The following is a 71,479-nucleotide window of genomic DNA, read 5'->3' as shown; positions in this document are numbered from 1 at the left end:
TGGGGCAGGCATTGGAGACCAGGCAATCTGGCTCCAAAATCCATGCTTCTAACTACATGATGCTGCATCAGTATAGACACTTTGGAAATTTCACAGAAACATAAATGAGCATGTACATGTATGAGGGCCACTGGTCACATTTTGCAGTATAGTCTTTTTTATATGATTATATAGTATAATGCACATACGTTAAAAAAAAGAATCACATTCTCAATGTTGGTCTGTAACCTTCTTGAAGATATTTCTCTATCTGTACACAAACAGGGCATAACATCTATTTGTGTGCTTGAAACAGTACTTATTTAAGCAGTCGCCTAATGAGGTACATTTAGATGGTTTTCAGTGATTCTGCATGACTGCTTTCCGCAAAGGGTGGGGTGGGCAGGGGTGAAGGGGGGGGATACGATTTACGAAAAAAAAAAAGCGACCTTTTGAGTTCAATCAGCTAAAGCTGCAAATAAGATTAAAAACCTAAAAAGCTGCAGGGAAAACAGGCCTGTGTGCAGGAGGGGACGGCAGAGGGGGGCCGTTACCATGGCTCTTCCTATTTTCCCTTTGTCTGGTGGCCCTACGGGATTGGCCAAACCCGTCAGGGAACTGCAAAGCACCCCCGCCCCGCTCCCGCCCCGGCTCCTATTGCGCATGCGTGGAGGAAATGGCCAGGGGAGGAGGGAGCAGGAGTGCTGGTGCAAATAACCTCGAGTGAACGAAGAAACAAAAAAGCGCAGAGGCGGGGTTTGGTCACAACGAAGCTTAGCTATGTGCCTTTACCAAGACCCCACTCTTCTTATTGGTCAGACATCTTCAGCCCCATTGGTCCGAGAGGCAAAGGCCCCAAGCCGAGAGTCTGCCCCAAGCCGTGCCTGCTTCCGGAGCCGCGATGAAAACGGTCAATTGCGATGCCGCGTGCAGGCACTGCTTACGGCATGTCCGTGGGGGCCTGACGGAGCTTTGTGCGACTACCGGTGGTTGAGCGTACAAGCAAGCGTCCAAGATGCCGCCCAAAGGAAAAAGTGGTTCCGGAAAAGGGGGGAAAGGTAGAGCTGTCAGAGAAATCAGGGAGAATGGGAGGGGGTGATAAGGGAGGAAACAAAAGACTCCCGGAGGCCGAGACGGTGGCACTGAGTGACCAGTGTCCCCATTGAGCGGCACTGAGTTTGTCTGGGTCTTCTCTTGTGAGGGATAGAAAAGATAAAGGCGTGAAGGGCGAGGGGTGGGAGGAAGGCTGGCGGAGCTGTAGGAATCCTTTCGGAAGCAGTGCTGGATAGTAAACAGTACTAAGGAGTAGTTCCTTGGAGGCGAGAGTTGGGGCTGCCATTTCTAGGTTATTAGAGCTGTAAAAGTGACTTTCATAAAAAAAATCCACATTGGTTATGTTGTCAAGATACCCCTTATTGCTTACAGAATGATGTGCCCAGTGCATGGGAAAGATTCATCTACGTAGCAGAAATGTATGTGTTAGGCACAGTGCTTAGTTCTGGGGATTTGAAAGTAAGACCCAGATCTTACAGACGTAGCGAGGAAGACAAGTATAGTGATTATGAAAAACATAATAAATGCAATGTTGAGACACTTGTATGAAACGTGGAAACTGAAGTGCTTCACGTAACCCTAGCAGAGAAGGGAAGACTGCTACAGGCGAGTTGGGCAGACCAAGATGAGCAAAGCATTCCCAGCAGCCAAAACCGTGGGGCTGATAATCCACAAACCACGTACAGGTTTGCTAGGATAAAAATTCAAAGCAGAAACTAAGGCCAAATCATGAAAAATGCTGTAGGAGAGATCTCAGAAAGGTCACTAAAATTTTTTACTATGAGAAAACTGCATTCATTTCGATTTTTTAAAAATGCTTGTTTTCTACAAATTTTGAAATAGCTCCGTATGACTTTTGCTTAAAAATCAGGAAGCTCTGAAAGGAGATTGTTGCAGTGGTCCTGGTGAGAGAGAGGGGGTGGCCAGAATTAAGGTAGTGATTTTGGGAGAAAAAACAGTGATTGTGCAATGGACTGATGGCCCAGAACCTGGAGAGACCAGTAAGTTTGGGAAAAAGTGGGTATGGCCTATCAAGCACAGCAAAGTGGCTCAATTAAATGAGGACTGGGGGCCCGGCACGATAGCATAGTGGTTAAAGTCCTTGACTTGCATGCACCGGGATCCCCAATGGGTGCCGGTTCTAATCCTAGCAGCCCTGCTTCCCATCCAGCTCCCTGCTTGTGACCTGGGAAAGCAGTTGAGGATGGCCCAAAGCTTTGGGACCCTGCACCTGCGTGGGAGACCCAGAGAGAAGTTCCTGGCTCCTGGCTTTGGATTGGCTCAGCTCCAGCCGTTGCGGTCACTTGGGAGTGAACCATTGGACAGAAGATTTTGCTGTCTGTCTCTCCTCCTCTCTGTATATCCACCTTTCCAATAAATAAATAAATCTTTTTTTTAAAATGAGGACTGGAAACAATACTGTTAGATTTGGGAATGAGAGGTGGCCTTCGGCAGCAGAGCGAGAAAGGCCGGAGCCAGATTGCAGGGACCAGGGACTGTCAGGGAAGGGCTAAAGTTGGGGACAATCAGTATGTACAGCCCTATAAGATTATTTTTAAAGATTTATTTATTTTTATTGGAAAGTCAGGTATACAGAGAGGAGGAGAGACAGAGAGGAAGATCCTCCATCCAGAGATTCACTCCCCCAAGTAACTGCCACGGCCGGTGCTCAGTCAGGAACTTCTAGATCTCCCACGTGGGTGCAGGGTCCCAAGGCTTTGGGCCGTCCTCGACTGCTTTCCCAGGCCACAAGCAGGGAGCTGGATGGGAAGCAGGGCTGCCGGGATACGAACTGGTGCCCCCGTGGGATCACAGCGTGTGCAAGGCAAGGACCCTAGCCACTAGGCTACCACGCCAGACCCAACCTATATGGTTTTAATGACAAAATAATGGAAGTAGGATGATAGAAGAAAGGCAATTAAAAGGAAGTTTTATTTTGTTAAGTGTCTTCTTCATGGGGAACCTTCGCAAGGTTGAGTTGAAGGATCCAGTAGAGAGGTGAAGATGCAGAGGAGTGCGATATAGGAGAAAGTGAGGACTGGGACTATGGGGGAGCGGTTGGCCTTTGAGAAGGGCACCTCATGATTCATAAAGAGACAAAGGAGTGATTATGAAAATTGGAAGCAGGAGGGGAAACAGGATGGAGTTAAAGAGATCGTGTGTAGTGGCCTCGAGTGGTAAAGAGCTGCTTTTCTCAGACTGAGGAGCTGGGATTCCATAATGTTTTTGGAGGAGTGCTAAGGTCTGGAGTAGGGTGAAGGGAGAGGGAATGAAAAAAGTGAAAGGATTAGCCTCAGAGCTGAGAACCTGACCAAGACTGAAGACTCACAGTGGAATAGTTTTGTAGGAAATGGGTGGTGAACTGGACACTTAATCCAGTTACAGTTCTTCGGAATGTCTAATAATAAGTCTGTAGCCATTGGCAACAGGGTTAATATAATTTGATCCTAGCAAATGTTGCCAGTGATTATTAATCTGAATATCAGTGACATTTCTTAGGAAAACATCAGTCAGCAATGGAGTAGCGTCGAGGAATTTGGTTGTGAGTGTGTTCTTCAGGCCAATATAGGCAGTGGAAAATTTTATTTAGGCTGTGTTCTCCAAATATTTTACTTAGCGGAATTGTGAAAGATTGAATACATAATTTAGAACATATGAGAAATCTGACAAGAGCAAAGGTCGTGCCCTTGGAAGACTGGATTTGAAATTGGAGCCAGAGGGCTCTTGTTTACCCATTAGTATGCTTATCTCTCTGTGTGTGATTCCCAGGACGGGTTTCTGTCAGGCATGGATATCCTGTTTAATGGAGTTAAGTCTCAGGTTCATTCAGCTTGATGTGGTAAAGTGGCAGAAGGTGCTTCAGAAGCTTGGTGCCATGAGGAAAGCACCAGCTCGTGTGTTGGACTCTTCTGTAAATGTCAGGGCACAGTCGAAATGAGTGCCCGTTGCCTCTTCTCTCCAGGAGGAGCAGCTTCGGGGAGTGACAACGCAGACAAGAAGGCTCAAGGTCCCAAAGGTGGTGGCAATGCGGTGAAGGTGAGTTGCAGTTCCCTTTTAGCTCCCAGCTTACCTCATTCTTAGGGGTAACCTTCGCACTCATAGAAAAAAAATCACAACAACACGATGTTAGGAAATATAGACCAGTCTCATGAGAAGTGATTCCTTTGAGATATTTTCTCAATTCTTTTCTTAGAAATCCAGGATATTGTCATAAATTATTGTTCCATAAAGTAGATTAAGTTGGGTGCTGGTGCCACGGCATCCTGTATGGGTGCCAGTTTGTGTCCCAGCTGCTCCGCCTCTGAACCGGCTCTCTGTTGATGTGTCTGAGGAGGCAGCACAGGATGTGCAAACTGCTTGGGCCCCTGTACCTGCCCTGTCTTTCAAATAAATAAATCATATTTTCAATATTTATTGACTTTTACTGGAAAGTCAGATTTACAGAGAGAAGAGACAGAAAGATCTTCCATCTGCTGGTCCGCTACTCAAGTGGCCGCAACGGCCAGAGCTGAGTCGATCCGAAGCCAGGAGCCAGGAACCTCCTCCAGGTCTCCCACACAGGTGCAGGGTCTCAAGGCTTTGGGCCGTCCTCAACTGCTTTGCCAGGCCACAAGCAGGGAGCTGGATGGGAAGTGGAGCTGCCAGGATTAGAACCGGCGCCCATATGGGATCCCGGCAGGTTCAAGGCGAGGACTTTAGCCACTAGGCTACCATACCAGGCCCAGCAGGCGGCTTTCTAAGGAAAGTTTCTACCCTTACTTGCTCATTTAGCACAGGTGTCTTTTAGCAATTATCTAAGTTCTTGGTTTCATAAAATACTTTTTTTTCCTGAGAAATGACTGATTCACGTACTAGGAGGATCTAAATACATTTTTTTTTAAGATTTATTTTAGTGCCTGGCTCCTGCCACCTGGCTTTGGATCAGCTCAGCTCCGGCCGTTGGGCAACTTGGAGAGTGAACCAGTGGATGGAAGATCTTTCTGTCTCTCCTTCTCTCTGTAAATCTGACTTTCCAATAAAAAAATGAATGAATTTTTAAAAAACAAACAAAAAGATAGAAAGCTCCCTGCTAGTAAGCCATAAGCCATAGCCTTGATCTGGAAAATGAAGGCGAGAGACAATAAGCGACTAATTACTTGAAGTCTTTAACCTAATCCCAGCAAAACGTCTGCTGTGTAAAAATTTAATCCTCAATCAGAACTACCCCCTAGTACTATGTGGCAAGATAATTTCTGTATTTCAGTCGGGATATGAGAGCCTATTCTTGGATTCCTTAGTTCATGTAGGATTTAGTGGCATCTGTCTTGGTGCCAGTGTGTTACCCTTTGGAAACTAAGCATAACAAAAACACCGAGTAAGACATGGTCCCTGTTACCATCGTCTAGGTGGCTGGGATTCGTTAAAGGAAGTTAACTGCTGTGGCAGTGTGGCAGTGTGATTGCTTCGTCTGCGTTCAGCCATGTGCAGACAGGGCAAGAGGAGAAAAAGAAAATGCAATTGGTGAGGTGGTCCTGCTCGCGAACTTGTGCCCCCGAGGGACATGAATCTGCTTTTCAGCAGTTGGCCTCCATACTTAAATCAGCATCCGACAAGTCAAGTGGAATTCTGATGTCCAAAGTTAAGCTCTCATAAAACGTGGTTCTCTGGTACCGCATGCAGTACAGCAGTGAAGTGGCCACATGCTGCTTGTGTGGTTCAAGTACTAGCTCCGCCGCTTCTAGCCAGCTTGTGCGAATGCACACCCTGAGCGGCGGCAGGCCGTGGCTCACGTGCGTGGGTGTCTGCTCTCTGTGTGGGAGACCCAGACTGAATCCTCGGCGCCTGGCTTTGGCTTGGCCCATCCCTCATTACAGTGAGCCTTTGGCAAGTGAACCAGCAGGTAGAAATTCTCTGTCCATCTCTGCTTTGAAATTAAGTGAAAATAAATAGTTTTTAAACAAACTTGACCCCTAGGTACAACCCGGCTACTTGATATCTGACCGCCAAAGGGGTCATCATTACCATCTGGGTGATGAGGTTATTTGGCTTTTGGGGGGGCGTTTGATGAGAACTGATAATATTGATCTCTGCTAAGACATGTTCTAGGATATTTTTGGCTGTATGAAAATTTTGCCTTATAAGTTGCTTTTAAAATCACCTACCCTGAGAAACTCCTATACTGTGTATGGCTTTCAAAAACTTGGGGCTAGGGTAGTGGTGTAGTGCACTAAGCCTCCCACTGTGGCACTTAGTGCTGGATCGTGTCCCAGATGCTCCATTTCCAATCAAGTTGCCCACTCATAGCCTGGGAGAGCAGTGGAGGACGGTTCAAAGTGTTGGCCTCCTGCACCCCTGTGAAAGACCTGGAGGAGGCTCCTGGCTCCTGATCGGCTCAGCCCTGGCTGTTGTAGCCATTTGGGAAGTGAACCAGCAGATGCAAGTTTGTTTTCTCTTTCTCTCTCTCTGCGTCTCTCTCTTTCTCTCTGTAGGTCTGGCTTTCAAATAAAAATAAAATAAATATATAAAAACAATATCTTGACTTTCTGAAAAAAGTAAGTTCATTGTGGCCGTCCATGAAGTGTGTGCAGAGGAGTGGCGTGGAACTAGGTGGGAAAGTAGGTAAGGGTTAAGTCTTTCATTAAGTTTAATTTGAAATAATTGCAGATTCTTGTGCAGTTGTGAGAAGTAGCACGTTGTGCCTTTACCGATTTTGCCCCCAGTGGTAACATCTTTAAAAAAAATGTGGCACAGGGCCCTGCGCAGTAGCCTAGTGGCTAAACTCTTTGCCTTGAACATGCCAGGATCCCATGTGGGTACTGGTTCTAATCCCGGCAGCTCCACTTCCCATCCAGCTCCCTGCTTGTGGCCTGGGAAAGCAGTCGAGGACAGGCCAAAGTCTTGGAGCCCTGCACCCACGTAGGAGACCCGGAGTAGTCTCCTGGCTTCGGGTCAGCTCAGCTGCAGTCATTGCGACCACTTGGGGGTGATTCAACGGATGCAAGATCTTCCCCTCTCTCTTCTCTCTCTGTCTGACTTTCCAATAAAAATAAATCTTTTTAAAAAAAGGTGTGGCATGGTAGGACTGCCGGGGTACTGATGAATATAGTCAGGATCCCGCCTATCCTATAACTGCACACCTTCCCTCCTGCTCCTAGCTCTGCCTCCTTTTATGAGATTTCATTTATATATTTGAAAGGCAGACACACACACACACACATCCATCCATCCTTCATCTGCAAGTTCACTCCCCAAATGCCTGTAACAGCTGAAGCTGGGCTCCGTGGGAATCTCCCACGTGGCTGGCAGGGACCAAGTACGTGGGCCCCCACTGCCTTCCCGGGTGCATTAGCTGGGAGTTGCATTGGAAGAGTGTAATCTTACATGCCAGCACTGTTGAATCATGGGGAATAGCCTTCTGGAATTAGCCTTTTTCTTTTTTTTTTTTTTTTTCACTCAGCATAGTTCTCTGGAGACTGTGTTCCAAGTTACCTTTAACAATACTTTGTTCCTTTGTGTTGCTGAGCAGTGTTTCCTGAGTGGGAGTGCCATTGGAGGTTTAACCATTTAGCCGCTGAAGTGCAGCTGGCTTGGTTTGCAGCATTCTTGAAGGCCCTGGCAGATGGAGAACCCGAGGCCTTCCGCCCTCTTGGGCTGCCAGCTCCTTCCCAGGCTGCCATTACGCTTCAGACCTCAGCCCAGTGCCCAGCCCCTGTGCTTGGGTCACTATGAACTGTGCTGCCTCTCATCACAGCTTTCCTCCTTCCTCTCGGCTTCCTGCCTCCCTCAGCCTCACACACCGGAGGCACTTTGTGTTTCTTTTCCTCTCCCCTCTATTTCCTGTCAACTAGATGTGACGACTTGAGCACTGGATTGAATTCTGGCTCTTTTGCCTTTCCATCACCTGCCTGCATCCACCTGCCAAACTAAAAAGCAGAATCAACCCAGCGGTTCACTTTCCTCCTACCGAAACACAGCCCTGCAGGGCCCTCCTGGAGAGGCATACAGCCATTGAGACTGAGGCCGCCATGGCCTGGCCTTAAGCTAAGTAGCCCCTCAGCCCTGCTCAGCAGCCCTTGGCCATTTGCCTCATGCCATCTGCCGCCCACCTTCACTCAGTTAGAGGAGGATCTTTTCCAGTGGTTCTCAGCCCTGGGTGGACGTCAGATTCCCCCGGGCAGCTCTGCAGAAATGCCTCTGCTTCCACGCCAGCCCCAACTGCAACGGACCCTCTGGGAGTTGAACCTGGATCCTGGCATTTATTTTATTGTACTATACTATATTCAAGTCTTTTCTTAGAAGCTCTGGGGGTGATTTCAATATGCTGCCAGGATTGAAAAGCACTGATCTAGTCCTAACAAGGTTGGTGTGAAGACTTAGTGACATCATGCACATGAAGCCCCTAACACAGTGCCTAGCGAATGTTAAGGTCCTGGTGACTGTGGAATATTTTTACTGTTTCCAAATATTTTGTTTTTTTAAGAATTGGATGGTCTGGGCCTGGTATGATGGCTGCGTTGGTTAATCCTCCCTTACAAGCACCATGATTCCATATGGTCATTGCTTTGTATCCCAGATGCTCCACTTCCCATGGAACTTCCTGCTTGTGGCCTGGGAAAGTAGTAGAGAACAGCCCAAAGCCTTGGAACTGTGCACCTGCATGGGAGATCTGGAAGAAGCTCCTGGCTCCTGGCTTCCTATCTGCTCAGCCCTAGCTGTTGCAGCAATTTGGGCAGTGAGCCAGTGGATGGAAGATCTTTCTCTCTGTGTCAACTCTGTAAATCTGCCTTCCTGATGAAAATGAATAAATCTTTTAAAAAAGAAAAGATTTAGATGGTCTAATGACATTAAGAAATTGCTTTAGGGGCCAGTGCTGTCGCATAGTGTATAAAGCCACTGCCTGCAGTGCAGGCATCGCATATGGGCACCGGTTCATGTCCTAGCTGCTCCACTTCTAATCCAGTGCCCTGGGAATTACCTGGGAAGGACAGTAGACAATGACCTAAGTGCTTGGGCTTCTGCACCCATGTGAGAAAACCCAGAGGAAGCTTTTAGCTCCTGGCTTTGGTACAACCCATCCCTGGCCATTGCTGCCATCTGGGGAGTGAACCAGTGGGTCTCTCTCTCTCTGTGTACGTCTGTCTCTCCAAAACTTTCAAATAAATAAACGTTTAAAACAAACAAAAAATGCCTTAGATTAATCTGATCATACCTCCCTCATCACCTTTCCTTCTTTAAGGCTAGTTTTCCAGTGTGCTAAATACGACTTTGGTCCTTGAATTTTCTCTGCCCTCCTATCTCTGCTTTATCTTTAACCTTTCCCTCTTTACAGTATCTTCATTCTGAAAATACATTCAGAGATCTTTAAATACATGTGTGTGTGTGTGTGATTTTTTTTTTTCTCTGCCAGAGCCCATCTCCTTTTTGGAAGCAAATGAGTCAAGCGAGTGGTCCCGCATGACACGTTCCCTTCCCACTCTGCGTTGCTTCTTCAGTCGGCCTCCTATGCTCTGGACTCCACACTTAGCACTTTCCTGAAACTCCTTTTGCCAAGGACATTAGTCGTTGCTAAACTTAGTGCATTCCTTATCTGCTCTCCCTGCAGCCCTTTGCCCTGTGGACCATGTCCTCCTTGAAACTTTCTCCTCTCTGGGTTTCTGTTGCCCCTTCTGTCCTCCCTGCTTGACCTTTCCTTTTTATGCTGCTTTTGGAGCTGTTTTCCTTGATGCTGCTGAACCATGGATCTTCTCCAAGGCTGTTGTTAGCCTTCCTTCCTCTTCACATTCTGCAGAGCCTCCCTGGGTGATCTCATCAGCTCCCACAGCTTCAGCTGCTTACCACACCCAAGCTTTTTCTGTAGCTTGGCTCTCTTCCAAGATGCAAATATACAGTTGCATATTGGCCAGTAACACTTGCAAGCCTCATGGGTACTATAAACTTGCTGTCACACAGTCCAAATCAGGCCACTTGTTTGTTCATTTGTAAAGGAGCCAGTATCTCCTTCTACAAGTATGAATGCTGAATGTGCTTTCCTAGTCATTGAATCAGAAGGTTGCCTTGTGAGTGTGGAAGCAGAAAGAGGGACGCAGTATAGCAACTGTTCTAGGGCCTGGCGTGATGGCTCAAATGGGTAATCCTCTGTCCTGTAGTGCCATCATCCTATATGGATACCAGTGGGTGTCCCAGCTGCTTGTGGCCTGGGAAAGCAGTCAAGGATTGCCGAAAGCCTTGGGACCCTGCACCCAAGTCGGAGGAGACCTGAAGGGGGCTCCTGGTTCCTGGCTTTGGGTCAGCTCAGCTCCAGCCATTCTGGCCACTGGGAGAGTGAAGCAGCAAATGGAATATCTTTGTTTCTGTCTCTCCTTCTCTCTCTAAATCTGCCTTTCCTAAATAAATAAATAAATAAATCTTTATTTAAAAAAAAAAAAAGCAGCAGCTGTTCTGACCAGGCTGCATGAAAGCCAAACGAGCCATTGCTATTCTCCATAGGTATAACTGGATATTCTTCATCCCCCTTTCCTGGACAGTGGGGGGCACATTCCTTTCCTTCGATATGTTCATACCTCTTGTGTCGCTCCTCTAGTCAGGAAGTTACTCCCCTGGACCAAGAATGCTCTCCCCCACCCTCAATTCCAGCAGTTAACCCTTAAAGACAACCTTGGTTGTTTGTCTCTAATGACATCTTTAGTCCCTACCCCAATGTATCAACTGATACTGTTTGAATGAGAAATGGGTTTAAAGATTTATTTATTTGATTACAAAGTCAGATATACAGAGAGGAGGAGAGACACAGAGGAACATCTTCCGTCCGATGATTCACTCCCCAAGTGAGCCGCAACAGGCCGGTGCTGCACCGATCCGATGCCGGGAACCAGGAACCTCCTCCAGGTCTCACATGTGGGTACAGGGTCCCAAATCTTTGGGCCGTCCTCGACTGCTTTCCCAGGCCACAAGCAGGGAGCTGGATGGGAAGTGGAGCTGCCAGGATTAGAACAGGCACCCATATGGGATCCCGGCGCGTTCAAGGCGAGGACTTTAAGCCGCTAGGCCACGCCGCCGGGCCCTAAAGATCATCTTTAAGATCATCTTTAGCATTCTGTTTTTTTCCTTTTTTATTTTATAATTTTAAAAAATTTTTATTATAGATGATGCTTACCTGGTAGCTTGGGGTGGGAAGGATCGGGAGTCAGGGAATCGCGGCTGTGATCGTTGTTTCCAAGTTTTCCATTTCTTCTTCCTCTGTCTGGGGAAAGGGGAGAGAGAAGGAGAGAAGCCACACTCAGCCTCCCAGCTGCCCCAGTACCCAGGGATGGGGAACAGCTTAGCCACCCAAGACTGACCCAGAGTCCTAACGTGGCATACGCTCTGAGGATCCTGCTCAGACGATTTTGATAGTTCTGAAATATTGTTAGTCTCACCAGTCCAAGAATGAGGGAACACTTTCGATGTCCACTGCTATCATAGTCCACCTTAGAATCTCCATTCGCCCAGATATTTGCTGTCATCACTGGGCTGGGGTAGTTGTCCAATCTGTCCTGTTCTCCTTCCTCTGCTGTGGTAACAGACGTCTTCTGAAGGCCCAAATGGGCTGCCATATCCTGTATGTGGGCCTGGGCTAACTGTCCACTACTCCGTCATTTCCACTATTGGAAAGGCAGATCAGATTTGTAGAGAGAAGGAGAGACAGAGAGATTTTCCATCCACTGGTTCACTCTCCAAATGGCCACAAGGGCTGGAGCTGAGCCAATCCGAAGCCAGGAGCCAGAAGCTTCTTCCAGGTCTCCCACACAGGTGCAGGGTCTTTTCCCAGGTCACACGGAGGGAGCTGGATGGAAAGTGGAGCAGCCAGGACACAAACCAGTGCACATATGGGATCCTGGAGCTTGTAAAGTGAGGATTTAGCCATTGAGCCATCGCACTGGACCCTATAGTGTTCTTATGAAAAAATTTCTGAATGTAAATATAGATCACATCTGAATCCTTTACTGGGGTTAAGGATTCTGAATATTTAACATGATCCTTTTTCACAGTGTTGTGTCTTAGGGAGGCTCTATATATGTTAGGAGACTGGTAAGAAATGTTTCCTATTGGAAATACTCATATCATCCCTGCTGTGATGAAATAGCACTTGCTGGGGCCTGTCGTGGTAGCCTAGTGGCTTAAGTCCTCACCTTGCATGCGCCAGAATCCCATATAGGTGCTGGTTTCTGTCCCAGCTGCTCCACTTCCCTTCAGCTCAACTCCAACCATTGTGGCTGCTTGGGGAGCAAACCCAGCAGAAGGAAGATGTTTCTCTCCATTTCTCCTTCTCTCTGTAAATCTGACTTTCCAATTAAAAAAAATAAAATAAATCTTTGAAGATTTATTTAAATATTTTATTTTTTTAATTGGAAAGTCAGATATACAGAGAGGAACATCTTCCATCTGTTGATTCACTCCCCAAGGGACCACAATGGCCGGCGCTGCACTGATCTGAAGCCAGGAGCCAGGAGCTCTTCTGGGTCTCCCGCGCAGGTGCAGGGTCCCAAGGCTTTGGGCTGTCCTCAACTACTTTCAAAGGCCACAAGCAGGGAGCTGGATGGGAATGAGAGCCGGCGTCCATATGGGATCCTAGCACGTGCAAGGTGAAGACTTTAGCCGCTAGTGTACTGTACCCGGCCCAAAAATAAATAAATCTTTAAAAAAAAAAAAAAAGAGTGGGTGGGGGGTGCTGCACGGTAGCCTAGTGGTTAAAGTCCTTGCTTTGCCCATGTGCCAGGATCCCATAGGGGCGCTGGTTCTAATCCCAGCAGCCCCGCTTCCCACACAGCTCCCTGCCTGTAGCCTGGGAAAGCAGTTGAGGACAGCTCAAAGCCTTGGCATCCTGCACCCATGTGGGAGACCCGGAAGAGGCTTCTGGCTCCTGGCTTCGGATTGGTTCAACTCCAGCCATTGCAGCTTCTTGGGGAGTGAACCAGCGGATGAAAGATCTTTCTGTCTCTCTTCCTCTGACTTTCCAATAAAAATAAATCTTTAAAAAGAGCTCTTGCTGCAGTATCTCGAGTTTTAAAACTGTTGAAGAGCACATATGTACTATTATTATCTCAGTGCACAAATGGAGCAACACTTACAGGCCTACAGCATATTGTGATCTTGCAGCAGAGTTGGTATTTGATTAAAAACTCAGGTTTTCGGGCCCAGTGCAGTATCCTAGCGGCTAAAGTCCTCACCTTGAACGCCCCGGGATCCCATATGGCGCCGGTTCTAATCCCGACAGCTCCACTTCCCATCCAGCTCTCTGCTTGTGGCCTGGGAAAGCATTGGAGGACGGCCCAAAGCCTTGGGACCCTGCACCCGCGTGGGAGACCCGGAAGAGGATCTGGCTCCTGGCTTCAGATCAGCACAGCTCTGGCCATTGTGGTCACTTGGGGAGTGAATCAGCAGACGGAAGATGTTCCTCTCTGTCTCTCCTGCTCTCTGTGTATCTGACTTTGCAATAAAAATTTGATTAATTAAAAAAAAAAAAACCAGGGTCTTAGCCATCCTCATGTTTCCCCGTCCTGCTACCATTGAGAAGCATGCTAAAATATGGGACCTTCCTGCAGCCAGGGGCCTATTCATAATCTGCATCAGGTGCTGAGTTGCTGTCTTGGCAAGGGAAATGGCTTTGTCACCAGCACCTAGCTGGGCATGCTTCCAGGAGTTCCATTGCCGCAAGCTCACGTGTTTCATTACTCATCGGGTAATCAGGATGTAACTGCTAAACTGAGGAAGCATCCGTGTTATATGTGCATCCTTCCTTCCCACAGGTCAGACACATCCTGTGTGAAAAGCATGGCAAGATTATGGAAGCCATGGAAAAGTTGAAATCTGGAATGAAATTCAGTGAAGTGGCTGCCCAATATAGCGAAGATAAAGCCAGGCAAGGGGTATGTTGCTGTTATTTCAAATTTGCTGCCATCTTCAGAGTAAACACAAGAATTGTTTGTGTTCTGCCATTGATTTTAGCCACATTTTGGCTTAAACTTCTTAAAAGCAGGAATGTCCCACTTGTGAAGAGTGGCATGACAGTCACATGTGTCTCAACCTAGGCACGGGCAGACTCGCACAGCTAACCTCAGAGTCCGGCAGTACTGTGAGTGCTGGTGTGGTCAGGTTAGGGTGAGCCTCCGATGCAGCCCAAGGGATTCAATAGATATAGCCCTAGCATTCACACTAGGAAATTCAAGCTACAAAACTGCTCCCTCTTCAGGGTCACTTGATATCACCTGTCTTTTTTGGTCTTTTCAGGGTGACTTGGGTTGGATGACCAGAGGGTCCATGGTGGGACCATTTCAAGAAGCAGCATTTGCCTTGCCTGTAAGTGGAATGGATAAGCCTGTGTTCACAGATCCACCAGTTAAGACAAAATTTGGCTATCATATTATTATGGTTGAAGGGAGAAAATAAAATCACATAAATAAATTTGAGATGTTTTGTTTCTTTGAGAGGATTGAATAATCTTTTGTGAACTGTCAGCGATAGTTTGAAAGTACAAAATAGGGCCTGGCACGATAGCATAGTGGTTAAAGTCCTCGCCTTGCACGCGCCGGGATCCCATATGGGTGCCGGTTCTCATCCCGGCAGCTCCACTTCCCATCCAGCTCCCTGCTTGTGGCCTGGGAAAGCAGTCGAGGACAGCCCAAAGCCTTGGGACCCTGCACCAGCGTGGGAGACCTGGAAGAAGTTCCTGGCTCCTGGCTTCGGATCGGCTGAGCTCCAGCCATTGTGGTCACTTGGGAGCAAACCATCGGACGGAAAATCTTCCTCTCTGTATATCTGACTATCCAATAAAAATAAGTAAATCTTTAAAGAAGAAAGTGCAAAACAGGGTGGGGACAGTTAGTGTCCACTGCAGTAGCTGTTTAGCCAGTAGGTCTCAAGCAGAGTCAGGTGGACTCTGTAACCTCTATTCCCCTTGCTCCCAGACTTTTCTCTCAGTGTTTTCCGTAACTGATGCCCTTATCTTCAGTGAAAGCATTACATCATGACTGTCCTTTGGTGGCAGCATTTTCTGTATCTGCATTTTAAGAATTTGAACTTTTATGATATCCAGAAAAATATAAACATTAAAAATATAAATACTATACTGTATCAAAAATAACTTTGGGGATAAGGTGTTTGACGCATATCATCGCATGTCTGAGTTACTGGGTTCAAGTCCCAGCGCTGCTTCTGGTTCCGCTTCCTGCTGATCATACCCTGAGGAGGCAGAGGTGATGGCTCGAGAACTCAAGTTCCTGCCGTCCATGTGGGAGAACTGAGTTGAACTCTCGGCTCCTGGCTGTTGCCTGGCCCAGCCCTGGCTGATGCATGAATTCAGGGTGTGACAGACAGTCTCTCTCTAGCTATCAACTTGTCTCTTTCCACCCAACTTTCAAATATAATGGAAGAAAAATGAAAACCTTTTTTTTTCTACTTCTTTTATTATTATTATTATCATTTCATGATACAGTGCCAAAGGCCCTGGGATTTCCCTCCAAACCTGTCCCAGTTTCCTCCTTGCCCACCCCAAGTTCCCCTGTGGTATAGTTCTTCATAAACAGTCACATGTCCATCTTTGCGGGCAAGGACAATGGCAGAGAGTCCAGCATCCTGTTGTCAAGATAGAGTAGACAGCTTCATGGGGAGTCCAGCTTTAGTCTGGAAGTAGAGATGCATACTACATTGTATCCTCACATCTGATGAAAACCTTTTTAAAACTTAGCCAACATGGGCCCGGCGGCGTGGCCTAGCGGCTAAAGTCCTCACCTTAAAAGCCCCGGGATCCCATATGGGCGCCGGTTCTAATCCCGGCAGCTCCACTTCCCATCCAGCTCGCTGCTTGTGGCCTGGGAAAGCAGTCGAGGACGGCCCAATGCATTGGGACCCTGCACCCGCATGGGAGACCCGGAAAAGGTTCCAGGTTCCCGGCATCGGATTGGCGCGTACCGGCCCGTTGCGCTCACTTGGGGAGTGAATCATCAGATGGAAGATCTTCCTCTCTGTCTCTCCTCCTCTGTGTATATCTGGCTGTAATAAAATGAATAAATCTTTAAAAAAAAAAAACTTAGCCAACACAATTGATACCTAACATGGATTCTTCTAGCACAGTGTTGTCTCCCACAGCTGCATTTGACGCTAGACCCACATTTTGCCAGCTTCTGTAATGGCAGCTTCGCCTCGAGACCTGGTTTCCCATTTTAAAGTGGATTCTGAGCACCCCAGCAGGGTATGCCACTATGGGATCTTCAATGAGCAGACAATGCCGGTATGATAGTGATGCTCAAACACTAAGTGTAAGATGACACTACTTTAAAAACCACATTCAAGGGCCCAGTGAGATAGCTCAGTGGCTAACCATATTCAAGGGCCTGACACAATGGCTCAGTGGCTAAATCCTTGCCTTGCATGCACTGGGATCCCCTATGGGTTACCAGTTCATGTTCCAGCTGCTCCACTCCCCATTCAGCTCCTTGCTTGTGGCCTGGGAAAGCAGCAGAAGATGGCCTAAAGCCTTGGGAACTTACACTTGTGGGAGATCCAGAAGGAGCTCCTGGTTCCTGGCTTCGGATCAGCTCAGCTCTGGCCATTGCAGACACTTGGGGAGTGAATCATCGGACGGAAGATCTTTCTCTCTCTCCTTCTCTCTGTATATCTGACTTTCCAATAAAAATAAATTTTTTTAAATTGTGTCTAAATAAAGGTAATACATTCTGAAAATCTCAAAATTTCCCAACAGCTTCATATGCGTGACACTGCCTAGCCAGTGTCCTTCCCTCATGACGTTCTCTCTCCCAGAATACTAAGAAAATGCCTGTTGGCATGGATGTCACCACGAAAGAGGGAAGCAAGCGTGCTGGAAAGATGAGCCAGAAAATGGAAACTAAGTTCTGTGGCATGAGGAGAGAGCAGGGCAGGAGTGGGCTTCCGGCACCAAGCAAAACTTGAGGAAGTTAGGTTCTGAGTGGCAACCAAAATTCTGAAGGAACTGGTGAGTGAAAAACCTCTGTGGAGAACAATTTGGAAATACCCTTACAACCTAAATATATACACAGTGACCAAGCATCCCCATGTGTAGGAATTTATCCTGCAGATAAGTCATGAATATAAAAGACGTGTGTAGCATTATGGAAATGACGCCCAACAATACATGATAAATTATGGTACAGCCATCAGTATAATATCATATGTAATGTCATTTGAGTAGAAATATGCCTATGTTTGTATGTACATAGACTCTGAGAATGGCAATACAGAACTGGTGGTAGTCAGGGCAGAAACTGTATCTCACACACTTAGATCAAGGGGCTTAAATTTTGGTGTGTCACGGAACCCTGCGGCAGTTTGCTCAAACTTCTGCAATCCCTTCTCAGAATGTTGACTTTAAATGCATGAAATAGGGGATGGCATCATGGCATGGGAAGTTAGGTGCTGGTTCAAATCCTCACTGCTCTACTTCCAGTCTAGATCCTTGCCAATGCACCCGAGAAAGCAGCAGAAGACGGCCCAAGCACTTGGGCCCCTCCGCTCAATGGGCGACCTGGAAGAAACTCCCAGCTCCAGACAGGCCTGGCTGTGGCCATTGTGGCTCTCTGGGGAGTGAACCAGCAGATGGAAGATCTGTGTCTCCTTCGCTTGTTTTAACTCTTCCAAATAAAAATAAATTTTAAAATGCATAAAATAGATATCACAAAGGAAACAGATACTAAAGTACAGTAAATAAAGATTCTAAATTCTAATAGCGCTTGTTATTTGAAAGGTAAGGTGACAGGTCTTTCATTTGCTAGTTTACTTCCCAAATGGCTGCAACAGCCAGAGTGAAGCTAGGAGCCTGAAACTCCATCTGGATCCCCCACGTGGGTGACAGAGGCCTATTAATAAGTACCTGGTCCATCTTCTGCTGCTTTCCCAGTCACAGCAGCAGGGAGCTAGCTTGGAACGGGGGCAGTAGAGACAAAACCAGTGCTCCTCATTTGGGATGCTGGGATCCGTTCGCTTAATCCATGACACCATGACACCAGTCCATCTGCCTCTATGATGAAGCAGTATGGAATGGCAAGCTTAAAAGCCAGTGTTTCTGCAGTGATAAATATCAATGGTATTTTGAGATAATTGCGATAATCAAAGTTTGTGTAATTTATATTGCTGATAAAGCCACAGTTAGTCCTAATACTTGTACCGTTTGTTGCTTAGATTCATGGTGAAAGGAAATGTTAAATTCCAGATATAGGCTAGAGGAGGGAAAAGATATTTTCAATTGATTTTCCTTCAAATTTACACACTTGAATTCTATGAATTACATTCTTTGGATATTTTCGGAATGTTCGCCATGTCCATGTTTTCCCCCAAACGAAAATAGTAACAGCACACACCCAAGGAGCACATTTTGTTTCTTCACCTAGGAACCAACCTAGCCTCGAGGCAGGCAAACGAGTCATGAGGAATTTATTAACAGGATTCTACACACATGCATATGCTTGACGGAAGACACTGAAAAACATGTAGGGTTACAACCACCTGCACTGCAAGCGGAAATGCATGGGGAGAAAATGATGACTTGAGCTTAGAAATTATTTTAATCTGCTTGAGAAGCAGAGCAGGGTTAGAGAAATCTTCCATCCTCTGGTTACTTCCCCAAATAACCACAACCAGGGCTGGGTCAAGCCAAAGGCAGACGGCTGGAACTCCAGTCAGGTCTTTTACGTGGGTGATGAGGCTCAAGCACTTGAGACGTTACGTGCTGCCTCCCAGGATGCATTTAACAAAAAGCTGTATTGGAAGCACAGGAGCCAGGAGGTGAACTGGCACTTCAACTTGGGATGCCAGCATCCCAAGTGGCGGCTTAACTCACAGCATAATGCTCATCACCAAAATGAACTTCTAGTTCCATTTTCCCCAGTACATCCTGGCTCTAATGTGGACTGGTTGGTATTGCACCCTGACCTGGCCTGACCCACACTCCATTCTGGCACTTGGATTTGCCAGTTGATGATATGAACTGACCCAGCCTGGCCTGCCCCAGCCTGGCCTGCCCCAGACCTGCGCCAAATGTATGCCGGTGGGTACTGTATTTTGTCCTGGTCTGGGCTGCTCCCTGTTTTAATTCTTGCATTTACCTGCAGGGACTGTTTCCTGACAGAGGAGTTCCCCAAGCTCCTCCATCAGAACTTCTCCCAGTGCCAGTCCATGGGCCAGCCCTACTTAGTCCACCTCCTGTCCTAGCAGGAACAGTGGCCTTTCCTGACTGGCCCTCACCCATTCTGGCTCTTGTTGTTGGGATCTACACTCCAACCAAGCCTGCTGTGCCCCCAGACACAGCTCACACATGGCTCAGCAGGAGCAGAGACCTAGGCTAGATCATCCTACACCCACCCTGGTTCTCATGAGCTCCAATGGGTGCTGGAGTCTAGTCCAGTCCAGCACATCTCAGACCCAGTCCACATTAAGGCCAAGGTACCCTGCAGCCATATCCAGACCAGACCGCAGCCCCAACCCTGGCCCTTGTGCTCACCAATGGGAATCACTCCCTGGCCAGGATGTCTCCTTAGCTCCCCAACCAGGCCTGCTCCCATCCACAGATCTTGTGCATGCCAGTGGTTACTCTGACCCAGTCTGGCATAGCCCCTCATCTGTCTTAGCCTTTGCCCTCAGATGCTGCATCTTGGCCTGGTCCAGCCAGCCCCCAGTCCTAACTCTTGCTGGCAGATGCTATAACCTGGCCCTGCTCAGTCTGCTCCCATCCCTGACTCATGTGAACCAGTAGATGCGATACCCTAGCCTGGCATAACCTGTACTGCATCCTGGTTTCTGCACTCGCCAGTGGGCTAAGGTCTGTTCAGCTCTGTCTGCCCCACCCCCTTCCAAAACCAACCCACACACTTGCCAAAGGATGGGGCTACTTTGCCCAGCTTGCCCACCCTCTAGGTCTGTAACACATGTTCACCAGTGGGAGCTATGGCCCACTAGGGGAGTTTCCCAGGTTCTCCCTCTCAGCCCACCCCCAGACCCAGATCTTACATACACCAGCAGGTGCTAGGCCCTTACCTGGCATAGCCTGCCCCTCCATCTTGGCCTTTGTATGTGCTGCAGGATGTTGTGGACAGCCCCACCCCACACCCTGTTTTAAGATGCACATGCAGGTGCTGTAGCTTGGACCTGCCCAGCCTATTATCAGCCCCAGTACCTGTGAGTGTTGGAGGGTTCCATGGTCACACCTAGTTCAGCCATCACCACCCCAACTCTTGAGCTAACCAGCGGAACTTGTATTTCCATAGGGTTGGGCCCACATATCCCCACAGAATCTACCCCCAGGCCTGGTTCTTTTGCATGCTGGTTAGTGTCATGACCCTGCCAAATGTGATCTATCCCGTTTCAACACTCAGTCAGGTACTGGGATCTAACTCTGTCTGCTAGATAGGCCCCCAGCCATAGCTTTCATGTGGGGTGATGTGGGGTGGCGTGTGGTGGTCAGTGATATTCTGCGCTAACAAGCCCATCTCAGGACTCCCATATGGGCTGGTGAATTAGTCTGACCCCTACATATCTTCCAATCTCTCCTCTCCATATCACCATGTCTCAGTCCCCTCACTTACCAGCAAGGACATTGGCCCTGTTGTTAGGTGTTCCTCAGGATTCATTCCTCACTTATTACGTACAATGTCTGTATCCATGGATGTCCCTAGGCAGTAATTCGTCACCCCCAAGTCCCCAGAGCTCATCAGCTGGTAGCCAGTGGGCAAAGCCCCAGTGCCTGAATAAAGATGGTTCTCACTGCTTTAAAAGCCGCCGGGTGCAGCTTGCGTCCTCCATTCATCATCCAAAATTGGTTGATGAAGTGGAGGTTCTGCTCCGCATGCCTGGCCCGCCTTTTTAAAAAAGAAATCATATATACTCAGGATTGGTTTTGTGTTGCAGCAAATTAATCTGCCACTTTTGACACATCGTCCCATACTGAAGCACCAGTTTGAGTCTTAGCTGTTCTGCTTCCAGTCCAACTCTGCTAAGGTGCCTGGGAAAGCAGATGAGAGCAGAGGATGACTTAGGCCCCTGTCACCTGCAGAGTTCCTTACTCCTGGCTTTGGCCTGACCCAGCCGCAACCACCAGAAGCCAGTTGGGGAGTGAACAAGCTAATGGAATTTTTCTCTTGATTGCTCAAATTGCCTTTCAAGTGAGTTTTTTTTTTTTTTAAGAAATAATCTATGTTTCTCTTGTAAGCTGTTTGAACTTGTTTCTTTGGGAAACTGAAATAGCAAGTTCCCATCCCCTCATTCACTCTGCAAACGCTTGCAACAATCTCTAATGAGAAACAAAGCCAGAAGCCAAGAACTCAGTCCAGGCTTCCCACATAGGCAGCAGACAATAACTTGTACTATCACTGCTGCCTTCCAAGGTCTGCAGCAGCCGCAAGGGAGGCAGACCTGGGCGTTCCAACATGGGAATATGGGTATCTTTTCAATATTTGAAAGACAGTTAAAGATCTCTCATTCACTTGCTTCTTCCCCAAATGGCTGTGGCTGGACCAGCAGAAGCCAGGAGCCAGGAATTCTACTCAGGTGGAGTGGCGAGGGTACAAGCACTTGGGCCACCTTTTGCTTTCCATGTTTTAGCAAGGAGCAGATTGAAAGTAGAGCTGACTGTACTGAACCAGCTTATGTGGCATAACTTGCTGCACCCTGGGACATGAGTCTCTGATGTCTTGGCTGCTAGGCCACATACCTGCCCCTCAAACCTTTATTTGCAATATTTTGTAATAAACATGAAAATGTTTTTGCAATTACTGATTGTGCTGCTATGAACATAGGAGTGCATGTTGGTTTCTCATAAAACAATTGTTCTGGATATATTCCTAGGAGTGCTATTGCTGGATCATACGGTATGTTGAATTTGAGTTGTTTGAATGTTCTCCATACTGATTTCCATAGAGGCTGTACCAGCCTGCAGCCCCACCAGCAGTGAAGTAGGGTTCCCTTTTCCCCGCAGCGTCGCCAGCAAGTGTTGTTGGTGCTTTTATTCATGTGGGCCAGTCTTACTGGCGTTAGGTGGTACCTCATTGATGTTTTAATTTGGATTTCCCTTATTGCCAGGGAACTTGAGCATTTTTTCATATGTTTATTTGCCATTTGGGTTTGTTCCTTTGTGAAGTATCAGCAGAGGATTAGATAAGAAAGCTATGGTTCATCTACTCCATGGAATACTACTCAGCTATTAAAAAAAAAAAAAATGCAGTTCTTTGTGGACAAATGGGCCAAACTGGAAACCATAATGCTAAGGGAAATGAGCCAATCCCAAAAGGTTAAATACCACATGTTTGCCTTAATTTAAGATGTTATGTATAATATGTTATGCATATGTTGTGTATAAACTAAAACTGAAATGTCAATGAGGTGGTCACAGAAGGTGGTTAAGAACTCGCATTTATTTTTAACATATTGGTTACTCATTACTATGTCAATTAATTCCATAATGATGTAAATTTTTGCTGATGGTATGTTGGAGCTTTTAATTGATCGGGATGATACTCTGCTGGCTCTGTCTTCAGACCAGAAAGGGTATACCTAAGAAGCCACTGAACTTGACTGGACAATAAGATGCTGGACTCTATGTTTGGTATATGCTTGCAATGAGGGAATCTCAACTGAACTTGAACTGTGGTTATGCAACAAGGTGGAGGAATCCACCATGGTGGGAGGGTTTGGGGAGAGGTGGGGAGAATCCAAGTACCTATGAAACTGTGTCACATAATACAATGTAATTAATGAGTAAAAAAATTTTTAAAAAATAAACATGAAAATACTGGTGTGTATATACACTTAATTTACACTTAAAAGTGCATATACACTTTTATTGCATATGTGACATAATGAAAAATGTGGCCTTTGATTCTTGACCTAAAACCCTTGGAATCCCCTAAATGATGATTGTCTGGTTCCCTAAAGAGAGAGAGGACTGGTTACTGGACAATAGGACTGGTTGCCACAAAGATTGAGACATGATTAGAAGGTTGGAACTTTCAGCCACACCCTCAACCTCTAGGGAAGGGAAAGAAGCTAGATTGAGTTAATCACCAATGGTTAGTTGCCCAGGTAATGAAACCTACACACCAGGCTTTAAATAGTGGGAAGCTGTGACACATAACACATAAACATGTTAGGTGGTGTGCCTAGAGGGCATGCTTTGCCCTAGGCCTCTCTTCCCTTTGGCTCCGAGTTGCATTCCTTATAATAAATTGGTAATAAGTAAACCTCTCCGGAGTTCTATGAACTTCTGTAGGAGAGGGTCAGGAGGACCACTAATTTATAGCGAAATTCAACAGAAATGTGGATAATCTGGAGATTGAGTAATTAGAAGTGACCTGAGGTAAGGGCAGTTTTTTGGGAGTCTGGTGTAACTCCAGGTAGTTAGTATCAGAATTGAATTATAGGATACCCAGTTGCTATCTGTAGAATGTTTGAGAATTGCTTGGAGTAGAAAAGCCTCATATACTTGGTATCAGAAGTGCTGCAAAGCAAAAATAATTCAGTGTATTACAGTGGCTTGTCATTAGTTAATACAAGATTAAAAATGTTTCACCCTTGTGTCAATATAGGCAGATCCCAGCATCACTGACCCTTAGTTTTCTCAAATATGAAAATGCCATCCCCCTTCTACCTCAAAGGACTGTGGTAAGGATTAAACAAGAAGCCTGTGTAGAGTACCAAGTACATAGCAGGCACTTGACAAATGATAAAAAGATGCTTCAGAGTTCATGGAAACCAGAATTCAAAGTTTATTTCAGTGCAATCATTTTTTATAAGCATTTTTCTTGATGACCTTTTTGAAGAACTCACATTGTCTCTTTGGTGACAGTGTAGAGAGACTGCTATACTGCACTTCATGTTTCTGAGAGGGAATGAAACCCCCTTTCAGTCTATAACTAAGCAGGTATATGTCAAAATAACATGCAAATATAGAAAAGGAGAACTGTTAAGTGATTTGCTAGTCAGCAAAGTGACTCCAGAGAGGCTAGCAATAACAATGATAAAGAACCCTAGCACCAGGCACCCAACCTAATGCCATATTAAACTGGAAGCATACAATAGCATGCCAATAAGGAATTTAAATTCGTAATACTAATGACAAGCTCCAACATAAACTAAGGAACACATGTATACTGAGGCCCACGTAGACACCATAAATCCTTCCCAGAGAGGATCATGAGCATGGAACCCTGCCCAAACTTGACCCTAACTGAGTATTCAATTTGTCCATTATCTCCTACCCAATAAAGGGGGCAAACTAAACTGGGTTGGCATGCAATTCTCATGACATGCATCCTGCCAAACAAGACTGCCTGCATTTGCTTCTGAGCGTGTATCGTCTACATCTAAATAATCCTGTTCCCTTTCTTGAACTTTGAGTCTCAGCTTTGAAGTCTCCCACACAGAGGCTAGAACCTGGAATAAATCCAGCTTTCCCATCATCTCCGGTGAAAGAAGGTGAATGACAAAAACACTTGAGAAAAGTGACTTTAATAATCCTATCTGAACTATGCTACACAAAGTTGATCATTTGGGGGGTAAAATCTAGAAAATTTTATCTAGGAAGTGTTCATTAAAAACCAAACTTAACTATAATTCTGTTAGGTTTCTACAGCATGCCTGAAAGAAAAATATAACAATATTCAACTGCTGAAGTATTAACATAGTGCTCAGAACACCAGGATATATGTATTTCAGGAAGTGGGAGGGAGTAAAAACAGGAGGGTAGAGACAGAAGTTGCTTTTTGAGATCTTTCCTTTCTTAAGTCTAGATGTTTCATGCTCCCAAAGATTACATTTATGGCATGAAAAAATTCCCTTATACAGTTTCACTTTAAAATACAATAAACAGGTTACTAACTCAGGGGTTAATTAAGTTGCTTATACAAACTTAAAGTCATAAGCATGACTTCAGGATCTGCACTTTTTATGTCAAGTGCTTTAACAAGGCAGTTTAGGGCCTCCTGTATTTTTCCACACTCCTTAAGTTCTTTTCCACGCTTGACAAGAGTCTCATAGTCGTCTGCAGCCTCGGCTGCCTCATCCTGAGGAGAAGCAACCGGCTGTTCAGCTGACAAAGGCTCAGGGTCAGCAGGAGAGGTCTCTAGCGCTGAAGCACCAGGCTTAGACACAGACAGGCCACTGGACTTGCTTTCTGAAGACAGTGTTTCTCTCTCTCCGGAAGGATCCTCTTCTATACACTCAGAGCCTTCATCACTGCTTTCCTCTGCTCCTTCTTCAGGATCATCTTCAGCCATTTTTGCTTCACTGCTGTTATCAAGTCTCTCCTCCAGATCTTCCACGTGGTCTAAGACCACATTAATAAGAGACCTCCTAGAAGCCAGAGACCTTCTAGAGTTTTTAGACTTATTTTCACTACCAGGTATTTTAGGGGAGAAGAAACTTCCAGGCTGACTTGTGTCATTTTTGGGAGTTGAAGCATCAAATTGTTTAACAGATGAGAATGGAAAGGGAGATGTGCTGAGTGGACTTGGGCTTGAAGTACCTTTAACTGAATCATCCTCCTCTTCATCATCTGAAATAATTCTTCTAGCCTTACTTCTGGTTTTAACATTAACTACAACTTCTTCTGGTTCATTGTCTTGCTCTGAAAAATCCAAAGTGACACACTCTTTGCCACGCACAGACTCCGCTCTGGAATGAGCTGCAGAGCCACACAAACTTTTCTCTTCCTCGACATGTTCCAAAGATTGACCAGAAGGAGTTTCTCTATTGTCTACAGAGTCTTCCAAGAAAAGATTGAAATCACATGCATACTGTAGTGAAGATGCTAAAGGTTCCTCTTCCAACTTGGCCACACTTGCTTGAGCATCTTGCAGTACACTATGGGATGCTGACAAATCATCATGTATTTCAATAACAGATGTATTCGATTCCATATTTTGATTTTCGTGCGTTATGGGATTAATAGAGTAGGAACTGCAATGGTGTAAACTCTCATCTTTTAGTAGATCTAGATTTGGCCCAGAATCAGCTCTGCTAAGTAAATCAGAACTTCCCAGAGAGTTCTCTGGCAGTGCCTCCTGCTTAGGCCCCTCTGGTAATGCCTCTTCCTGTAGAGCCTCCTTTTCCGTGGCAAAGCTCTTGTCTGTTCCCAGTACAGAGTCAGTGCAAATTTCTTCTACACTTCCAGACCCCTCGGTAGTTACAGAGTCAGCATTAAATGTACTTTCATGTGGATCCCTCCCACCTTGCTGGGAAGTAATGTTCATCATTATAGTGGAAAGATGTTTTGTCTCACTCTCTTCAGGAAGATCATCAATGGTTACACTTGCCATTTGATAACTGATATCTTCTTCCTGGGTGTAATGAGTAATAAGAGGTGAAGGCTGAGAGTGTGGTTTATTCAATTCAGGCTGTTTTTTCTTTGTTTGAGAAGGAAATACAGTTGCTGCTCTTTGCCAACTCTCCTTGTACCCGGTTCTCTGTCTTTCCGCTGGATTTTGAGACTCTGATTCAACAAGGAATTGAGCTTTCTGAACCCTCTGTTGAATATAGTGAGATTCTTCTATCACATCAAGCTCTTCTTTAACAGACAAATCATGTGTATACATCAAATCATGGTCTGAGATGCCAGCTATCCCCAAAGAATGAAGGTAGGCAATATGTTCATCTAGATTCTTATCAGATTTCCTCTGAGCAGCTTGCAGAGCCTGAAGCTGCAGCTGGGTCACAGAGTTTTGAAGATCCTCGATTGTAAACAGCTCTCTCAATTCTTGTTTAGTAAAATATCGGAAAGGGTTCTTCTTATCACCAGTAGTTTGTCTTATCAATGAGTCTTTGAAAACCTGCCTTCTGTATATTTTTTCCTCTACGGTGCCACAAGTGATCAGCCTATAAACCACCACATTTTCTTTCTGTCCAATTCGGTAAACTCTATCCACAGCTTGAGCATCAGTTGCAGGATTCCAGCTTGGATCAAAAATGACCACTCTAGTTGCTGCAGTTAATGTTAAGCCAACACCACCTATTTGAGTAGTAAGCAGAAAAACAGAATAATCTTTATTTTGCTGGAATAAGTTAATTCTTTTTTCTCTTTCTAAAAGATGAGTGACTGTTCCATCAATTCGCAATAGCTTAAAGTGCCTATTCTTTAGGAGGCGCTCAATGATGTTTAGAATCTGTCTCGACTGGGAAAACACCAGAGTTTGATGTCCTTCGTCTCTTAGTCTTGTCAGCAGGTCCATTAGGAATATTATTTTTCCAGATTCTTCCATTAATGCATCATCAGGTATTTGATCAATAGGGTACATACCCGAGGAGTCTTCTTCCTCAATTCCATCTTGATCAAAAAATCTTATAGTCCCCAGATTTAGCAAATGACAAGCCCGTGCAGACAGCAACCTAGGGTGATCACATAGCTTCTTTAAGACACCTAGCTCAGCCAAAGGTGAGCGTGTCTCCATTAACAACTCCTTGATATGATCTAAAGACACAAACTTCCTGTATATTTCTTCCTGTAAAGGCACAAGGCGTATCCAAATAATTAAATCATTTTTCCTGGAAAGTGAAGGCATTTCACAAATGGCATCAACATCGGGATTCTTTTCACAGAGTCTGAGCTCTGGACTGTTTGACTTTTTCTTCTGTACTTCTTCTTTTGTCCTCCTCAGGAAATAGGGTTTTATGATTGTCATTAGGTTTTCAGATATTTTCAATCCTAAGGCTTTTTCCCCTGGGGTGGCATCTTTCTCTCTTGCTCTAGTAATAGGAGTTTCATACTCCATTTTGAAAGTTTTCAATGTTCCTAGCAGAGAACCCTGACAGGCAAAATCAAATAGGGACCACAGTTCTTGTAAATTATTCTGGATGGGTGTTCCTGTAAGTAGGAGGCGATTCCTTGCAGGGATAGCGCGGGCACATACTGCCGACTTAGTAGATGAGGTTTTTATTTTATGCGCTTCGTCAAGGATGACATAGTCCCACATAAACTCATGCCCGTTAAAGCTTGAAAGCTGCTGCCAATTATTGATTAACATTTGATATGTGGTGATAATGACACCATTCCTTTGCTGAATTCGGTTGAGATTTCTGGCGCGTTCATCCTTGCTATGACCATGGAAGGTTTTGATTCTCATTCCAGGAGTCCACTTGACAAATTCTTTCACCCATGTGCTAATAAGATTGGTCGGCATGATCAGCAGCACATGATTCACAAGTGAAGCATCAAACATCCCAGAAAGGAAAGCAATGATCTGAACAGTCTTCCCTAATCCCATATCATCTGCCAAAATACCACCTTTTCTTCCTTCCTTGTACAGGCTATAGAGGAAAGCTATGCCTTCCTTCTGATGCTCAAAGAGTTGGTTGTGCAGTTCTCGATAGAGCAGCAGACCTGAATTGCACACATCTATAAATTCATCATCTCCATTTTCTGCCAATTCCTCCAAGGCTTCTTGTATTTTTTGGATTCTGCTCATCACCTTTTCGTTGGGAAAAATGTCCTTTGCCAAGTTGAAAAGTTTAAGTGCTTCTTCCAGATCTCCATTCTTAGTTGCTTCTTTGGCCTCTTTCACATATCTATAAATAAGGTTAAAAAGATATATGTAAGGTTAGGAAAAAAAAGAAGGAAACACTGAACATTCAGTGTAAGAATACTCTGGAGTCCACTCTGGAATAAAAACTGCACAATTTTAATATTTTCCATCTAGAACGGAAAACGCTAGCACAGAAAATGCCAATGAAAGTTGGCATCATGTAAGACACAAATATCCACCAGACACTGCCAGCACACCTTGAGGCACTAATTGTGGAGAATGAAAGTATAAAGGTATTTCAGAAAACCTGCCAACCATGAGAAACATGGGTTGATAATTTTTTTTGTAAAACAAACAGATACATAAACAGGAAGAATAAATGGGCACTTCTCAGGCCTATTTTATTGACCTCTGAGTTGTCTTTAAGATTAGTTATCAGGGCCAGGTATGGTAGCCTAGCGGCTAAAGTCCTCGCCTTGCATGTGTCGGCTCTAATCCTGGCAGTCTTGCTTCCCATGTAGCTCACTGCTTGTGGCCTGGGAAAGCAGTGGAGGACGGCCTAAGGTCCTGGGACCCTGCACCCGTGTGGGAGACCCAGAAGCAGCTCCAGGCTCCTGGCTTCGGACGGGTGTAGCACCGGCTGTTGCAACCACTTGGGGAGTGAATCATCACACAGGAGATCTTCCTCTCTGTCTTTCCTCCACTCTGTGCATCTGACTTTCCAATAAAATAAATTTTCTTTAAAAAAGAAATTATCAGTCCCCTTCAAAGTCCTTCTGCTTCTACCAAATTCCTACAGATTTTTCCTAATTTTCCTCCTCCATCACTGGCCATTTCTTCTTTTTCTTGAACTTCCATTCTTCCTCCCAGAGGAAGATTCAGTCCTGGAACCTCTTCTTACTCCTTATATTCTCTCCTCAGGCTTTCCCAGAGCCTCCACTCATATCTTACACACGAAGGACTCCCAAGTAACTCTCTCCAACCCAAGCTAGATCTGTACCCACATTCCAACTGCCTTCTGGACATCTCCATTTGAAAGTCTCACAGGCACCCAAAATTTAGTTCATCCCAAGTAACACCATTATTTCCCCTCTAAAAATATACTCCATGTGTTTGGTAATAGATGACACTATCATTCACTTAACCACCCAAACTTAGAATCTGAAGAGCATCCTTGACCACACCCCAAATATGAAGCATCCTTCACCTTGCCCCTCTTTTATGCCATCCACCCTGTGAGCAGCCCAAGTCCTACTCAGCTTATTGCCCAAATACAACCTCTTTATCTCCATCTCCACTACCACTTCTGAGACCCAAGTCACCATCATCTCTGGCCTGGAACTTCAACTTCTCTATATGTCTTGCCCCTTCCAACAAAGTCCTTACATATAGTCATCAATATCAGCTTAATGAATAAAAGAAAATGGGGCCAGCATTGTTGTACAATGTGTAAAAACACTGCCTATGATGCTGGCATCCCATATGGATGCCAGTTTAAGTACTGACTGCTCCACTTCCAATTCAGCTCCCTAGTAATATGCCTGGGAAAGCAACAAAAGATGGCCCAACTATTGGGACACCTGCACCCATGTGGGAAACCTGAAACCAACTCCTGGATCCTGGCTTCAGATCATTCCAATTCTGATTGTTGCAGGTATTTGGAGTGAACCAACAGATGGAAGATCTCTCTCTCCTCTGTAACTCTTTCAAATAAATAAATCCTTAAAAAAGAATAAAATAAAATATGTGATTCCTCACCTAAAAGTCTTCAGTGGTTTACAATATTTACTGATTTCAATAAAGATGTCAAAAAAATTCACTGACAAAAGATGACCAAAAAACAGTCTCTTCAACTGGATGCCCACATGCAAAAGCATGAAACAGGATCCCCTCATCTCACACCATACACAAAAATTAACACAAAATAGATCAAATGCCTAAATATGAGAACTAAAGTTATAAAACCTAGAAGAAAATCCAGGTGCCAATTTCATAAATTTTTCTTTTTTTTCTTTTTAAGATTTTAAAATTTATTTTTAATACAAAGTCAGATATACAGACAGAAGGAGAGACAGAGAAAGATCTTCCATCCTAAAGCATGTACAAAATGGTGCCTGACGTACCACTACTAGAGTTCTTGATCTGCTGGCAGTCAGGTCTGAGGGCTACCCAGCACCTGTCTTGGGTGGAACCTGTAGAATGCCACATTGCTGCAGTTCACTGAGTCAGAAATGAGTTCACTCCCAGCTCAGTGCATGCTCAGCCCTGACCCATAGCCCTTACCTCCTTACGCAAAATGGTATCTAATTCGGCTCTAGGGGGCTGACTGGGCTGTGAAATCCACCCTGTTCTTGCACTGCCCATCTGGGATCTGCTGCTCTGTCTCTACTCCTGGTCAAATCACAGACCATCAGGACAGACAGTTCTTTGTTTGGGTTCACCTCCCAAGCTCCCAGTGAAAGTCACTTCCCACTTGTTGCTGGTGGAGTTCCGGTTGCTGGTGGAGTTCAGATCGCTGTTAGCTGAATGTTGCTGGAGTATCAGTCACCACACCATTTTTTTCGCGGCTTTCCTGTGTCTGTCAGTCTCCAGGTACCCCTCTGCTGTTGTTCTGTCCTCTCCTATTTCCTGGAATATGTCCTCTCTGGTTCATCTTGATTAAATGTTTCTCCATCTGTTTAAACATGTCCTTACCCTAGTCCACGATCTTGATTCTGCCGGGGCACACTTAAATAGCAGACTGATGGAATTGTAACTCCTTATGAAGGAATGTTGTGACAATATGGGGAAAATCAGTTGGGGATGGGAACTGGGGAGAGGGGAATCACAGATTATTCTGTACCATAAAATTCAAACTAAAAAAAAAAGAGAGGGCCTGGCGCAATAGCATAGAGGTTAAAGTGCTCGCCTTGCATGCGCCAGGATCCCATATGGTCGCCGGTTCTAATTCTGGCAGCCCTGCTTCCCATCCAGCTCCCTGCTTGTGGCCTGGGAAAGCAGTTGAGGACGGCCCAAAAGCCTTGGGACCCTGCACCCACATGGGAGACCTGGAAGAGCTGCTGGCTCCTGGCTTTGGATTGGCTCAGCTCCAGCTGTTACAGTCACTTGGGGAGTGAATCATTGGATGGAAGATCATCCTTTCTGTCTCTCCTCCTCTCTGTATATCTGGCTTTCCAATAAAAATAAATAAATCTTAAAAAAAGAGAGAGACCGACCATAGGGGCCATGCAACGGCTCAATTAGCCAATCCTCACCTTGCCAAGTACTGGGATCCCATCAAAGCACCAGTTTGTGTCCCGGCTGCCCCACTTCCCACCCAGCTCCTTGCCTGTGACTTAGGAAAGCAGTGAGACTGGCCTTGGGACCCTGCACCCATGTGGAAGACCTGGAGGAAACTCCTGGCTTTGGATCAGCTCAGCTCCAGCCATTGCGGCCATTTGGGAAATGAACCAGCAGATGAAAGATGTTAATCTCTGTCCCTTCTTCTCTCTTTCCAATACAAACATCTAAAAAAAGGAAGATCCCGAAGGGTCATTCTATTTCCACAAATGCAAACATTCTCCTCAACCAAAGTCAATTAACCTCTTCATAATCCTATGCGGTTCACCACATTTTGAAGCTAGCTGATGCCTCAAGAAACCTCTCCTCTTCACAGACGGATGAAGCTTAGATGCTAAAAAATGTTTTTTTCTGCTTGGAGAAACCATTAGGTCATAATATACCTAGTATACCAAGGGGCTTATAATAAGCCCAGCTAAACATGCAGTACTTCAAATCAGCAACTGAAAAGGCACATAAGCTTAAGTTACAGAAGACAAATGCAGGATTTCCCTTCATCTCAGCGATCCTTTGAAACATTTCTGAAAGCGCTCTTGAGAACATCACAGCAGAAGAAAACTAAATGCAAAGATTCTAACCCAATAAAATTTTACTCGCTTCACAAGCAAAGTAACTGGAGTTGCTATCTGTTTTCCGGCGCATAGGTACTAAACCTACAGAGATGTAAAGTCCTGGTCCTGTCAATCTCAATGCTTATTAGTGGGGTTATCTCTGCCCTAGTCACAAGAACTGAATTCCCCTATCCTGATCCAGCTCTCCAAATATCTCTTGTCTAACCTACTTGTCAAAGTGCATATGGATACATTAGACACAACTGATAAAATTTTCTATGCCCAATCAAAATCAAATAAAACCTATGGTGATGGGAAAACTCAGGTGACTTGAATGCCAGTATTGGAAACTTGATCCTTTGAAGCCTTGATGACACAAGCAGGGAACTGGAGTGGAGCAGCCAGGACACAAACTGGCACCCAGGTGAATGCTTAGTGTGTACACCACTGTATTGGGCCCAACAAATCTTTTTTAAAAAGATATTTCCCCCTGCTTAACTCCATTTATGATTGATATTTGAGAATTTTAAAAAACCATTTTGCTTTATTCATAATAGCCCAAACTGGAAGCAACCCAAGTGCTCAGCTTGGATTAATCTGTGGTATACTCACAAAATGGACCACTGCTCAATAGAAAAAACTACCACATGTATCAAAATCACATTAAGCCAGGTACAAAAGAGTAGAAAGTGTGATTTTACTTACACACAAAACCTATGGTAGAAAACATCAGAACAACAGTAGCCTTTGGAATTGGAAAGTGGGGCTGGAAGCTGCTTGGCAAGCAGGATGGGCAAAATTTGCCAGGGTGATGATGCTGTTCTATACCTTGACAAGGGTTTGGGTTATACAGGTAAACGCATTGGTCAAAATGCACCAAATGTACAATTGGTATGAAGCTAGTTAATGATTTGTACATGGAACAGCTGAGCAGAAAGTATTCTGATGTCTGAAATTTTCTTTGAAATGCATCCAAAAAAGTAAAATGCACTGATGGAATAGGTATATGATAAAAATAGGTATACAATGCAGTATACTAAAATGTTAATAATAGAATCTGGGTATGGAGGCAGGCATCTGGCACAGCACCAGCTAACAAGCTGCTTGGGATATCTCAATCTCTCATGCTGCAATGTTATGGTTTCAGTCCTGCCTCTACTTCTGATGCCCTGGAAGGCAGCAAGTAACGGCTCAAGTACTTGGGCCCCAGCAACCCATGTAGGAGAATGACTGAATTCTGAGTTCCTGACTTCAACCTGGCCCAACCTTGACTTTTGTAGGCATTTGTAGCATGAACCAGCAGATGGAAAACTTCTCTGTTTATTTTTAAAATAATGTAAGCGGTGGATCAAAGGAAGAAAAAAGGACTAAAAAGCCTGCTTTGCCCATGGATATCTGGCTCTCACTTTGAAGGCTCATAAGGCCAGAGTTCATAATTCAGCATACTATGACTTGGCTTCTTACCTAACTACAAAAAAATTCTGACCAAGGGCACCAATGACCTTCATATTTCCAAATTAACTTCTTGGTCTTTTTCTTGACCTTTCTGCTTTGTTTAAAACATCCCTCTTGAAGTTTCCACTCCACTTTTTATCTGACTGGTACACCCCACCACTCACTCCTAGATTTTTTCCTCTCTAACAATTCCTTCTCCCTCTGCCCATCCCAATATAAATGTTGGTATTTCAGGATCTTTTTGTCATCAATGCTTTTATGACTCTAAGTACTGTTCCCAGAAAATTTTACCCCTGGAAATTCTTTGTACTGGGTTGAATAGTGTTCCCCCAAATTTCATTTTTGAAATTTGTGAGTGTGACCTGGAGAGATGCATCTATGAGCCAAAACATACTCTAACAATTGCTGGCACTACAAGAGACATGGAACATATTCTCTTTCTAAGAAACTAACCCTGCTGACACCTTGATTTTGGACTTCTAAATTCCATGTATAGAACCATCAGAGAACAAATTTCTGGGTTGTTCTTTGAGAAACTATGTATCATATAAAATTTACCATTTGAACCATTTCAATCGACAGTGACATAATCCATAATGTGCACCATCACCATAGTTCTCCTCACCTCAAACAGAAACTCTCTAGCCTTTAAGCAGTAACTCCCTATTTCCTCCCTTCCCCAGTCCCTGGTAATCTTTAAGCTATTTCTGTCTTCATATATTTGTCTATTCTACATATTTCATATAGGTGGAATCATCCAGTATTTGTCATTTTGTGTCTGCCAGTAGTTAACCATACAACACTAGCTGAAAGATTAAGAGGCTGAAGTATTAAAATCTGTTTCTAATATAAATAACTTAATCTTGTTCCAGAAGAATGTTTCATTTTTAGTTAGACTTTATTCCAAAGGGCTAGTCAAGGTGTTAGTCATCAAACGCTCCCCTCAGTAATGAAAGCATTTTTCTTGATGAAGAACATTGGCTGGTATGATCCATCTGGATGCCTAAACACATCTGCTACACCAGGAAAAAAAAGATAATTTGGTTTTGGCATAATTACTAATTAGTTATATTTTCTGGAGTAATTAGCCAGCAGGTTCAGCTATTTTTTGAAGGCATGTTGATAGCATGCAGGAAGATGCTATCTTCCTGTTTGTTCTGCCAGAGGGTATTTTTCCCAGTTCAATCAAAAGCAGCACTACGTTTCAAGTTGAAACTGCAGAAGGTGTTCTAGACTCCTTTTACACACTTTGACACAGGCCTTGGTCTTCTTGACTGCTTGTATTCTCTTTCTAACAGATATATAGGGACCTGTTCATGTGACTGGGAAAGCACCAGAAAGATGGCCCAGTCCTTGAGTCCCTGCAACCCATCCACATGGGAGAACCAGAAAAAGCTTCTGGCTCCTGGCTTTGGACCAGCTCAGCTCCTACCATTATGGCCATTTGGGGAGTGAGCCAGCAGATGAAAGATTTCTCTCTGTGTGTCTTTCCGACTTTCAATGAAAAATTAAACCTTTGTGATTGGTCACGTGTCACTCTTGCACTCCAACTCTTGGCCTCCCCAGTACGTTCTTGCTGTCTGGCTTCCCACAGACTCCAAGGACAGAAAAAAAGGCTATTTGAAAATAAAACTTGCTGAGAGCTTTACTAGGACTATGGAGAAGCACGGATAGGTTTACAACAAGGCAGGACTTGATCAAGGAGTTTCCTGTCATTCCTTTTAGGCTAAACCCTAAACTTCCATCCCAGAGTCAATATGAGCACAGCATGTTACAGATGGCTGTAGAAGCAGTCACATGACACGGCAAGCAGATGTGACAACAGCCAGGCTCTGCCTCCCTGTTCCCTCCCTCACTCAACCTTCCATGGCAGCTGAGGAGCAAGCTGAGAACATTCCACAAGCAGAGACCAGGTGATATGGTCTTGTTTAAGATGTCTCAAAATGAAATATTTTTAAGAAAATTCAGCAAATTTAGAAGACAACTACTTCAGCATAATTACAATCTTAAAAAACAGCAAACATCACACTCAGTGTTGAAAAATTGAAAGCTGGCTTTTAAAATCAGGATGTGAAAGGATGGTCACTTACATCACTTCTATTCAACATAGTAACAGAAGTTCTAGACACAATAATTAGGTAAGAGAAAAAAAGTCCCCAAATTAGAAAGGAAGAAAAATTTTAAATGTAGATGATATGACCTTATATGTAGAAAACCCTAAAGCTGGAAGCTGGTGCTGTGGCTAGGATGTGGAGAAAAAAAGAACCCTTATATACTGCTGGTGGTATTATAAATTACTGTAAAAATATTTTAAGAAAGTAGTAGGGTGCTCCTCAAAAAAAAAAATTACCATACAACCCAACAATTCCACTGCTAGATATATAGCCAAATTGAAATCAGTATGGAGAAGAGATGTGTACATCTTAATATTTCATGTGTTCTTACTTACAGTAGCCAAGATAAGGCAACTACTGAAGTGCCCATCAACAAATGAATCAATCTTTAAAATGTGATATATGTACACCAAGAAATTCTACTCAACCTTTATGGAGCAGGAAAGTCTGTCCTTTGCATCAACACACCTGAACCTAAGTGAAATAAACCAGGTACTTAAGTGTGTATGCAGAGATTTTTTTTTTCCCCAGCAGCTTGGCTCCTTCACCTCTCTGTTGGTGGCTCAGTGTCCTTCTGGACTGCTGCGGAGTCACTACAGTCCAGCGCTCCTTTACCTGAGAGCCAAGCACCCAAGAGATGCCATTAGACTGGCATGGGTATCAGTGTGCTACCACCAAGCAGTAACACAACCTTGATCCTGCCACCTTTCTGGATGTCCAGGGGAGAAAGTTGTGAGGAGTCAGAAATGTTGACAAAGGACCTTAGTAAACTGACACTCGAACCTACTGCGAAAATTCCTACCCCTGTACCAGAATATTGACCCCCCACATACTACTACCAGAAGCTTGACCTTGTTAATGTAAAGCCAAACAGAGGAAAGGGATAAGAACACTGCTGTGGGAGCAGAGAGAAAGGCGGGCCAAGCTGAGGTACCTAAGAAATCTTTCAGCTGAGACATTCTCAGCTTAAAAGAGAGCGCAGAGACAGTGGTCTTAACAGAATTCAGAGAGCAACAAGTGAGCCATTCAGATGTTGCTGCAATTACTGCATATATAATGAGTGGGATCCTTCAGAGAACACAAGGACAGGAATAGATTAGGACAAAGAGTCAGTTTAGACATAATCCTTATATTATTATTCTTGCCAGTCACTGTATGTAGTACACAAACTATGCTATGGTAGACTGGTATGACAATCATTTTGATAATGTCTGAAATTAGCTGTGTTGGCAACAAGGTGGAGGAATCCACCATGGGGGAAGGGTATGGGGAGGGGTTGGGGGAATCCCAGAGTCTATGAAACTGTGTCACATAATGTGCAATGTAACTAATATATATATATATATTTTTTTTTTTTTAAGAAATAGCTGTGTTGTTTTTCTCTCCCTACCTCGTCACCAGTAATTCATGGAATCAGTAGTTGGGATGATTTGATACACTTTAGTTCTTTTTGTCTTCAATTTGGTTCAAAGAAGCACCAGTAAGTTTCTCAAGTATTCCCATGTTTTAGAAGACTAAGGTCAATGAGATGAAGATACTGTGCACTGAGAACTGTTGTGCACAATAACTTCTGACAAAGGAATATAATGAAACACTGTATATTTTGTCTGCATAATTTGGGGGAATAGATATTCCAGTTTTCTTTTTTTGTTTGTTCTTTGTTTTTATTACAAAGTCAGATATCCAGAGAGGAAGAGAGACAGAGGAAGATCTTTCATCTGATGATTCACTCCCAATCAGCCACAATGGTCGGAACTAAGCCAATCTGAAGCCAGGAGCCTCTTCCAGGTCTCCCATGCCGGTGCAGGGCCCCAAGGCTTTGGGCCGTCCTCGACTGCTTTCCCAGGCCACAAGCAGGGAGCTGGATCCATATGGGATCGTGGTGCGTTTGAAGTGAGGACTTCAGCTGCTAGGCCACTGCGCAGGGCCCTGAGCATGGATTCTAATCCCGGCAGCTCCACTTCCCATCTAGCTCCCTGCTTGTGGCCTGGGAAAGCAGTCGAGGACGGCCCAATGCATTGGGACACTGCACCCGTGAGGGAGACCTGGAAGAGTTTCCTGGTTCCCGGATTCGGATCGGCAAGCACCAGCCGTTGCGGCTCACTTGGGGAGCGAATCATTGGACGGAAGATCTTCCTCTCTGTATATCTGACTTTGTAATACAAAATAAATAAATCTTAAAAAAAAAAAAAGAATTCATGCTGATATGGAATCCCGGCACGTGTAAGGTTGCAAGGTGAGGACTTTAGCCACTAGGCTTCCATGTCGGGACCAATATTCTGGTTTTCAAATGTTCAAATTGCAATAAAAGGAAATTTTGATGTGTCGTTTAAGAAAAATACACATGCAGAATCTAAAAACAAACAAACTAAAAAAATCAAGCTGGGTAGAAAGTCAAACTATTTACCAGAGGTTGTGAACAGGGAAAGGAAGATCTTAGTCAAATGGCATAATATTTCAGTTTGACACAAGTAATATGTTCTCCTGATCTACTGCATAGCATGAGGACTATGGTTAACAATATTACTGGGGGGCCCGGCGGCGTGGCCTAGTGGCTAAAGTCCTCGCCTTGAAAGCCCCGGGATCCCATATGGGCACCGGTTCTAATCCCGACAGCTCCACTTCCCATCCAGCTCCCTGCTTGTGGCCTGGGAAAGCAGTTGAGGACGGCCCAAGGCATTGGGACCCTGCTCCCGCGTGGGAGACCCGGAAGAGGCTCCTGGCTCCTGGCTTTGGATCAGCGCAGCACTGGCTGTTGTGGTCACTTGGGGAGTGACCCATCGGACAGAAGATCTTCTTGTATGTCTCTCCTCCTCTCTGTATATCTGCCTTTCCAATAAAATAAATAAATCTTTAAAAAAATAAAAAATGAATAAAAAAATAAAAGAAATAATAAAGGAAAACTTCCCTAATCTGGAAAAAGAATTGGGAAACAAAACACAGGAGGGGCACAGAACTCCTAATATAGTTGACCAAAAGCAAACTTCACCTCAACACATGATAATCAAGCTCTCTTCAGTTGAAAATCAGGAAAATATCCTTAAATGTGCACAAGAAAAAAAAAATCAATTGACATATAAAGGAATGGCAATCAGACTCACTGCTGACCTCTCACAGGAAACTCTAGAGGCCAGAGGAGAATGGAGTGACATTCCAGATTCTAAAAGGAAAAGATTGTCAGACAAGAATAACATACCCAGCAAAGCTTTCCTTTGTCTTTGAAAATGAAATAAAGGGCCCGGCGGCGTGGCCTAGCAGCTAAAGTCCTTGCCTTGAAAGCCCCGGGATCCCATATGGGCGCCGGTTCTAATCCCGGCAGCTCCACTTCCCATCCAGCTCCCTGCTTGTGGCCTGGGAAAGCAGTCGAGGACGGCCCAATGCATTGGGACCCTGCACCCGCGTGGGAGACCCGGAAGAGGTTCCTGGTTCCCGGCTTCGGATCGGCAAGCACTGGCCCGTTGTGGCTCACTTGGGGAGTGAAACATCGGATGGAAGATCTTCCTCTCTGTCTCTCCTCCTCTGTGTATATCCGGCTTTCCAATAATAATAAAATCTTAAAAAAAAAAAAAAAGAAAATGAAATAAAATTCCTCCACAGTAAAGAAAAGCCCAAAGACGGAAAGGAGGAGGCTTTTATCCCAATCCTGAAGACTCCCAGATCCTCACCAAGGAGCACCGAGGACTACATCCCTACTGCCAAGGAGACCACGGGGAAATGGAGTGCCTTCGGAGACCAAGAACTCTGAGGTCAACCACCCCCTTTTGGACCTACCACATGGGGTGGAAGAAGCCCAAATCCTGCCTTGCAGGTTCCAAGGTCATCGGAACAACAACCAGGATCCCAGAGCGGTCCGCAGAAACAGAAGAACAGTAAACTTCCTTCAGGACTAGGGAGAGGAGCTTTCTCTGGTCCTTGCCTGCTTCTAACTTTGGGTCCCCACCTCCTCTCGTAATAACCATCAGGAGCGCTCCAGAAACCCCTCAAAACAAACAAACAAACAAACAAACAAACAAACAAAACGAGAATAGATAGACAGAGAACAACAAGCAAAGCTTAGAACCAGACAGGAAACGGTCAGCGGGGATGCACTTATACCTCACTGGGTGGGACACAAAGATTAGTTACTCCTCACTGGGGTATGGAAGATTTCTCTGCACACCCCTCCTAAACATGCTCACCTAAACTGTTGACATATATCCTGTTAGAATTATAGAGTTAGACCACCTGAAAAACAGCCAGGTTCAGCGAAATCATGCTTCGATGCTATAAACTGCTAAAGACTAAAATTAAAATAGGCATGAGACAGCTGAATAGCAATCTAAGCCATTTTAAGGTATATAGAATACGGTTGAATGTAAACCAAAATTGAAATGTCTATGAAGAAGTCACAGGTTGTGGTTGAGAACCTGCATTTTCCTATCAACATATTGGTTAATCAATACCATGTCAATTAATGCCATAATGTTGTAAATGGTTGGAAATATTATGTTGGGACTTTTAATTGATTGGAATGATACTCTGCCGGCTCTACCTTCAGACCAGAGATGGTCTCACCAAGAAACCATTGAACTTACCAGGACAATAAGATGCTGGACTTTATGCTTGGTAAATACCTCCAATGAAAGAATGTCAACTGAATTTGAACTATGGAAATGCAACAAGGTGGAGCAATCCACCGTGGGGGGAGGGTTTTGGGAGGGGCGGGGGGAATCCCAGTGCATAAAAAAATGTATCACATAATGCAATGTAATTAGTTTTTTAAAAAAAGGAAATGCAATAAAAATAAATATTTAAAAAAAAAAAAAAAGCCCAAAGAACAAAGAACATAACACTTGTAGACCTGCCCTGCAAATGATACTTCAACATGTTCTCTTGACAGGAAGAGGAATAGCACCAAACAAAACCAAAGGCAAATGGGAAGAACATCCCAGTACAATAACAACAGAAGACAAAAATCAATGAACAACCCATTGCTAAAATTACCACCCATTCATAATAACCCTGAATCAATCAAATGTCATGGATTAGTAGACTGGATTAAAAAAACAAAACCCATCTATCTGGGCCCGGCGGCGTGGCCTAGCGGCTAAAGTCCTCGCCTTGAAAGCCCCGGGATCCCATATGGGCACCGGTTCTAATCCCGGCAGCTCCACTTCCCATCCAGCTCCCTGCTTGTGGCCTGGGAAAGCAGTTGAGGACGGCCCAAAGCTTTGGGACCCTGCACCCGCGTGGGAGACCTGGAAGAGGTTCCAGGTTCCGGCTTCGGATCAGCGCGCACCGGCCGTGGCGGCTCACTTGGGGAGTGAATCATCGGAGGGAAGATCTTCCTCTGTCTCTCCTCCTCTCTGTATATCTGGCTGTAATAAAATGAATAAATCTTTAAAAAAAAAAAAAAAACATCTATCTGTTGCCAACAAAGATCCGCAGAAATCACATCTCATGGATTCTGATGGTTTCATTTTTATTTTCATTTATTCAAAAACTTTTTTTTTCATATTAAATTCATCACTGACTCATAGGTCACACAATAGCATCATGTTCTTCAAGGTTCTTAATCTGTGTTTTTTTTCAGCGACACATAAGTTATTCAGTAGCATGTTATTTAACTTTCAGATGTTGTAAGGTTCTATTTTTCTTCCTGTTGATTTTGTTTTGTTGCTTTTTATTCAATGGGATGTAATAGCAACTGTGTAATAGAGTATCATATCCAGATGTGAGGATACAATGCAATATGCATCTCTATTTCCAGATCAAAGAAGTACTCCCACTGAAACTGCTAAATATGTCTCAACAATAGGATCCTGGACTGTCTGCATTGTCCATGCCCATAATGATGGACTTATGACTGTGTACTGTAATAAGAAATCAGTGGGTGGGGGGGAGAGGACTTGGGGAGGGGATCAGGGAAATCCCAGAGCCTATGGAACTGTATCATAATAATATAATAATAAAATCATAAAAAATCAAACATACCCTATAAATATATAGAGTTGTCAATTAAAAAAAACACTTAAAAAACTATTCTAATAGCTTACTAAAAAATGTGAAAATGTTCAGCATAAAGATGGAATTTAAAGCCAACAGCCTGAATAAGATCAGAAGGAGAATTGTTTAAAAGGCATGGTATTTACATAAAAATTTCTGTTCACGGGCCCGGCGGCGTGGCCTAGCGGCTAAAGTCCTCGCCTTGAAAGCCCCGGGATCCCATATGGGCGCCGGTTCTAATCCCGGCAGCTCCACTTCCCATCCAGCTCCCTGCTTGTGGCCTGGGAAAGCAGTTGAGGACGGCCCAATGCATTGGGACACTGCACCTGCGTGGGAGACCCGGAAGAGGTTCCAGGTTCCCGGCTTCGGATCGGCGCGCACCGGCCCGTTGCGGCTCACTTGGGGAGTGAATCATCGGATGGAAGATCTTCCTCTCTGTCTCTCCTCTGTATATATCTGGCTGTAATAAAATGAATAAATCTTTAAAAAAAAAAAAAAAAATTTCTGTTCACTTGAGAAAAAAACGTCAGAGGCCTAAGGCAGGAATGGGGAATGTCTCTTCTACCTGGTGTTAAGGCCCATAAAATCAATTGGTCTGGCCCTGCTAAGACAACTACAGGCAGGTCTCAAAATTCAGTAACTCTGTAGCAGGATAATTTTGATAATTTTTCACTGCATGTGGATGATGTTATGAATATTCAAATGACCTTTGGCAGAAAATAAAGCTTCCCCACTACTAAAAAAAAAGGAATGACAAAATACTATTCGTAGAATAAATACCTTGAAAATGTATAAATATTTTCTGCTATTTTTGAATGAAGACTGCTGAATATGGTTTAACTTAAGAGAGTTTTCCTGTCATAACTATATTTAAATCAAATAAAGCAACAAATCACTTAAACAAACAAACAAACAAAAAAGGCATGGTATTTAAACATTAAGAACATTTAGAGTCCTGCGCCGTGGCCTAGCAGCTAAAGTTCTCGCTTTGAACATGCGGAGATCCCATATGGGCACCCGCTCTAATCCCGGCAGTTCCACTTCCCATCCAGCTCCCTGCTTGTGGCCTGGGAAAGCAGTCAAGGACGGCCCAAAGCCTTGGGACCCTGCACCCGCGTGGGAGACCTGGAGACAGTTCCTGGCTCCTGGCTTCGGATTGGTGCAGCACTGGCCGTTGTGGTCACTTGGGGAGTAAATCATCAGACGGAAGATCATCCTCTCTGTCTCTCCTCCTTTCTGTATATCTGACTTTGTAATAAAAATAAATAAACCTTAAAAAAAAAGAACATTTACAGAATTCTAGCTAATAAACACAGATGGAATGGTGAAACTAGAAAATCACCACTTTGTAATCCCTCATAGAACAATTGATTTGGACAATTATTAATGGATGTAAGGTTAACAAAGAACTGGATACTACTAACAAGATACTAATGCATCTCCCACACATCACTTCCTCAACATAAAAAGAAAAACACAACTTTACAAAGAGGGATCAGACTGTGACCACTGAACCCACTGGTCAATCACTAAAGTGGGAAAATCATACACTGCACACTTCTTGAAATGATGCAGCATGAAGTATACAGTCTCACCTGGAAGCCAAATGAAGTGTTCAACTCTGTCACATACTGTTGGTCACATATTGGTGGTAAAGGAAGATGAGATCTAAGAATCACCTGCTGAATTCAGTTACATGAAAGTCACTGGTGACCTTCATAAAAGCAGTTTGAGTAGATAAGGTAAAAACCTGACTAAGTTTAAGAGAAACTGGGAAGAAAAAAATTGTTAGTAACGAAAAATATAGACAAAGATCTCTACACCTAGACTTCTGATGTAAAGGAAAGAAATAGAACAAAAGCTAGTGAAAAGTTGGATTAAGAGAGGAGTTCTGTAAGTGATCAAAGCATTGCTGGGCTGAAAGCTTTAAACCAGTGGGGTGGGCCTGGCACAGTAGCCTAGTGGCTGAAGTCCTTGCCTTGCACGTGCTGGTATCCCACACAGGCACTGGTTCATTTCCCAGCTGCTCCACTTCCCATCCAGCTTCCTGCTCGTGGCCTGGGAAAGCAGTTGAGGACAGCCCAAAGCCTTAGGACCCTGCACCCGTGTGGGAGCCCTGGAAGAAGCTCCTGGCTTCAGATCAGGGCAGCTCCAGCTGTTACAGTCACTTGGGGAGTGAATCAGTATATGGACGATCTTTTTATCTCTCCTGCGTATCTGAGTTTCCAAAAAAAATAAATAAATCTAAAACAAAACAAAACAGCTGGTGACACATGATGAAATCTCTTGCACAGATGAATTAGCTGTGACTGGGCTAAAGCCTAAAGATCTCATCCACCTTTCAGAAGGTAGAAAATACTGGAAACAGTGCTAAGAGGTAGGCTGATACTGGAGAAGCAGTTTGTTAGCTTCTGATTGCTTGTACCAACCCAAAAAACCTGGAAGCAAGGCCCTGTCCCAGCCATTCGGACAGTGAACCAGCAAATAGGAAAGCGCTCTCTCTCTCTTCCCCTGTAACTCTATCTTTCAAATACATAAATAAATCTACAGAAACAAAAAGGGTGAGGGGTCTGTATGTGTTTGTTATCAACAGTCTTGATATCTGCACCAATTGTAGCAGAAATCTTTAGGAAAAAAAAAAAAACACCCTGACAAAGTTCACATAATTAGGGTTCAATATTGATAGACAAAAAATTTAAAACTTTTTAAAAAGATTTATTTATATTTAATTTCTAATTTTACAGAGAGAAGCACATACAGAGAGGGAAGATATTACATGTGATGATTCACTCCCCAAGAGGCTACAACAGCGGGAGCTGAGCCGATCTGGAGCCAGGAGCTGCTTCCGGGTCTCCCACGCAGTTCCAGGGTCCCAAGTCCTTGGGTGATTCTCTACTGTTTTCCCAGGCCCCAACAGGGAGCTAGATAGGAAGTGGCGCACCTAGGACATGAACCTGTACCCACATGGCATCCCGGCTCATACAAGGATTTAGCCACCAGGTCATCACGCCAGGCCCCAAAATTTAAAAGCTTCTAGCTTTTACTCACTGAATATGAAAATTATATATTTTCTTAAAGATTTATTTATTTTTAAAGATTTACTATTTTATTGGAAAGGCAGATTTACAGAAAGAACGAGAGAGAAAAAATTTTCCATCTGCTGGCTCATCCAGAAATAGCCACAATGACCAGAGATGAGCCGATCCAAAGCCAGGAGCCAGGAGCTTCTTCTGGTCTCCACACGGGAACAGGGTCCCAAGGCTTTGGGCCATCCTTGACTGCTTTCCCAGGACACAAGCAGGGAGCTGGATGGGAAGTGAAACATCCAGGAAATGAACCGGGGCCCCCATATGGGATGCTGGCACTATAAGGCAGCAGCTTTATCCACTACACCACAGCACCAGCCTCTGTCCTAACTTTTGAATGGACTCATACGGCTCATTAAATGTTGGCCCAAGACAAGACAAACAACTACTCACTTGCAAAGATTGAATTGAAGCTGGTATATCTTCCTTATTTGGTAATTTTAAAAGCACATTCTCTAAGACCCAACAACTCTCTTTCACAAAAATTCAAAGGCCACAGGAATATTTCAAACAGCTCATTGAAAAAATGGAATTAAGGGCCCAGTACGGTGGCCTAGCGGCTAAAGTCCTCGCCTTGAAAGCCCCGGGATCCCATATGGGCACCGGTTCTAATCCCAGCAGCTCCACTTCCCATCCAGCTCCCTGCTTGTGGCCTGGGAAAGCAGTTGAGGAAGGCCCAATGCATTGGGACCCTGCACCCGCGTGGGAGACCCGGAAGAGGTTCCTGGTTCCCGGCTTCGGATTGGCGCAGCACCGGCCGTTGCGGCTCACTTGGGGAGTGAATCATCGGACGGAAGATCTTCCTCTCTGTCTCTCCTCCTCTCTGTATATCTGGCTGCAATAAAATGAATAAATCTTTAAAAAAAAAAAAAAGAAAAAAAGAAAAATGGAATTAATGTTTGTTCTGAAGTAAAAATATTTTAAATCCAATGTTTTTTCGTAACACATTTTCTATGAACCATTCAAAGTACCCTCATACTCATTTCAAAAGAATGACAAAAAAAAAAAAAAAAACCTGTAATAGGGCCTAGCACAATGGCTCAAGCAGTTAATCTTCCTCCTGCAAGTGCCAGCATCTCATATGGCACTGGTTTGTGTACCAGCTGCTCTGCTTCCCATCCAGCTCCCTGCTTGTGGCCTGGGAAAGTAGCAGAGGACGGCCCAAAGCCTTGGGATTCTATATCCACTTGGGAGACCCAGAAATGCTCCTGGCTCCTGGCTTCGGATCAGCTCAACTCCAGCCGTTGTAGCCACTTAGAGAGTGAATCAGCAGATGGAAGATCTTCCTCTCTGTCTCTCCTCCTCTCTGTAAATCTGACTTTACGATAAAAACTTTTTTAAGCTATAATAGCCTAAAGAATATCTTATAACAAAATACAAATAACTCAATTAAAACTGGCAAAGGATCTAAACACATATTTCTCCAAAGATATACAATGGCCAATAAGCATATATACCAAGAACAAGGAAATGCAAATCAAAGCAATGAAGAAATATTTCATATAATCAAAGAGATAGATAGCATTGGTGATAATATAGAGAAATCTGGGTGCAGCTGATTAGAAAACAGTCTAGCATTATTTTCATTTCTACCTCTAGGTACACACTCAAGAGAAATGAAAAACACACGGGGCTGGCATGGTAGCTTAGGTAGCCAATCTTCCACCTGTAGCACCAGCATCCCATGTCAGCTCTGGGTCTAGCCCCAGCTGCTCTACTTCCCATCCAGCTCCCTGCTTGGGGCCTGGGAAAGCAGCAGAGGACAGCCCAAAGCCTTGGGACCCTGCACTCATGTGGGAGACCCGGAAGAAGCTCTTAACTCCTGGCCTTGGAACAGGTCAGCTCCAGCTGTTGAGGCCACCTGCGGAGTGAACCAGTAAACGGGAGCTCTCTCTCTCCTCCTGTCTGTAAATCTGATCTACTTTTCTAATAAAAGTAAATAAATATTTAAAAAAAAGTGCACATGAATGTTCATAACAGCATTATTCGTAATAGCCAAAAAGTGGATACTCCAGGCACCAGTATGATGGCTCAACTGGCTAATCCTCCAGCTGCAAGCACTGGCATATCATATGGGCACCAGTTCATGTCCCAGTTGCTCCAATTCCAATCCAGTTTCCTGGTTTTGGCCTGGGAAAGCAGTGAAGGATGGCCCAAAGTCTTAGGACTGTGCACCTGTGTGGGAGACTTGGAAGAACCTCCTGGATTCTGGCTTCTGATTAGCTCCAAGCCATTGTGGCCATTGGGGGAATAAACTGGAGGATGGAAGATCTCTGTGTCTCTGTCAAATCTACATTTCCAACAAAACAAGTATTTATACAAAGAAAAAAAAGGTGCCCAGCGCTGTGGCCTAGTGGCTAAAGTCCTCGCCTTGAACGCCCCAGGATCCCCAATGGGCGCCGGTTCTAATCCCAGCAGCTTCACTTCTCTTCCAGCTCCCTGCTTGTGGCCTGGGAAAGCAGTTGAGGACTGCCCAAAGCCTTGGGACCCTGCACCCGTGTGGGAGACCTGGAAGAGGTTCCTGGTTCCCGGCTTGGGATCGGCGCAGCACAGGCTGTTGCAGCTCACTTGGGGAGTGACTCATCGGATGGAAGATCCTTTCTGTCTCTCCTCCTCTCTGCATATCTGACTTTGTAATAAAAAAATAAATAAATGTTAAAAAATGTAAACATGACAACTACCACACAACTTAACTAATGCACTCTACAGCATTAAAAAAAAAAAAAAAAAAAAGGTAGATAGCTCAAATGTCTTCCAACTGATGAGTCCGAAGAGTCCATGAGTAAAATGTGACTTGGCCATAAATTATTTGCCAATTAAAAGTGAAGTACTGGGCCCGGCATGGTGGCCTAGTGGCTAAAGTCCTCGCCTTGAACGCGCTGGGATCCCATATGGGCGCCGGTTCTAATCCCAGCAGCTCCACTTCCCATCCAGCTCCCTGCTTGTGGCCTGGGAAAGCAGTTGAGGACGGCCCAATGCACTGGGACTCTGCACCCGCGTGGGAGACCCGGAAGAGGTTCCTGGTTCCCGGCTTCGGATTGGCGCAGCACAGGCCGTTGCGGCTCACTTGGGGAGTGAATCATCGGACGGAAGATCTTCCTCTCTGTCTCTCCTCCTCTCTGTATACTAACTGTTATAAAATAAATAAATCTTAAAAAAAAAAAGTAAAGTACTGATATAAATTGAACACGGATGAACACTGAAATTATTATGCTAATCAAAAGTCACAAAGAATCATGTATTACAGGATGCCATTTACATGAAACGCCAAACAGACCAATCAACAGACAGAAAGTAGATTAAGGCTCGTCTAGAGCTCAGATGAGGAAGGGAATGAAGACAATGGCTAAGGTATATGGGGTTTCTTTTTGGGGAAACAAAAAGGTCCTAAATTGATTGTGGTAATGAATATATAAACTTGGTGAATAAACTAAAAGTCACTGAATTGAATACTTTAAATAGATAAACTGTACAGTTTGCAAACTATCTCAATAAAGGTCAGAGTGAGAAAAGGGGAAAACCATCCAGAGAGAGGATAATAAAGAAAAGAAAAGGCAGGCAATAGAGGGAAGCTGGGTAGTACAGAAATTGGGTGATGGCGCGTGGGAGACCCGGAGGAGGTTCCTGGTTCCCGGCTTCGGATCGGCGCGCACCGGCCCGTTGCGGCTCACTTGGAGAGTGAATCATTGGACGGAAGATCTTCCTCTCTGTCTCTCCTCCTCTGTGTATATCTGGCTGTAATAAAATGAATAAATCTTTAAAAAAAAAAAAAAGAAATTGGGTGATGGGCCCGGCGCCGTGGCCTAGCAGCTGAAGTCCTCACCTTGCACGCCCCTGGGATCCCATATGGGCACCAGTTCTAATCCCAGCTGCCCCACTTCTCTTCCAGCTCCCTGCTTGTGGCCTGGGAAAGCAGTTGAGGACGGCCCAAAGCCTTGGGACCCTGCACCCGTGTCGGAGACCCGGAAGAAGCTCCTGGCTTTTGGCTTTGGATCGACTCAGCTCCGATCATTGTAGCCACTTGTGGAGTGAGTCAGTGGATGGAGGATCTTCCTGTCTCTCCTCCTTTCTGTGTATCTGACTTTCCAATAAAAATAAAATCTTAAAAAATAAATAAAAGAAAACTGGGTGACAAAGGAAGTCTAGGCAGCAGAATGAATGAAGAAGTGGGAAAAAGATGGCAAGAGAAAGACACAGAGAATGGTGGCAGACAGAGCAACCCAGGAGGAGAGAGGAGGCGAATCACACAGAAAGCTCATGGGTGACAGCAAGAACTGAGAGCAAGCAAGTGGGTAACAGAGACAGTGAACGACACAGAGACAAGGCGAGAAACAGGGAGGGTAAGAGACACTCTCAGTTATTGTTTACTGCTTCTTGGTTCCGAATTCATTCCTCCATACCGGCTCCATGATAATAGACAAAATTCCTTTTAAGCATCTAAATCCTTTACAGCTAGGACGATGTTAGGTTTCCTCAGCAGAGGGCGCTAGAGGGACATTGCAAGAGGAAGGAGCTCCTCTGAGGTTCCAGCAGCTGCGTTAGCCACAGAAGGAACGTGACGCCTCCGTCCCACAGCGCTCAGTACTTCAATGACCTTAGAACCTCTCTGCCAGGCTGCAGATAACCTCCTATCACTCCCTACACGGACACTAGCTCCCTACCCCTGACCACATTTCCCTGCCTGTGCTGACACCTTGATTTCCTCCACAGGACCCTGGGTACGCTTCCGTACAGCCATGCCATTTGTCGCTGAAGGCTTAGTCTCCCAGGCCTGTACTCCAGAGACCTGCAGTGAGCTGGCCTAGGGACTAGCTCCAGCCTGGGCTAACCAGTCAAGCTCTGCTACCCAGTAGGCTGACCCACACTTTTCCAAGGAGGCCAGAAACATAGACTTATGGAGAAAGCCTCCTGCCAAATTTTTCTTCCTTGGGCACTCTCCCTTAGCTTCAGGATACCTTTTAGCTTATTTGTCAGTTCAGTAATTCTTTATATCAAAGGTGTCCATTTTAATACACTCTGGTTTCTATCTCCCGCTTAGTTCCAAAATTATACAGTAACTGAAAGACAGGTGACAACAGACAGGCAGGCAATGAGGAAAACACAGACATCAGAAAGAGAACAGCTGGCAGACAAAGGCAGAGGCTGGGTGCCATGAGCGGAGAAGGCACTCTCAGGGGACACAGTATAGGGAGGACGACAGACGGGGACACTGGAGAAAAAGCAAGTCAGCAGGGAGAATGCATGCCAGCACGAGCACATGAGTGCGGCTATGAACAGGTGGCGGTCAGAGACCGGTAAGAGTGGAAAAAAGGGAGTGCTGAATGACAGGGGCCGAGATGGGAAAAACAGGAGCGCCAGAGAGGGAGTGTGAAGCACAGACTCAGAGGATGTGCCAGAGAGGGCAGGGAAAAAGGCAGAGGCAGCACGAGTGGGCCTCTCTTCAACAGTGTGGGCAAGAGCTCAGAGCTGCTGTATGTGACAGGAGATGACAGTATGTGATGAAGAATATGCAGGGGGCGGGGCAGGAGATGGCTCAGGGCTAAATCTTTTCCTGGCATGTGTTGAGATCCCATACGGGCGCCGGTTCCTGTCCCAGCTGCTTCACTTCCCATCCAGCTCCCTGCCTGTGGCCTGGGAAAGCAGTCAAGGATGACCCAAAACCTGGGACCCTGCACCCGTGTGGGAGACCTGGAAGAAGATCCTGGCTCCAGGGCCCGGCGGCGTGGCCTAGCGGCTTAAAGTCCTCGCCTTGAACGCGCCGGGATCCCATATGAGCGCCGGTTCTAGCCCCGGTAGCTCCACTTCCCATCCACCTCCCTGCTTGTGGCCTGGGAAAGCAGTTGAAGACGGCCCAATGCATTGGGACCCTGCACCCGCGTGGGAGACCCGGAGGAGTTTCCTGGTTCCCGGCTTCGGATTGGCGCACACCGGCCTGTTGCAGCTCACTTGGGGAGTGAATCATCGGATGGAAGATCTTCCTCTCTTTCTCTCCTCCTCTCTGTATATCTGACTTTGTAATAAAATAAATAAATCTTTTTTTTTAAAAAAAAAAAAAAAAAGAAGCTCCTGGCTCCTGGATTTCAGATTGGCTCAGCTCCTGCTGTTGTGGCCACTTGGGAATAAACCACCGGATGGAAGATCTTCGCTGTATCTCCTCTCTGTAAACCTGCCTTTGCAATAAAAATCAATAAATCGTCAAGAAAGGAAGAAAGAAAAGGGAAAGGAGGGAGGGAGGGAGGGAAGGAAGGAGAGAAGCAGGAAGGAAACATGCAGTAGTGGGTGTTAGGGAAAGCTGCTCAAGTTGCACCTTGGGCCTCCTACATCACCTGAGTGCTTGAAAGCAGTCCTAGCTACACTGTTTCCGATCCAGCTCCCTGTTAACGCACATCCTGGGGGACAGGGGGTGACTGCTCTATACCTTGGGCCCCTGCCACCCACATGGGAGAGACCCTGATGGAGTTCTGAGCTCCCGGTTTCAGTCTGACCCAGCCCTCCAAGGTGCAAGCATCTGAGGAGCAAGCCAGAGGACTGAACATCTATCTGTCTTCCAAATGAAATGAAAATAATTTTTCAAAAATGTATATAACAAAAATAAAACGTGGGGCTTGGCAGGATAGCCTAGTGACTAAATTCTTGCCTTGCATGTGCTAGGATCCCACGTGGGCACCGCTTCCCGTTCAGCTCCCTGCTTGTGGCCTGGGAAAGCAGTCAAAGACCCTTGGGACCCTGCACCCACGTGGGAGACCCAGAAACTCCTGGCTTCACATCAGCACAGCTCTGGTTGTTGAGGCTACCTGAAGAGTAGCCAGCGGAAAGAAGACCTTTCTCTCTGTATGTCTGACTTTCCAGTAAAAATAATTAAATCTTTAAAAAAAAAAACTTTAAAAAGAAGTAAAATGTTTGCAGAGATTATGTGACAGCAAGTTTCAGTTTCGTTTCAGGAATTACACAGCAAAGAAGTGAGACAGGGAAGCAGAAAGAGAGACTGTGTAAAAGAGTAGGGTTGTGGCAAGGGCAAAATTATGAGCAATAGAGAAGGGGACATTTTGTTAGAAGACCAGGAGGGGATTTGCAAGGACAGGAGAGACTGACAAAGATTAGGAGGTACAGAAGAGGAACTGTGGGATGGCTCAGCAGGTAACTCCTCACCTTGGCCCCACCAAGATCCCGTATGGACACTGCTTTCTGTCCCGGCTGCCCCACTTTCCTTCGAGCTCTCTGCCTGTGGCCTTAGAAAGCAGTAGAAGATGACCCAAAGCCTTGGGACCCTGCACCTGCACACAGCTCCTGGCTTCAGATCAGTTGCCAGTTACTGTGGCCACTTGGGGAATGAACCAGGTGACAGAAGATCTTTCTTCCTGTCTCTCCTCTCTGTAAATCTGCCTTTCCAATAAAAATAAATAGATCTTAAAAAAAGAAGAGGGACCTAAGAGTGGAGCTGTCATGAAACATGGGAACTATGAGAGGCAGAGAGGTAGGGATTTTGAGAGAAGACGGTGATTGTTGGGGGAGTGGGAATTGTGGAGACTGAAAACACCAGGACAGAAGCTGTGAGGGGAGTGAATGAGGGGCACAATTTTAGGGTAGTAGGAAATCCACTTGCTTGCTCAGGGAAAGGGAGGCAGGGACTAAAGGTAAGGTCCTGGGGCTCAATACCACCACTTTCCAAATGAGGAAATTGAAGTTTAAGCTCAGAGAAGTCAACCGATTTCCTTGGGTCACCGAGCTAGTAAATCGCAGAGGTATGACTTACTCAAAATAACCCACTTCTAACATCAGTATTCTAGTACACCACACAGCTTCCCCAGTTATCTCTAAAGAAGTTATATAACTTGTCCAAAGATATACTTTTACTCCTCTGTACAGAGATCTTATGACTTTAACAGCCTTTAAAAACATGATTTTGGGAGCTGACATTATGGCACAAGTTATGTCACAGCCTGAGACGCCACATTCCATACTGAAGTGTTCATTGGAGTCCTGGAGGCTGTGACCTTAGTCCAGCTTCCTGCCCAAGGCACTTGGCAAGGCAGAAGATGACCAGAGTGCTTGGGCCTCCGCCACCCTCATGGAAGACCAGGCTGGAGTTGCTGACCTAGCTATGGTGTGGCCCAGACCTAGCTGTTGAAACCATGTAGGTGGGTGAATCAGCAGACTGAACATATTTCTATGGGTCTCTCTCTCTCTGCCACTGCCTTTCAAATAAATAAACAGTTTAAAAATTATATTTTGGGGGCCCGGCGGCATGGCCTAGCGGCTGAAGTCCTCGCCTTGAACGCCCCGGGATCCCATATAGGCACCGGTTCTAATCCCGGCAGCTCCACTTCCCATCCAGCTCCCTGTTTGTGGCCTGGGAAAGCAGTTGAGGACGGTCCAAAGCCTTGGGACCCTGCACCCCCATGGGAGACCCAGAGTAGATTTCTGGTTCCCGGCTTCAGATCGGCACGCACCGGCCGTTGTAGCTCACTTGGGGAGTGAATCATCGGATGGAAGATCTCCCTCTCTGTCTCTCCTCCTCTCTGTATATCTGACTGTGTAATAAAAATAAATAAAGCTTTTTTAAAAAATTATATTTTGGGGGGACCTGGTGTAGTAGCCTACTGGCTGAAGTCCTCACCTTGCATGTGCCAGGATCCCATATGGGCGCCGACTGTGTTCCGGCTGCTCCACTTCCTTTCCAGCTCCCTGTTTGTGGTCTGAGAGAGCGGTGGAGGATGGCCCAAGGCCTTGGGACCTGAACCCACATGGGAGACCCAGAAGATCCTTTCTCCTGGCTTCGGATCAGATTGGCTCCAGCCGTTATGACTACTTAGGGAGTGAGCTAGCAGATGGAAGATCTTTCTCTCTGTCTCTCCTCTCTGTAAATCTGACTTTCCAATAAAAAAAAATCTTTAAAACAGCACATTTTTAAAAAGGGAGACAATTATTCCTACCCAACATTTCTTTTTACATTAAAATGTAACACCTTTTAAGGACATAATCAACACAGGGAAAGGTAAGCTACAGAACTAGAGGAAATACCTGGAAATCATGTATCAGATAAGGGGTTACTATCTAGAATGCACTAAAAAAATTTTAAGATTTTCCATATGCTGGTTCACTCCCCAAGTAGCCACAACAGCCAATGCTGGGCCAATCTGAACCCAGGAGCTTCCTCCAAGTCTCCCACATGGATGCAGGGTCCCAAGAACTTGGGCCACCCTGGACTGCTTTCCCAGGCCACAAGCAGGAGCTGGATGGGAAATGAAGCAGCCAAGATATGAACCGGCGACCACAAAAGAAAAAAATTCTTACAAGTCAACAATACTGAAACAACCCAACTAAAAAGAGTGCAAAGAAGTTAAAGAGACATTTCTCCAAAGAAGATATACAAGTGGCCAATAAGCACACTGAGAAGATACTCAGCGTCACTAATCTAATGATGCAAATCAAAACCACAAGATAGCACATTATTCCATTAGGATGGCAGCTATCTAAACACAGATGGGGCAGGAATTTGGCCTAACAATTAGGACCCTGGGAAGAACCTCAGCATCACATAAGGAAATACTGTGCTCAAGGCTTGGGTTTGAATCCCAGCTCTGCTCATGATTCCAGCTTCCTGCTAACGCACGCACACCTTGGGAGGTAGCAGGTAATGGCCCAACTTCTTGGGAGTTGCCAATCACATGGGAGACACATACTGAGTTCCAGACTCCTGACTTCAGGAGCTGTTGCAAGCATTTGCAGAATGAGCCAGCAGATGGGAGTGCTCCCGTACTCATTTGGGCTTTCTCTCTGCCCTCTCTCTGCCTTTCAAACAAATAAAACGAATAAAAATGCAAAAGAATGACTGTATGTTTCAACAATTCTACTTCTTCGTGGACATCTGAAAGAACTGAGAGCACAGGCTCAAAAAGACTATTCACGACAGTAATTCAAGAAGTTTGTGGGGCCCAGCGCAGTAGCCTAGTGCCTGAAGTCCTTGCCTTGCACGCCCCTGGGATCCCATATGGGCACCAGTTCATGTCCCAGCTGCTCCAGTTCCAATCTAGCCCCTGCTTGTGACCTGGGAAAGCAGCAGAGGATGGCCCAAGGCGTTGGGACTCTGCACCCACATGGGAGACCCAGAAGAGGCTCCCGGCTCTTGGGTTTAGATGGACTCAACTCTGGCGATTGCAGCCAGTTGGAGAGTAAATCGGCAGACGAGAAATCTTTCTGTAAATCTGACTTTCCAATAAAAATAAACAACATCTTTAAAAAAGAAATCTGTTTTTAAAATAAGTTTGAGGGCCTGTGGGCCAGGTGCGATGGCCTAGTAGTTAAATCCTCGCCTTTTAACTCTAACTCTGCCTTTCAAACAAATAAAACTGATTATTTCAAAACAGAAGTCTGTGGAAAAACTGAATTAAAAGATTAATTCATTTTGGTGCAAAAAAAAAGGAAAATTACATACAGATGATCTTCAAACAGTTCATGAATTTTTTTTTAACTATGAAATTACTTGGGCCCGGCGGCGTGGCCTAGCGGCTTAAAGTCCTCACCTTGAAAGCCCCGGGATCCCATATGGGCGCCGCTTCTAATCCCGGCAGCTCCACTTCCCATCCAGCTCCCAACTTGTGGCCTGGGAAAGCAGTTGAGGAAGGCCCAATGCATTGGGACCCTGCACCCGCGTGGGAGACCCGAAAGAGGTTCCTGGTTCCTGGCATCGGATCGGCGCAGCATCGGCCCGTTGCGGCTCACTTGGGGAGTGAATCATCGGATGGAAGATCTTCCTCTCTGTCTCTCCTCCTCTCTGTATATCTGGCTGTAATAAAAATGAATAAATCTTTATAAAAAAAAAAAAGAAATTACTTGTGAAAAAAAAGTGTGGATTTCAAAAAATTACAGCAAAACAAACTCCTCTTTTGGCCCTATTTTTAATAAACTTTCCGAAGTTTCCTCATACATACCCATGTATACATCAGCAGTATTCAGAACAGCCAAGAAACAGAAACAACTCCAGCAAGTTTCAGCAGATAGTATACATACCCTCAGCCTGAAAAAAGAATTCTGGCATATGGTACAACTTGAACCTTATGGTAAGTGAAAACTGTACACCCTCCATTTAGATAATCAACATACAGTGGTCAGTTCGTAAGGACAGAAAAATGGTGGCTGCTAAGGGCTGGGGAAGGGAGAAAAAGGAAGTTGTTTAGTGGAGATAGTGGCACTCTGGCAGAACTAAATCAGTTCTGGAGATGGCTGGTGACGACTGTACAATAAAGAAAACATAACCCCAGTGATCCGTACACTTAAAAACCATTATGATGGGGCCTGGCGCCTAGCAGCTAAAGTCCTCGCCTTGGATCCCATATGGGCGCCGGTTCTAATCCCGGCAGCTCCACTTCCCATCCAGCTCCCTGCTTGTAGCCTGGAAAAGCAGTCGAGGACAGCCCAAAGATTTGGGACTCTGCACCCAAGTGGGAGACCCGGAAGAGGTTCCTGGTTCCCGGCATCGGATCGGTGTAGCACCGGCCATTGCGTTCACTTGGGGAGTGAATCATTGGACGGAACATCTTCCTCTCTGTCTCTCTTCCTCTCTGTATATCTTAGTGACAAAAATAAATAAATCTTTAAAAAAAAAAACATTATGATGGCAAACTTAATGTCATTCTATTATGTATAATTCTATTCTATTACTCTATATTTTGCGTAACGTTAATGTCTATTCTAGCACAAATTTCAAAGCTTTTAAATGCTCATGCTTACATCATGGCGCCCCTACCGTTATAGACATCTCGTAAATAATTTTTCAACACACTGCTCAAATATTTCCTCCCCCGACCCTTGTAGCTGGCCATCTCTTTTACTACAACACTGTGCTCTGCACATTACACCTCTTACAAGCAGGTATCAAACACCGCAGAAATGCCTGGTTTGTCGGTCCGTTTCCACTAGATTCTAAACAACCGTGGGGGCAGGGCCGTTATTTTATTCAGCTCTGTGTTCCCTAAGCCTGGGGGCTTGGTACGCCGGAGAGCGTCCACTGAAGTTTTAGCTTTGAAAGCACTCGGACTGGAAGATTATTTGACTAGAAAAGGGGCCCCAGGGCGTTCTCTAGCCTCCGGAAACCTGGCCTACGCTCAGAGCTGATTCTCTGAACCGCGCGAACCTCACACAGCTCCGCCTCGGCAGTCCGGGCCCGAGGGAGGGTCCGAGGGCCACTCCACCACTCTCACCCCACCCCGGCCCGGCCCCGGGCCAGGGCCTGCCTGGTATCCCAAATATACCTCAGATAACGGACAGCCTGCTCTGGGCTCAAGGCTTCGGCTTCCGCAAAGCCCCGGGAGGACTCCATGACCGAGTTGAGTTTCACGTATCTCGGCGGGCGCTTGAATCTCGCGCGCTCCCGCCCCGCGCATGCTCTGTGCGCCAACCAAAGACGGCAGAACGTCGGCTTTACAGCAGGCCAATCCCTGGCCCCGCATTGCGGCACCGGCCTGAGTCCCGCCCACGAAGGTCTTGCGCTTGCGCCTGAGCCTAAACTCGCTGGAGATACGACACAATCGCTGCGTTTCTGGCGCGGGTCGGATTACGTCAAGCTGTCTCATTTGCAAGCCGTTTCGAACCCTGCTTCGGCTGGTAGGTGTGTGTGCTGTCATTGTAAGACTTGCTCACAGTATCGCTCATTGGTTATGATAACCCGTGGAGACCTTCCACCTCCTGCGCACCCCACTCGTGGGTTTCCATACTCCTCTCCTTTAACTGCTCGCCAGTGACTTGACGCTGAGTGTACTTTAAACAACCGGGAAGGTGTAGTCCCCATGACCACACTCAGATTGAGGGAGGATCATAAAGAACCAAAGGAAAGTTCTCACTGAAGAAATAAGTAGGGGGTGGGCATTTAGGGTAGTTGAGGCCCGCCTTGGGTACCCGGCGCGGTAACCTAGTGGTTGAAACACTCTGCCTTGCACGCCCGGGATCCACATCCGCGCTGCTCTGCGTCCCTTCCAGCTCCCAGCTTGTGGTCTGGAAAAGTAGTGGAGGACAGCCCAAAGCCTTGGGACTCTGCACTGGTTCACTCTTCAAGTGGCAACAACACCCAGATCCAGTGCTAGTGGAAGCTAGGAACTTCATCCAGGTCTCCCAGGTGGGTTTAGGGGCCTATGCATTGAGCCGCCTTCTACTGCTTTGCTAGGCCCATTAATAGAAACCTGCGTTGAAAGTGGAACAGCTGGGATTTGAGCCAGCACACTGCTGATACAGGTAGTGGCCTAATTTGCTGTGCTATGGCGCTGGCCCCTGACTTCCACCTTTGAAAATATAACTGCCTCAGAAAAAAATGATGATTACACTGCTCACTTCTTTTTTAAAGAATCTACTTTTTTAAAAAGGGAATCTATTGACCTATTTTATTTTTGAAAAGCAGAGAGAAATCTCTTGTTTGCAGGTTCATTTCCCAAATGCCAGGAGCTGGGAATTCAATCCAGGCATTCCACATGGTGCAAAAATTTGAGGCCATTATCTGCATGAAACTCTCTGAAGCTGAGTCAGGACAAAACCTGGCACTCCCATGTGGGAAGTGGACAGTCCAAAGTAGATCTTTTTTTTTTTTTAAGATTTATTTTACTTATTTATTTACTTTTGGAGGGGGAGTTAGAACTACAGAGTGAAGGAGAGACAGAGAGAAGGATCCTCCATCCACTGGTTCATGCCCCATGTAGCCACAGTGCCCGGAACTGAGCCGATCCGAAGCCAGGAGCTTCTTCCAGGTCTTCTCCCACATGGGTGCAGGGTCCCAAGGATCTGAGCCATCCTCCACTGCTTTTCCAGGCCATAACTAGGGAACTGGATGCAAAGTGGAGCAGCCAGGACGTGAACCAGTGCCCACGTGGAATTGGAGATGGAGAATTAGTCCGTTGAGCCATTGTGCTGGCCCCGAGGTAGAACCTTTATTAAACGATTGATTGATTGATTGATTGATTGATTTGGAAGGTAGAGCAGTAGCAAAGGGAGAAACCTATCTTCTATCTGCTGGTTCACTCTCCAAAGGCCTTCCATAGCCAAAGCTCAGCCAGGCTAAATTTACAAGTGAGGAACTCCATCTAGGTATCCCATATGGATGACAGAGACCCAAATACTTGGGCCACCATTCACTGCCACAAAGTGCATTACCAGGAAGCTGGATCAAAAGTGGAGTAGCCAAGACTTGAACTGACCCTTTGAATGTAGGATGCAGGCATCCCAAATGGGGGCTACCCAAAGTACCACGGTGCCTGTCCCTTAAGGCAGACCTTTAACAAGCACTTAAGGTATGAATGGATCGATGCCTTAAAGCTAAAGAGACTAAATGGCCTCTTTGCGTATCTGCTCTTCCTCAATGTGAGAACACAGTTGTCGTACCCTCTCCAGATACAAAAAGGCACCATCTTGGAAGTGGAGAACAATACTCATAAAGCAACCCAGCTGCCACTTTGATCACAAACTATGCAGCCTCCAGAACTATGAGAACAACATTACCTCGCCCATGGTATTTTGTTACAGTAACAGATATGTACTAAGAGTAGGTTGAGTGTCCAGGTGTCCTGGGTACCTGAAGAGTGAGAAGAGGAGAATAAGGAACACATAGGAGAGAAGTAGGTAGAAAAGTCATGAGATGAGAGCACAAAAGCCTTCCTCCGGAGTCGAAGGCAGGCCATGGCTCTTTGCACTTAGAGCGGGGGTTGCACCATCATCACTAATATCCCTAGAAGTGTTGAGAACTCAAGATGAAACAGAGTAGGGCTTTGGTCCCTGTTGTGGGCCTTTGTGGGCTGTGAAGAAAGACTGATAGGAACTGCCACCCAGAACCTGCCTACTGCCTCTCTGATCCCCAGCTGGCAGCAGTCACACAGGCCTAATCACTGGGAAAGAAGGAGGAAGCGTCCACTTGTCTGCCTTGTGAATACTGGACTTCCTTGACCTTGTTTCTACAGTTGCAGGGCTCTGCTCTCTTTAAACTCCCAAGCAGAGGCTGGCACCCTGGCACTAAGCCTGTGGCACAGGCATCCCATTTGAGTGCTGCTTCAAGTCCCAGCTGCTCCGCTTCCAATCCAACTCCCTGCTAATAGGCCTGGGAAGGTTGTGGAGCATGGCCCAAGTGCTTGGGACTCTACATCCACGTGGGAGACCTAGAAAAAGGTCCAGGTCTTGGCTTCACATCAGCTCAACTGCAGTCATTTTGGCCATTTGGGCAGTGACCCAGGGGATGGGCGATCTTTCTGTCTCTCCTTGTCTCTGCAATGGTGCCTTTCATATAAAAATAAGCGAACCGGCTCCCAGATTTGCCGGAACCTCGATGGCTACCCCTTTTCTGGGTGAGACCCGGGGGTCTGTGTAGCGAGTCTGGGCCTCCCCTACTGCTCGCCATGTGGCTGGAGCTGGGGGGAGGAGCCAGGAGGGGTGGGACTGGGGCCTAAGGACTTGAACCTCCGGCAGGCAGCCACCTTGCTGCCTGCCGGGGGCCTTGGGATGGCCACGCCTCGAGCCTGGGAACATACAGTAGCTACCACGTACACGTGGTGAGCTGCTCCAGACGGCCAGTGCGCCATTTGGCGCCAGGCTCCGCCTGCTGGCCGCCCGGCCAGAGAGTTTTGGCCTTTTGGTACTTTGACCTGCTGCCTGGGAGGCTCCCTCCTGAACCCACAGTGCTTTGGGGCGTGAAGCACTGTGCTTGCTAATAACCTGATCTGGGAACACCTCAAAGTCTCTTTGGGGATCCCTTCAATCAAAATGGAGGAAACAGAATGCTGGCAATGAGGGAATCCCAAATGAACTTGAGGCTTGCACCTAATGGTCCTCAGAGCAACCACGGGCAGGTGCATGATTTACGGCTAGGAAAAGGCCCAATCTGGGAGGTAAGGGGACACCACAACTGGGATGAGGTTCCCACCAAGGGGTGTATGTGCTGGAATGGGGGCTGCGTTCTATCTAGGAAACAGTTGTAGTCACCCGAGGCACTAGTGTGGGCTGGGATTGGATGCACCATGCCGGTTCAGATCCCAACACCATCTGGTGTTATGGAGAACCAGGGTAGATGTGGGACTGACTAGGCTGGGTCTCGCTCCCCTACTGAGCCATGTGTGAACTGTATGTGGGTATGGACGAGCCATGGCTGGGCTGAAACATCCAACAACAAGAACCAGAATGGGGTGAAAGCAAGCCAGGAAAAGCCACTGTTCCTGCTAGGACAGGAGGTGAACCGAGTAGGGTTGGCTCAAGAACCCCCTGGCATGCACAAAATCTGGCATTGGGAGGGGTTCTGATGGAGGAGCCTGGGCAACTCCTCTGGCAGGACACAGTCCCTGCAGGTAAGCGCAAGAAGCATGATAGGAAACAGCCCAGAATAGGCCATGGAAAGTTTCCCACTGGCATACATTCAGCATGGGTCAGGAGCAGACCAGGCTGAATCAGTTCATGTCATCCACTGGCAAATCCGATCACCAGAACAGAGTGTGGGATGAGCCGGGTTTGGTTGCGACAAAACCAGTACACATTATGGAATGCCAGGGCATGGTTGCCTGTACTGGATATGAATGCAGCACCCATCCAGCACACGTGAGATCCAGGAAGGAAGGGGCAGAGCCGGCGGGGGGATTAAGGGGCTGGTCCCCTCACCGGACAGCTACTCCCACTGGAGAGCGTGGGCTGGGATAGAGACAGACCCGACTAAGCAAGGCTACAACACCTGTGCGCTGCACGTGGACTAGATCAGGGCCGCAGCATCAGCTGGCAGAAGCTGGCACTGGGGACTAATTCTGTCGAGTCAAATCACAGGACCACCTAAAGAGTGCATAAACCGGGACAGAGAGACCTGGGAGGGAAAAGTGGGTTCCCCCTTCTTGGGTCACTATTCCCGTGGGAGGGCATGAAAACTAGGACAGGGGCTGGGATGGCTAGATAGAGAGGTACTCAACAACACCAGTGAGGGCTGGATGGTTGAGTTGGTTAGGAAACCATAATGCTAAGGGAAATGAGCCAATCCCAAAAGGTTAAATACCACATGTTTGCCTTAATTTAAGATGATATGATGTTATGTATAACATGTTATGTTATGAATGTTATATGTTGTGTATAAACTAAAATTGAAGTGTAGGTGAGGTGGTCACAGAAGGTGGCTGGGAACTCGCATTTACTTTTAACATGTTGGTTACTCATTACTATGTCAATTAATTCCATAATGATGTAAATTTTTGCTGATGGTATGTTGGAGCTTTTAATTGATCGGGATGATACTCTGCTGGCTCTGTCTTCAGACCAGAAAGGGTATACCTAAGAAGCCACTGAACTTGACTGGACAATAAGATGCTGGACTCTATGTTTGGTATATGCTTGCAATGAGGGAATCTCAACTGAACTTGAACTGTGGTTATGCAACAAGGTGGAGGAATCCACCATGGTGGGAGGGTTTGGGGAGGGGTGGGGAGAACCCAAGTATCTATGTAACTGTGTCACATAATACAATGTAATTAATGAAGTTAAATAATAAATAATATATTTTAAAATATATATTTATTTGGGGCCCAGCACGATAGCGTAGTGGTTAAAATCCTCACCTTGCATGTGCCAGGATCCCATATGGGCGCCGGTTCTAATCCCGGCGGCCCTACTTCCCATCCAAATAAATATATATTTTAAAATGTATTTTAGGGCCCAGTGCAGTAGTCTAGTGGCTAAAGTCCTCGCCTTGCATGTGTTGGGATCCCATATGGGCACCTGTTCGTGTCCTGGCAGCCCCCCTTCCCATCCAGCTCCCTGCTTGTGGCCTTGGATAGCAGTAAAGGATGGCCCCAAAGCCTTTGGACGCTGCATCTGTGTGGGAGACCCAGGTGAGGTGCCAGGCTCCTGCCTTTGGATCTGCTCAGCTCTGGCTATTGTGGCCACTTGGGGAGTGAGTCAGTGGATGGAGGATCTTTGTCTGTCTCTTCTCCTCTCTGTAAATTTGACTTTCCAATAAATATAAATACATCTTTAAAAAAATAAATCTTTTTTTTTAATAAAAGAAAGTAATAGCTACAGAAAGAAAGAGTGATAAGAAGGAGAGAAACAGAGATCTTCCATCTGCTGTTCACTCCCCAGATGACCACTAGGAGCCAGAAGCTTCTTCCAGGTCTCCCATGTGGGTAGCAGTCACCTGGGCCATCTTATGCTGTGTTTCCAATACACAAAGTGGAGCAGCTGGGAGACAACTGGTGCCTATATGGGATGTTGGCATTGCAGGTGGTGGCTTAGTCTCTATGTCACAGGGCAGCTTTGGGCTCTTGATGCTGTCTGGAGTCCCAGCTCCCACTGCAGAGCTCCACTGACCCAAGGAAACACCACAGCACAAGCAACAGGTCATCCATGTTCATAGCCAAGAAAGAAGAGGGGTGCAAGGGGCTTTAAAGTGGATAAATGGAGAAAATAAAAAAGAATCCAAATAATAGTTGCTGCTCTATCCCACTTATCATGTGGCAGGCCCTGTTCAAAGCATTTTACATATGTTAACTCTCTCGACTGCTCCTCACTCCCGATTTAGCCTGAAGAGAGCTCCCATTCCCCCCACTTCTCTCAAGGGAAGGGCATTGCAAGAGCCCTCCCTAATTACTGTTAATTTTTAAGTGTACTAATGGTACTGTTACAGGGAGTTTTTTTGAGCCTTCATCTGTTAGAGACAAATATTGGAATATTTTCAGACAAAGTGATATGACATCTGGGACTGAAATTAAAATACTCCAGTAGGGAGAAAAAAAGAAAGAACTATAGATGAATAAAGATTGGCAAAATGTTGATGATTGTTGAAGCTTGTTACAGAGGTTCATTATCCTCTTCTCTCTGTTTCTATATTTGAAAATTTCCATAATAAAAAATTTTGAAAGCAAAACTTCCAGCTTAATTTGCAAATTGCACTGACTCACCGGCACTCACAGACCGGAAATAAGATAATGAGGTTTTGTAGGAGTGCTTCAGAATGAGTAAATGGAGAGCTAGATGAGGCAGAATAAGAACAATTCGCTATTACTCATAAGGGTGCTTCAAAAAGCTGATGATAAATGGAATTAAAAGGTAAGTTTAATTTGGATGTAAAAAGTTTTGAGATCCAAGGATGTTTTTTGTAGTATGTGTTTTCCACGAAACTTTTGAGAACTTCTCATATAGCACATAAATGCCAGGCCTTGTTCTGTATGCTTTACATAAACTAAGCCTTGTTTAAAATATATAGATGGGTCTGTTTATTTATTGGAAAGGCAGAGTGACCGAGAAGAGAGGAAGTGAGGGGGAGAGTAATAATGAAAGCATAGAGTGAGGGAAATCTCTAGTTCGCTCTCCAAATGCTCGAAACCATGGCCAGGCTGAAGCCAAGAGCCATGAATCCCACCCTGGGTTACAGGGGCCTTCCCAGACACTAGCAGGAAGTGAATTAAAGTAGCAAAGACTCAACCTGGTGCTCAAGAATGGATGCTGGTGTTACAAGCACAGCTTTTGCTGCTGAGCCACGATGCTGGCCCCACACAGACATAGACATAGACATAGACATAGACATAGACATAGACATAGACATAGACATAGACATAGACATAGACATAGACAGACATATATCAAATACAAATACATATCTTTTAATCCTCACAACAAGCTTGTTATGGACCTGATGCTATTATTATCCTCTATTATTGAGGAAACTGAGGCACAGGAAGATGGACTTTCTCACAGCTTGTGAGTAGGCAGTCTTTTTTTTTCCAGGCAGTCTCAAATCCTACACTAGTTTCATACAGAAAGCACCTGATAGGGGCTGGCATTGGTGGCACACTACATTAAGTCACTGACTGCATTGCTGCCCTTAGTCTGGTGTAGCCCTGGCAGATGTGGTTATTTGGAAAGTGAACCAGCAAATGGAAGATCTCTCTCTCTCTCTCTCTCTCTCTCTCTCTCTCTCTCTCTCCCCCTGTCCCTCAGTCTATTTCTCCTACTCTGTAATTCGGCCTTCCAAATAAATATCCTTCTTTTTTTAAAAAAAAAAATATTTATTTACTTTTATTGCACAGTCAGATATACAGAGAGGAGGAAAAACAGAGGAGGATCTTCCATCCAATGATTCACTCCCCAAGTGACCGCAACAGCCGGTACTGTGCCGATCCGAAGCCAGGAACCTCCTCCGGGTCTCCTACACGGGTGCAGGGTCCCAAGGCTTTGGGCTGTCCTCCATAAGCAGGGAGCTGGATGGAAAGCAGGGCTGCCAGGATTAGAACCAGTGCCTATATGGGAACCCGGCACGTTCAAGGCGAGCACTTTAGCCACTAGGCCACTGTGCCGGGCCCATAAATATTCGCCTTAAAAAAAAAATAAAGCAAATATCTAAAGTGAAGGTAGAGATTTGTTTATCCACTCATTTAATTATATATTTAATAAATATGTGTTAGACCTTTACCATGGGGGCTAGGCAAAAATCTAAGTTTTGGGGGTTAGAGTTTAGTTTTTTCTTTTTTTTTTTTTTTTTTTTTTTTATGAGGCTAGCATTGTGGTGTAGCAGGACCACCACTTGCAATGTTACCATCCCATATGGGCACCAGTTCAAGTCCAGGTTGTTCCACTTCTGATTTGGATCCCCATTAATGTGCCTACTTTTCAAATAAAAAATAAATCTTTTTTTAAAAATGTATTTGTTTTTTATTGGAAAGGCAGATTTACAGAGAGAAGGAGAGACAAAGATCAGATCTTCCATCCCCTGGTTCATTCCCCAAGTGGCTGCAATGGCTGGAGCTGAGCCCATCTGAAGCCAGAAGCCAGAACTTCCTCCAGGTCTCCCACATGAGTGCAGGGTCCCAAGGCTTTGGGCCGTCCTCGACTGCTTTCCCAGGCCACAAGCAGGAGCTGGATGGGAAGTGGAGCAGCCAAGGCAGGAACCAGCACCATGTGAGTTCCCAGTGTTGTCAGGCAAAGGCTTAGTATGCTACCCCACACAGTGGTCCCATGAACTTGTAATGATAATCATATAGACATGTGCAAAGTTACAAATGTGATGACTGCTGGAAAGAAAACTATGGGAAGTTTTGAAAGCTTACCATGTCTGGAGGAGCTGGGAGCAGAAGGGTATATGGAGGCATTAACAAACAGGGAAGGGAGAAATGTTTCCTGAAGAGAGAATGGTATGACCAAGGGCTTCAAGACAAGAAAGAGTGTGATCAATATGAAGATCTGAGAAAGCTGATGCTAGAGTTGGAACTTTTTCTGGAGTCCAGTCCAATGCCAAAAGTGAGGAAACTTCCACCAAGAAAGAAAAATCTGAATGATGCAAAGTCACTGCCTAAAGCAGTGGCAGAAGGCATTAAACCTAGGTTCCAAACAAGGAAAACAAAACGAAACAACCCCTAGTTTCCTCAACTGCCCACCTAGTGCTCTTCCTGGTATAGACCATGGATTCGCTGCATGGGGGGGGGGGGGAATTGGCTGTCCAAATTCTATTCTTTTTTTTTAGGATTATTTTTATTGTAAAGTCAGATATATATAGAGAGGAGGAGAGACAGAAACATCTTCCATCTGATGATTCACTCCCCAAATGACCACAATGGCTGGTGTTGCGCCGATCCAAAGCCAGGAGCCAGGAGCTCTTCCGGGTCTCCCACATTGGTGCAGGGTCCCAAGGCTTTGGACTGTCCTCGACTGCTTTCCCAGGCCACAGGTAGGGAGCTGGATGGGAAGCAGGGCTGCTGGGATTAGAACCGGCGCCCATATGGGATCCCGGCGCGTTCAAGGTGAGGACTTCAGCTGCTAGGCCACCACACTGGGCCCCAAATTCTATTCTTTAAGACTGAGAATGAAGAGAGAAGTTTTTTTTGTTGTTGTTGGTTTGTGTATCTTTTTTTTTGTTTTTTTTTTTTTCCTTTTTTGTTTGTTTTTTTAAGATTTAATTTTTATTTGAAAGGCAGTTCCACGGAGAGGAAGAGAGATCTTCCTCTCACCAATCTAGCTCCCAAATGGCCACAATGGCCAGAGCTGAGCCAATCTGAATCCAGAAGTCAGAAGCTTCTTCTGGGTCCCACCTGGGTGAAGGAGCCCAAGGATTTGCAGCCTCCTCAGCTACTTTTTCAGGCCATAAACAGGGATCAGAATTGGAGTAGCGGGGACTCAAACCACCACCCATTTAGGATGCCAGCACAGCATGACATGGTGTTGGTCTCTGGAAGAGAGAGTTTTAAGAGTTAGACATGGGCCCAGCGCCGTGGCCTAGCGGCTAAATTGCTCGCCTTGAACGCGCCAGGTTCCCATATGGACACCGGTTCTAATCCTGGCAGCTCCACTTCCCATCCAGCTCCCTGCTTGTGGCCTGGGAAAGCAGTCGAGGACAGCCCAAAGCCTTGGGACCCTGTACCCGTGTGGGAGACCCGGAGGAAGTTCCTGGCTCCTGGCTTCGGATTAGCACAGCACCAGCCGTTGCGGCTCACTTGGGGAGTGAATCATCGGATGGAAGATCTTCCTCTGTCTCTCCTCCTCTCTGTATATCTGACTTTGTAATGAAAACAAACAACAACAACAAAAAACAAAAAAAGCGTTAGACATAAACCAAATGCAGTTTTTACAGGCAAGGAGAGCAAGAGTTTGGGGCAGGAAAGAAAAGGGGGGGCGGATTTGGAAACAGTAAAGATTTAGTTTGTGTTCCCCACAAACCTAATTATTTCCAGGCTGGAGTTCTTGTAAAGCGGTGTAGTTGGGGCATGGAGAAGGGGACTGGGACTAAGGTTTGGATGATTCTGTCCCGCCAGAAGCACTAGGGAGAAAGAAAGGGCTGGAATGAACTCTGTACCAGCCAAGTGTCATCTCTGTCTCTTCCAGCAGGGGGCGGTAGAAACTGAATTTCCTGAGAATGGCAACTGATCTGGTTCCTGGGTTGGCGAGGGATGACAGGAACTGGGGTGGGAATTGGGGAGGTGATTATATATTGGGGAAAGGGATTACATATTATTATTATTTATTATTATTATTAGCAGAATCTTTACCCCAAATTGGAAAGTCTCTGATTAGTGCCATCTAAGTCTCCTTCCCAGGGTTTTTTTTCTTGATTAATTAATTAACTAATTAATTGAAAGTCAGATATACAGAGAGGAGGAGACACAGAGAGGAAGATCTGCCCAATGATTCACTCCCCAGGTGGCTGCAACGGCGGGAGCTGTGCCAATCCAAAGCCAGGAGCCTGGAGCTTCTTCCAGGTCTCCCACCCAAGTGCAGGGTCCCAAGGCTTTGGGCCATCCTCTGCTGCTTTCCCAGGCCACAAGCAGGGAGCTAGATGGGAAGCAGGGCTGCTGGGATTAGAACTGGTGCCCATATGGGATTCTGGCGCGTGCAAGACAAGGACTTTAGCCACTAAGCTACCACACTAGGCCCAAGTCCTTTCTTTTTCACCTCGCTATACACTCCTCTTTTCTTAGTCCACATCTCCCTTATCCAGGAGGCTATCCTGATCCTTCCCGACAGGAGATATAACTTTTTCTCAGTTACAGCTTTACAAATTTTAGCACAGTACCTTACACAAACTAACTGATCAGTTAATATTTGTTGAGTGGTTGGATGCATTGTCAATTCTCTAATCCTAAAGAGAGCAAGACTAGACTCCAAGAAGGCCAAATAGAGGCCTTACACTCATATCTGTCAGAGAACCAGAACAACAAAGGAATGACCATGTTTCCAGTAAATTAAAGGAACACTGAAGTCGCAGAAACTGTAAACAGCAGAGAGACTCCGATAGCCAGCAGAGTGTGCTGCAGCTCCTGCTCCAGCGGCCCAGCTCCGGGCATGCCATGTTGCCAGGAAATAAGCAGAAAGCTCCACAGCCTTGGTCATTGCCACAGACTCACGGCTCTAAATACAGGAAATGCCACAGACCTCACTGGCCTTAACTCCAGGCCAGAAAACTGGAGTGTGAGCAATTCTTTTAGTCCCAAAAAGGAACCCACATCCTCAAACTCCCAGACCCAAGCTGCTGCAGTAGGGCTACAATTAAACAGCATTTCACTTTAGCAGCTAGCATGCAGCACTGTTGCTACCTAAAGTCCCCAGAGTCTGAATCAGTGCTTCAAAGGGCCCCTAGGCATCCTGCTGCTGCCCAAGCCCTGGAGCCACACTTGCCAGCCACCTGATGTAGGGAAATTCCCCCTGACATCTTGGGGCTCAGTGCCAACAGCAGCTGACAGAATGACCCAGAGGACCACACATGAGCAAGTCTCCTGCTGCATCTCTTAACACAGGATCCTGAATGGCTAGAACAGAAGCCTCAGAGTCACCATGCCCTGCGGGAGCTAGGGGCAAACCTTTCTGTGTCTTGCAGCTCTGAGATTGTCACTGTTGCTTCCATAACTCTGAGGATCACTTGCACTCTCCTTTGGGGCCTGAAGAAGGCCTCCTCTGCATTTCCATTGCTCTAGGTCTGTACCTTTGATGGCACAACACCCAATATTACCTGTATTCATCCCCAAATACCTGGACAAGGTTCCTTTCACATCTCCCAATGCCAGGACTGGGATCTTAGGTGCTTTAAGTCCCAACATTACCCACATCCACAGAGCAGGACCTGGGAAGGTCTCATCCACATCACGGAATTCTAGCACACAACTGTTGGAGTCACAAGCCCCAACATTACTCAGGTTTGCCTTGTGGGACAAGTGGACAGCCCCTCTGGGTCCCACAGCACCAGAACTGTGGCTACTGACATCACAAATCCTGTTGTGACTGACACCCAACTCTCTGGGACCTGAAAATACATACCTTTGGAAGCCCTGTCCACTTCAAAGTCATACTACCACCTCCACAAACTGATGCAGACTAGACATCTGTGATATTCATAGACACTACTGGCATTTAGAACAACTGAAGACATCACTCAGTGCTTATACTTTTGGCTCACCTAGAACCAAAGCCAAAGCAGCTACCTAACTGACACTGCACATTCCATCTGAACAACAAAGAAGTCGTTTCCAATGAAAGCTACTCCATAAAGAAGAAGGAAATATTGTACAAAATGCACAAATGTCAACCCAGGGATATAGGAAACAAAGAAGCAAGGAAGCATAACACCTAAAGAACTCATTAGTATTCAATAGATGTAAAAAAAAAAGCATTTGATAAAATTCAATGTCCCTTCAAGACAAAAACTCAACAAATTAGGTATAGAAGGAATACACCTCAAAATTATGTGTGTATGACAAAACAACAGCTAGTATCACACTGAATGGGAGAAAAATCATTTACCTTCTGAAATGGAACATGGCCATAATGTATATTTTCACCATTGTTATTTAGTATTAGAAATATTAGCAAGAGTAATTAGAGAAGAAAAATAAAGGCAATTGAAATTGCATTGAAGGAAATTAAAGCATCCATGTTTGCAGATGACACAATTTTGTACATGGAATGCCTTAAATGCATCATCTAAAAGCTTCTGGAGGCTGATAGACCAACTCAGCAAAATCACAGGATACAAAACCAACATACAAAAGCAGTAGAAGTTGTATATACCAGTAATTATCTTGCTAAAAGGAAAATTTAAAAAATCCGTTCACAATAGTGATACAGACTTAACATTTAACAAATTTAATAGAAGTAAATGTTCCCTAGAATAAAAATTTAATTGATGAAAGAAATAAGCAAGGGCACAAAAAAAATCTGGAAAGTTATTCCTTGTTTATGGATTAGAAGAATTAGTATCAATAAAATATCCAACCTATCTAACATGCTCTATAGATTCAATGCAGTCTCTATCAAAACAGCAATGGCATTCTTTACAGAATTAGAAAAAAAAACTAAAATTTGTATGAAACCATAAAAAACCCAGAATAGCCATAGAGGTTGTGAACAAAAATTATCAAGCTGGAGGCATCACAATAATTGGCTTCAAAGCATACTACAAAGCTATAGTAGTGAAAGCAGCATGGGACTGGCATAAAGACGAATTACATACATCAATGGAATAAAATAGAGGGCCCAAAAATTAATCCACATACCTACAGACAACTGATCTGGTACAAAGGTGCCAAGGACATACATTAGAGAAAGGATAATCTTTTTAAAACTAGATTTATTTTTATTTATTTGAATGGCAGAGTTACAGAGATAAAGGGAGAGACAGACAGAGCGAGAGAAAGAGCTCTTTATCTGCAAGTTCACTCCCTAAATGACCACAATAACCATGCTTGGGCAAGCCAAAAGTGTGGAACTCCATCTGGGTCTCCCATGTTTGTGGCATAGGCCTCAATAACTTAGGCCACCTGTTACTGCTTTCTTTGGTGCATTGACAGGGAGCTGGATTGGAAGCGAAGCATTTAAAACTTGGAATGGCACCCCTATGAGATGTGACGATTGCCAGCAGCAGCTTTACCACAACACTAGACCCAGAAGAGTCCTTTCAATAAACGGTGTTGACAAAACTGAATATACATATGTAAAAAACTCAAGTTAGT

At 45.4% G+C, this 71,479-nt stretch overlaps 2 protein-coding genes across 2 annotated transcripts; one reads left to right on the top strand and one right to left on the bottom strand.

Annotated features, from left to right (window-relative positions):
- Positions 1 to 870: 870 nt before the first annotated feature.
- On the top strand, positions 871 to 14,474 carry PIN4 (peptidylprolyl cis/trans isomerase, NIMA-interacting 4). The gene is made up of 4 exons (XM_004592755.3): positions 871 to 1,037; positions 3,995 to 4,068; positions 13,797 to 13,916; positions 14,278 to 14,474. The coding sequence occupies exons 1-4, from the start codon at positions 995 to 997 to the stop codon at positions 14,434 to 14,436; spliced, it is 396 nt and encodes a 131-aa protein (XP_004592812.1). The 5' UTR covers positions 871 to 994; the 3' UTR covers positions 14,437 to 14,474.
- A 9,286-nt stretch (positions 14,475 to 23,760) lies between these two features.
- Positions 23,761 to 57,463, bottom strand: ERCC6L (ERCC excision repair 6 like, spindle assembly checkpoint helicase). The gene is made up of 2 exons (XM_004592756.2): positions 57,305 to 57,463; positions 23,761 to 28,566 (listed from the first exon to the last, which is right to left on the bottom strand). Exons 1-2 carry the CDS (start codon positions 57,370 to 57,372, stop codon positions 24,894 to 24,896), a joined length of 3,741 nt encoding a protein of 1,246 aa, XP_004592813.2. The 5' UTR covers positions 57,373 to 57,463; the 3' UTR covers positions 23,761 to 24,893.
- Positions 57,464 to 71,479: the final 14,016 nt, after the last annotated feature.

This window comes from Ochotona princeps, chromosome X (assembly GCF_030435755.1).
Source record: "Ochotona princeps isolate mOchPri1 chromosome X, mOchPri1.hap1, whole genome shotgun sequence".
NCBI lineage: Eukaryota > Metazoa > Chordata > Mammalia > Lagomorpha > Ochotonidae > Ochotona > Ochotona princeps.
This window is presented reverse-complemented; position numbering and strand designations above follow the sequence as displayed.

What these genes read in the sequence shown, in the direction of transcription:
- PIN4 (XM_004592755.3), top strand. Translation starts at nt 995, where the DNA reads ATGCCGCCCAAAGGAAAAAGTGGTTCCGGAAAAGGGGGGAAAG. An exon ending in GTGGTGGCAATGCGGTGAAG is followed by an intron (nt 4,069 to 13,796) that starts GTGAGTTGCAGT and finishes TCCTTCCCACAG; the next exon opens with GTCAGACACATCCTGTGTGA. An exon ending in AAGATAAAGCCAGGCAAGGG is followed by an intron (nt 13,917 to 14,277) that starts GTATGTTGCTGT and finishes TGGTCTTTTCAG; the next exon opens with GGTGACTTGGGTTGGATGAC.
- ERCC6L (XM_004592756.2), bottom strand. Translation starts at nt 57,372, where the DNA reads ATGGAGTCCTCCCGGGGCTTTGCGGAAGCCGAAGCCTTGAGCCCAGAG. An exon ending in CAGGCTGTCCGTTATCTGAG is followed by an intron (nt 28,567 to 57,304) that starts GTATATTTGGGA and finishes CCTTATTTATAG; the next exon opens with ATATGTGAAAGAGGCCAAAG.